The sequence below is a fragment of the Chiloscyllium punctatum genome, chromosome 26, assembly GCF_047496795.1.
Source record: "Chiloscyllium punctatum isolate Juve2018m chromosome 26, sChiPun1.3, whole genome shotgun sequence".
In the NCBI taxonomy this organism is placed as follows: Eukaryota; Metazoa; Chordata; class Chondrichthyes; order Orectolobiformes; family Hemiscylliidae; genus Chiloscyllium; species Chiloscyllium punctatum.
The window spans coordinates 22,585,316-22,657,404 of record NC_092764.1 but is presented as its reverse complement, the minus strand read 5'-3'; the positions used below and the strand labels follow the sequence as shown (position 1 = coordinate 22,657,404).

The following is a 72,089-nucleotide window of genomic DNA, read 5'->3' as shown; positions in this document are numbered from 1 at the left end:
AGATAATCACATGAGGATCACATGAGTCTTTGGAATTCCCTGCCTCAAAAGGAGTGGATGCAGAATCTTTAAATATGTTTTAAGGCAGAGGTAGATTAATTCTTGATTACCAAGGGGATGGAAAATTAATCAAGGAATGTAGAAGAATGTAGAGTTGGGGTTAAAATCAGAACAGCCATCATTGTTTTGAACGGTGAAGCAGTTTTGAAGAGCCGAATTGTTCTTGTTCTTTGTTAGTAGGTGTGTCTTCAAAGTGGCTTAAGTTTCCCAAAAGAAAGCAGAAGGAAAATGGTTAAACAACAGGAAATGCTTGGAGAAGGGTGACTGATGTGAATCGCATCTTTTCTGGCAGAGAGTGTTGGCCACCACAGACAGGAGGAGCGTCATGGCCATGGGCGTGCGGTCACCCTGGAGAAGCTGCCATTGCAGGTTTCCCTAATATCTGCTCTTCTTATTCTGATACATTTCTATACATACCACAAACAGCAATCCCTGTGGATCCTTGTGAGGTACTCCAATCCAATAGGACCAGCAGCACAGGAGAATGCACACCACAGTGTAAAAGGACGCTGCGCAATTCAATGTCTAAGCTAAATAATTCATTGTACAGATTTGGCACGAATAATAGTCATCAAGACTGAAAGTGTTACCTTCCTCTATCTTTTGCACCAATTAGACTGTCAAAAAGACATCTGTTTTATGATTTAACTGTTGGAAAGTAATAAAATTCACTACCACATGCTGCAATATTGATTCTTTCAGTGGAAAAAGTTACAGAAAGAACACATCATTTTATTAAAAACAGAAGAGGATCATTGTCGAACAGCAATTCCAGCAAAGTACAGCTGCAAATATTTAACAACTGGCTAATGAAAGAATTGTTGGCTCATCCTGAGGATAGTCCTGCTTGTGGCCAAGAAGAACTGCAACACTCTTCCAGAATTGCTCCACATACAAAAAATTACAAAATAGGACAGAATAGGCCATCAGTCCATCAAGTCAGCTCCACTGTTGGCTGACGGGTTTTTCAAGCCCATTCTCCTGCCTTCTCCCTGTAATCCTTGATACCCTTATTCAACAAGAACCTACCTATCACTGTCTTAAATACACTGAATAACATGGCCTCTAGAGACCTTTATGGTAATGAGTTCCACAGATTAATTACCCTCTAGCTGAAGAAATTCCTTCTCTCAGTTCTAAATGGTCACCCCTTCATTCTGTGGCTGTGCCCACAGGTCCTAGTCTCTCCTATTAGTGGAAATATCTTCTACATATCTACTCTATCCAGGTCTCTCAGTATTCTTTACGTTGCAATCAGATCTGCCCTCATCCTTCTAAATGCCACTGAATACAGACCCAAAGGCCTCAACTGCTCCTCATTTGACAAGCTCTCGTCCCCAGGATCATTCTTGTAAACTTCCTCTGGACTCCCTCCAATGCCAACAAATCTTTCCTTAGATATTAAAACAGCTGAAAGTATTCCAAATGTGATCTGAACAGAGCCTTATACAGCCTCAGCAAAACTTCTCTGCTGTTGTATTCTTGCCCTCTTGAAATGAATGTTATCATTACACCTCACTTCCCAGCTGACAACTAAACCTTCATATTAATGTTAAGAGAATCCTGAACCAAAATTCCAAAGTCCCTCTGTGCTTCAGATTTCTGAAGTCTTTCCTAATTAGAAAATTGTCTATGCCTCTATTCTTCCTCCCAAAAGCCTTTCCCACATTAGATTCCATCTGTAACTTCTTTGCCTACTTTCCCAGCATGTCCAAGTCATTCTGCAGTCTCCCAATTGTCAAACCTACCTGTACCTTACCTATCTTTGTATTATCAGTAAGAGAATCAACAATCCCCTCAGTTCCTTTATCCAGATCATTAACGGAGAATGTGAATAGTTGTGGTCCCAACAATGACTCCTGCTGGTCACCAGCTGCCATCTTGAAAGGACCCCTTTACCCCCATTCTCTGAGTCTGCCAGTAAACCAATCCTTATCCATACCAATACCATACTCTAAACACCATGAGCTTTAGATTAGATTACTTACAGTGTGGAAACAGGTCCTTTGGCCCAACAAGTCCACACCGACCCGCCAAAGCGCAACCCACCCAGATCCATTCCCCTACATTTAACCCTTCACCTAACACCACGGGCAATTTAGCACAGCCAATTCACCTAACCTGCACATTTTTGGATTGTGGGAGGAAACCGGAGGACCCGGAGAAAACCCACGCAGACACGGGGAGAATGTGCAAACTTCACACAGAGAGTCGCCTGTGAATTGAACCCAGGTCTCTGGCGCTGTGAGGCAGCAATGCTAACCACTGCGCCACTGCACCACCATGCTGCCCACCACTCTTATCTTATTTAGTAACATCCTGTGTGGCACCTTGTCAAAGGCCTTTTGGAAATCCAAGTAGATCACTGTGAAACTTGAAAGGGTTCAGAAAAGATTTACAAGGATGTTGCCACGGTTGGAAGATTTGAGCTGTAGGGAGAGGCTGAATAGGCGGGGGCTGTTTTCCCTGGAGTATCAGACGCTGAGAGGTGACCTGATAGCGGTTTATAAAATCATAAGGGAAATGGATAGGATAACTAGACAAGGTCTTTCCCCTGGGGTGGGAGAGTCCAGAACTAGAGGGCATAGGTTTAGGGCAAGAGGGGAAAGATATAAAAGAGACCTAAGGGGCAACTTTTTAACACAGAGGGTGGTGCATGTATGGAATGAGCTGCCAGAGGAAGTGGTGGAAGCTGGTACAATTACAGCATTTAAATGGCATCTGGATGGGTATACGAATAGGAAGGGTTTAGTGGGATATGGGCCAACTGCTGGCAAATGTGACTAGATGAGGTTCGGGTATCTGTTCAGCAGGGACCGAAGGATCTATTTCCATGCTGTATAACTCAATGACTCTGAGTCTATGGTATCTACTGACTCTTGTTTGTCTAACTTGCTCATTACCTCTTCAAAGAATTCGAACAGATTGGCAAGCATTTGATGAAGCTGTGCTGACATTGCCCTATTTTACAATGCACTTACAAGTACTCTGCAGAATCATTCTTCATAATGGCCTCTAAAATCTTTCCAATGACTTAGGTCAGCCTAACCGGCCTATAGTTTCCTGTCTTCTGCCATTTTCCAGTTCTCTCGGACCTTCCCTGACTCCAGTGATTCCTGAAAGATCATCACCAATGCCTGTACAATCTCCTCTACTATCTCCTTCCTAAATCTGGATTGTGGACATTTGGTCCGTGTTCAGACCTTTCAGATTCGTCAGCTGCCTTTATTCAATAGAAACCATCCCAGTTGGCTGTGTATAAGTGACAGCCCATGCCAGCTACAAACATTTTCTTTTCCTTTTAAGGGTTTTACCTCTGTAGTTATATAAACCACTACGGTATAAATGTAAACATATACAGCAGAATCAGTGCTCTTGGGAAAAGAAATCAAAATTCCACTTAAGTGATTTGTGTAAGCCATATGATATTGGAACATGATTTTGAAATCAGGTCAGGGTGCTACAGATTTGGGTGGATGAGGCTATAGCCCTTTTCTAATAAACTTGTCTTGAAGGTTCATTCTTTAAGGGTCTTTCTGCATGTTGAAATTTCGTTAGATTATAACCTATCAGAACGTCTACCATAAATCCTCTCTACTGTGCATGGCCTTTTCCTCCCAAGTCTAACCCCTCAGTCAGTACAGCAACTGTGCTTTTATAACTCTCCACTCTCATACCTCCTGCTGCCCATCCTTGGGCATCACTTCCGTTTTATTTATTTAGTCATGGACATGGACATCACTGTCTGGGTCTATATTTTATTGACGTTTATGCCTGAAATGTCAGCTGCTGAGGGGTGACCTGATAGAAATTTATAAAATCATGAGGGCATGGATAGGGTAAATAGATAAGGTCTTTTCCCTAGCTTGGGGGACTCCAGAACTAGAGGGCATAGGTTTAGGGTGAGAGGAAAAGATATAAAAGGGGACAAAGGAGCATTTTTTTCACGCAAAGTGTGGTGCATGTATGAAATGAGCTGCCAGAGGAAGTGGTGGAGGCTGCTACAATTACAACATTTAAAAGGCATCTGGAGGGTACATAAATAGGAAGGGTTTAAAGGGATATGGGCCAAGTGCTGACAAATGGGACGAGATTGGGTTGGGATATCTGGTCGGCATGGATGAGTTGGACTGAAGGGTCTGTTTCCATGCTGTACATCTCTATGACTGTATGACTCTAAAAATGTGGTCCTGCAAATTCACAGGGCATAACCACTCTCTTTAAAGACAATTATGAATTATCATTACTGAATTGAAAACAGGTAGAGTTTTATTTTTAAAGTTTTTTGTCTGCCTTGTCCAGGCTTTCCAAATAATAGGTCAGTAAAGTCAATGTTGCACATTGTTGAGGCACATCAGCAATTAGGATGCTCATGGGTGACTTAAGTCTTTGACCACTAACAAAATGTTTACTTGCTGTCTGCTCTCATCATATTGATCATCACAGCAATCTGTTTTATGAATTGCTTCAAATTATTAACTCGTTATCCTTGGACAGTTTCTGAGGTAGTGATAGTTGGAGCCATTTTCTTCATATGGATGACTGCGACAAGGCCTCTTTGGATGTAAGTTTGCTCGCTGAGCTGGAAGGTTTGGTTTCAGATGTATCGTCACCATACTCGGTAACATCATCAATGAGCCTTCAGTGAAGCGCTGGTGTTATGTCCCATTTTCAATGAATGTATTTATGTTTCTTTGGGTGGGTGATGTCATTTCCAGTTCGTTTTCTCAGAGGATGGTAGATGGGGTCCAAATCGAGGTATTTGTTGATAGAGTTCCGGTTGAAATGCCATGTTTCCAGGAATTCTCATGTGTGTCTCTGCTTGGCTTTTCCTAGGATGGATGTGTTGTCCCAGTCAAAGTGGTGTCCTTCCTCTTCTGTATGTAAGGATACTAGTGATAGTGGGTCATGTCTTTTTGTGGCTAGTTGATGTTCATCTATCCTGGTGGCTAGTTTTCTGCCTGTTTGTCCAATGTCATCTTTATTATAGTCCTTAGATCCACTATCACTAGTATCCTAACATACAGACAAGGAAGAACACCCCTTTGACTGTAACAAAACACCCATCCTAGGACAAGCCAAACAGAGACATGCACAAGAATTCCTAGGAGCATGGCATTCCAACCAGAACTTTGGACCCCATTTACCACCCTCTCAGAAAAGGAACCGAAAATGACATCACCAACCCAAAGAAACCAAACACATGAATAGAAAGTGGGACAGCAGTGATTCGCCAGAGGCACACTGATGATGTTATCTAGTATGGTGACAAAACATCTGAAACTAAATCGTCCAGCAGAGCAAGCAAACTCAGATCCAGAATCTCAACCTGAGCTATAAACCTTTTCAAAACTCATTAGATCGCTTTGGTTTTGGGAGTCAGTAATTATAATCTTCCATTCCCAGTATCATTGTTAAACTGCCAATATGTCCTGCAAAGATACTGCACACAGTTGACCCCCCTAAAATAATTTTCAGGCCAGCAGTCATTTATTCTAGTAATTTGTTCTAACAATCCATTAATTTAAATACCAGTTAAAAGGAAATGACTGCAGATATTAGAAACCTGAAATAAAAACGAAAATGCGAGAGAAAGTCAGCAGATCTGGCAACATCTGTGGAGAGAGTTAATGTTCTGAGTCTGATATGATTGAAGAAGAATAATATTGGACTCCAAACTATTTTCCTTTCTCCACAGCTGCTGTCAGACTAAAACAAAAAACAGAAATTGTTGGCGAAATTCTGCAGGTCTGGCTGCATCTCTGGAAGAAAGCAGAGCTCACATTTCCAGTCCAATGACTCTTCATCAGAACTCTTCTGTCAGACTTGTTGGATTCAACCCTCTGTGTTTTTATTTTAGTTTAAACACCAGCACAGACTGCAATTTCTAAACTGAATTCCTTTAACATCTAACACAGCCTCTCAAACTCCTTGAGACTTCCATGGACTGACTGCCTATTTTGTTAAATTGCTCATGTAGTAATTAGACTTCAGAGGCTTCAAACAAGTCACCCATTTTAGAAATTCTTTCCATAAATGGTTTTCAATTAACAATGGCTCTTCAGTGCCCAGACCTGATGCATTCAGTCTCGAAAATACTTTAATTTTATTCCTTCCTGGTAAAGTCAAAGCCATACCTTGCTCCTTCTTAGTTAGAGAGGTGACCTGCACCCACATTGCTTCTTGTTCTTCACTGACTGTATCACTGCAACTCTGGAAACACCACTGGATAATCATAATTTGTGATCCCACAGCATGACTCAGTCGTTTCGCTTTTGAAAGCCATTGAAAGCTTTGTTACTGGTAGAAACAGAAGTAACCATCTTTATACGCTTGTCTGAAGAGATCAAGGTTAAACCTCTGCTACCATGTTTAATATAGCGATATCTATATGACAAATTAAGTAGCAAGAAGGCTTTCAGAGATGTATAAAAGTTTATTGTAAATCAATAGTACAGTTTTACTAAACAGAAACTAACATCCTACTGGGGAAGAATTCAGCTCTTTTTAAATTTTAAATCCCACCACCAATTAAATAAAACACTTGATTAACACATTACCACAAACTGCCCAGCAACATAACAATAACGAAAAAGAAGGAAGTACTTTCTGATGAAGAGTCACTGGCCTCAAAACATTAACTCTGCTTTTGCCCCACAGATGCTGTTAAACCTATAGTTTTGCCAGCACTTTCTGTTTTTGTTTCAGAGTCAGCCTGGGCTTGCGAAAAAGAAATAGTGCTTGATAAAATTGAAGAGAATTCTTTGAGAATGTAGCAAGCAGCTGGGATAAAAGTAAAATCAGTAGGTACAGTGTATTGTATGTCCAAAAGTCATTCAGTACGATACCATTTAAAAGGTTGCTGCACAAGAGAGATAAGAGTGTTTGAAGTGATATATTAGCATGGGTTGAGGATTAGCTAACTAACAGGATATACAAAGAGTCAGAAAAAATAGGTTGCTTTCAGATTTGTAAGCTTAAACTAGTGGGAGCTTCAGGGATCAGTGCCTCAACTATTTACAATCTATAAAGGGACTGATTGCATTGTAGCCAAATTCATTGGTAATACAAAGACAAGTAGAAGATCAAATTGTGAGGATGATATGAAGGTATCTGCAGTGTGATATAGGTAGGATTGGACAAAAAAAAGCAGATGAAGGACAATGTGAGAAAATGTGACTTTGACAGGAAAATTAGAAAAACAGAATAATATTTAAATGAAGAGAGACTGCAGAATTTTGCTGTGCAAAGGGATCAGGGTTTCCACATTCTTGAAGCACAAAATGTTGGCATACAGGTACAGCAAGTCATTAAGAATTTTGTCCTATATTTTTAGAGGATGAAATATAAAAGCAAGGACATTTTGCTAGAACAGGTACACGGCATTGGTGAGATGGCACTTGTGTACTTGAGAGGTGATATACTTTTATTGAAAGCTATTCAGAGAAGGTCAACTAGGTTAAAAGTGGGGATGGAATTGCTTTACGGGAAAGAGCTGAGCCTAATGGAGTTTAGAAGAATCAGAGGTGATTTTTATGACAACACAGAAACATTCTGAAGGGGGTTGCCAGGGTCAATGCTGACAGAATGTTTCCTCCCTTGAGGGGAATCTAGAACTCAAAGATGCATTTTAAAAGCATGCTTCCCCTTTCAATACAGAGGGATTTCTTCTCTCAGGGCATCATTAATCTATTAAATTGTCTTCCATAGACAGCAGTGAAGGCTAGGATATTTAATAAATTGAAGGCTGAGTTAGATAGATTTTTGTCAAAGATTTTCAAGGGTTATGGGGGTCAAGTACAAAATTGGAGTTAGGGCTGTGGTCAAGTTGAATTGTGGAACAGGCTCAAATGGTCTGAATAGCCTGACTTCTCTTATTTCTTATGATCATCTGAACATGGGTCTATTTCCAAACAGCTGGTTGCTGTTAAGCTAGAGTGTTAGTTGAAGTATTATCCATCAAAATGCCACACGGCTTTGTCAATGAGCTCAAGCAGTATTTAAGTAACATGCTGTCAGCTCCTTTACCAAGATTCTGCTTTGCATTTAATATAGATTCAACAGGATAGCAGCTTAAGAGGCAGCTGCAGCACTCGGAAGAAGGGTCACTGGACCTAAAATGTTAACTCTGCTTTCTCTCCACAAATGCTGCCAAGCCTGCTGAGTTTTTCCAGCAATTTCTATTTTTGCTTCTGATTTCCAGCATCTGCAGTTCTTCTGGGGGTTTTTTTTGTATAGCAGCTTAAGATTCAATCCTGACTACCAGCTCTTCAGTTCTAACAGAGTATATGCTGAAAATTGCATTTTTGTCTGACAATTGCCTAACCTCAGACATGATTTGTGTTTCATGTGAGCAATGTTTACTTTTTACCTTGTATTTCTCTTCTAATCAGTGGGTAAAAAACCCTCCTCTTTTATAATAGCAATATAAAAATGCATGGATAGTACTTTCAAGGAGTTTTCAAAATATACTTTGAGGGACCGTCAACAATAGTGTTTATGAGTGGGCTCATTGTTCATCAAAAGCTATCAAAGGAGTTCACCTACTACTTTATTTTTCCATTGCTGATTAGAATATTTTAAATAACTATCCTCTGTTTTTGGATATTTAGCCCAGAAACGTTTCTGGCAATAATGAGAAAACCTATTTGAGTGCTTGAGAGGTGAAAGTCACAACTTGAGGATAGCATACAACATTTAATATGGTATTTTAAATAAAAATTTGTATGGTGAGGTCAAGCCCCAAGTAAAAGATCCAGTCGTTCTGTGGTGCTCATGCAGTTAGTCTATTGTCTTTCATCATGACTATCAGATTCAAATCTCTGAAAGATGTGCCCAGCATAAAATTTATGAAATCTTGCAAGATGGTTGTTGCTGTACTGATCTTTTGCAAAAAATAGCTTTGAAAGCAGGTAAACTAAACAACAAAAGGAAAACTGGATTCTTATTGCTAAATACGTACCATTGAAGGCTGGAGTCTGAAGACCAAACATTGTGTTTGGTGTTGGGGTGGGAGTGAGTGGAGAAAGGAATTTGAAAGCATATTAAAATACTCATTGATCAGTATGTTCAGTGTTTTGTCTCTCACCTGGCCCCCTGCATTCCTTGTATTTAACAAAGATTGTAGCTTTCATCATCAGAAGCAATGTTGGTTTGGTCTTTGTTCCCTATTTTTTTAAAAAAACTCTCCTTTGATTATGCACTATTGGAATCTTGTGCAATTAAATACTCCTACAGGACAACCCTCCAGTATTTCTTTTATTTAAATAGATCTTTAATTATCTGAGCGATTTTTAAATATAATAACGTATACACACCAGGAAACCAGATTTGATTTGCACCTCTTTAGTTAAAATTGTAGTTATGTTCCTTTCTGAAACGCTTTCATTTGGGTTAATGTGAGCATGCTTTCAGGCTGAAGTTGGGTTTTCCTATCTTGAATGCTTTCCACCATTTCCCTAGATCAGCACAGATCAGGGTCAGGAAGTTACCATGGCCTCCCACATGTGAGGGGATACATGGGAATTATCTTGCCCAGAGGCAAGTACAGTCCTTGAAGATATTTCCTACAATAGGAACATGGAAGCATTAGGAATAAGAGTGGGCCAAAAGGATATGCAAGCATTGGAGATAGTCCAAAGATGGATCATTAGATTGATTCTAGGTATGCAGGTACTATCTTATGTGGAGAGGTTGGCTGATTGGGCCTGTACTTGTTGGAGTTGAGAACAATGAGAGGTGACCATTTTGAAGCAGATAAGATTCTTGAGGGAAATAAAAATGGAAAGAACTGCGGATGCTGTAATTCAGAAACAAAACAGAAGTTGCTGGAAAAGCTCAGATCTCCAGCATCTGCAGTCCTCACTTTCTCCATGTTGATCATAACCTTATTGCAAAGCCTCTTCCAAGGATGCCCACCTTAAAGAAGTTCTCTTCCTCCCTCTACACATTCCTGATGAAGAGCTTATGCTTGAAACGTTGACTATCCTGCTCCTCAGATGCTCCTCAGATGCTGACTGGCTGTGCTTTTCCAGCACAACATTTTTTTGACTGTGAAGGCTGTAGGGGTACTGAGTGTACTTAAGGCTGAGATAGACAGATTTTTAATTGGTAAGGGTATCAAGGGTTATGGGGTAAAGTCAGAAAAGTGGATTGCAGGAATATAAGATCGGTCATGATCTCATTGAATGGTTGAGTACACTTGATGGGCTGGATGACCTACTTCTGTTCCTACATTTTATGTTCTTAAGACCCTGAAACCTGCTTAAGTAAGGTTCAATAAAATCACGGTCAATCTAGACTTCAACATCATTTATCAGTCTTTATGCACAACCCTTTATCTAAAGAAATCTCTCTCAATCCTGAATGTTCCAGTTGTCGTGCATGTCCACAGCCTTTGGAGTAGGGAGTACCAATATCAAACTGTAGTTTGCACTCTTGGCACCAGAGGCATCTCTTAGACTTTGTCATCTCATCTTCAAACATCATACAGGGTTAAGTGTTACTTTTTCAGAAACGGGCCTATCCAACCTTCTCTAAGTATTGCCTTGCACAAAGACTTCAAAGGCACTTTTGATGATTAAAAACTGTTTCTCAGACAGTTTAATGGTTATTTTCTACTGATTAATTACAGATAGCTCTCTGTTATATCTTTCTGGTGGATTATCAGTCCAACTTCCTTCATGAATATTACCTTGGGGCCAGACCTGGCTGAACATCTTCCTGTTGGGTAAAAATCTCACCAGATTAACAGGGCCCCAATCCAAATCTCTAGATTATATGTAACATAGTTAGGAACTTAAATTGGTTTTCAAATGAAGATAGTTCAATTTCTTCTGACTGCAGTGTGATGCTGAATCTGTTAAATCTACACCCTCAAAGACTCTATCTAGAACGAAATCATCTGAATGCCAAGGAATGATACACAGTTTGCAGGTTACTACAGTGTTATTGCTCACTCTGCACCATAGTGCAAATCCCAGTGTTTTAGAATGGGTATGGATCCAGGATGCCAGGGAAGAAAGAGACCATGTGAGGTATCATCATTTTATCTGGGCCAGAAACAAGATGGCTTGCCCCATCCCACCGTTCAGTGCCCACACCAATTGTAAATCAGCATGAGCAACATAAATATCCTGATCAACATGGGTGCTAATGTGCCAACAGATCTTTAAGTGTCTATTTCAACATGTTAACATGATTTGAGTTTGCAATCACCAGGTTGGGGCTGTTTAGTAGCCAGCTCTGAGATGGGTTATGGACCTGACATTCTTTGAGATCCCCCCTCCCACCAGTGAAAGCACACAATCAGGAGCATAAAATCCAGTCCCTGGTCACACAAGGGCACCAAAGAAATTCAATTACCAATGGCTCCACTGCATGTTCCAGATTTAATGGTTGAACAATGGAACCAAACTCTAATGTCCTTGTTCAACTCATATCTACTGACATTCTGGTAATACAACTGAAAATTCAGCTTCAATGGACTGGACTTTGTGTCCAAATGTCCAAACTATTTCCCCCACTAGTAGCTATTAGATGTTCAGAACGACACCAAGCTTGTCCATCAAGCTGTATCAGATTTCAAGTCCTAAAGCCTTAAATGATGAGGCAGAGCAGCAACAGAAAAGGAAGCCAATCTTGCACTTTGAATTCCATTACAGCACAGGATGTCCTGTCCCATATTCGCAAAGATCAACAAGTAGAGAATTGGCTTGTTCAGTCACATGAAGACCTGTGGCAGAAACTTATGCCCCTGAGTAAATGTCATCTTTTGAAATCAAGAAACAGTCAATGACGGGTATAGAGGTTAATTTGTATGGCAGCTAGATATTGGGGTCAGTTAGTTCAGTTGCTTGGACAGGTGATTTATAATGCAGAGTGACACTAAAAGCATGGGTTCAATTCCTGTTCTGAGGTCTCCATGAAGATCCTGCCCTTTTCAACCCCTCTCCCCACCCCTCAGGGTAAACCATCATCGGTTGTCTCTCTCTAGTGAGAGAGAGCCACTCTAGTCATGAGTACTGTTATAGAGTCATAGAGACGTACAGCATGGAAACAGACCCTTTGGTCCAACCCGTCCATGCCGACCAGATATCCCAATCCAATCTAGTCCCACCCGCCAGCACCCGGCCCATATCCCTCCAAACCCTTCCTATTCATGTACTCATCCAAATGCCTTTTAAATGTTGCAATTGTACCAGCCTCCACCACTTCCTCCGGCAGCTCATTCCATACACGTACGGCCCTTTGCATGAAAAAGTTGCCCGTTAGGTCTCTTTTAAATCTTTCCCCTCTCACCCTAAACCTGTGCCCTCTCGTTCTGGACTTCCCGACCCCAGGGAAAAGACGTTTTCTATTTACCCTGTTAAAAAAAAGTATCACTGTATTTCATACCTAGCCCCAGGATCTTACTGTAAATGTATACTTCCCTAACAAATAATGCTTCTGATTATTTTAATTGGGTGAGAAATATTTATGAAACATGCCTACAGGAATAATTCCCAGAAATTGATTTAAATATTATTTTTGACATTCTTCAATGCCAGACAATACCTGATCCCACCAATAAAACTAAGGAATCCTGATTGCTACCTGCACTGATTATCCACAGATAATCTTGAGTAAAGAACTGGAAGTAATGTGCACATTTATTTGAAGTGGGGCGAGTGCGGGGGGATGAGCAGACAGTGATTGGGAAGAAAGGGTAAATATGCTGAGTTCACAGTAAATAGCATTGACATATCAATATGAAATCTAATAGTCACGGTGGACTTGAAGAAATGTTTTCAAGCGCAAATGAATTCCAAGTGCCTCTGCACAGACCTTTGGCCACACACACAGTCATATTCATCCTGGAACATGAACTTGGAGAGTTTTCAACTCAAAGCTGCCCGATGGTGACTGTTCACAAATATGTAGCGATATTTTCTTTGGACAATTTGAGTTCAAGTTTGGCTGACAAGAAAGTTGTACAAACTGCATTAAAGTGAACTCTTCAACTTTAGCTGTATTCAGACGCATGCATAATTCGACATTTGTGTGGAGCTTGGCTCGAAAACTCTCTGACTGACTAGAGACTTTGAACGCAAGCTTCTTTGAAACATATAGAGTGCTACTACAACTTCATAGACTGCTACTAACCCATTTTGATCAGAAAAATACCGAATTCAATGCTTAGTGTGTGTTAATTCCATTTGCAATTTATCCCCAGCATTACAGAAAAGATTTGCCCATTCAGCAAAGCAACATGTATCTTGGAAGAATGCAAATTCCTTTGTGATTGACAACAATACCAGTCATTCTCACATCATTTGATGTGCAGGGTCTACCCATCACCGAAACTAGAAAGTTAAACACTATAGCGCCATGAAAATGGTGGCAGGAAACACTTCCTGTGCTAGACTCCAAGTTTATAAACCCATTAGCATGGATTCAAGATGTATTCTTGGGAAGCATGCTGAGTGAGCTCCTTGTGATAGCACTGAGCATCTAATGCTCACTTGTCATTTTGGATTTTGCTAGTAATGTGCTGTCTTAAACACTGTTAGCTGGAACATGCTCAGTTGCATGTGAGGGATACCCAACAAGCAGTATTCATAAAAAAAAACAAAAGAACTGCAGATGCTGTAAATCCGAAACAAAAACAGAAGTTACTAGAAAAGCTCAGCAGGTCTGGCAGTGTCTGTGAGGAGAAATCAGAGTTAACATTTCAGGTTCACTGGTCCCAGAATGTTAGCCCTGACTTCTCTTCACAGATGCTGCCAGACCTGCTGAGCTTTTCTAGTGACTTCTGTTTATGTTTCAAGGTCATTACAAGGTTGCAGCCCTTACCACTGAACCTTCAGTCAAGACCTCATGAGGAGAAAGTATTGGCGGAGGAGCAGGAAAAGAGAAAGGGGAGGTCTGTGGAGGTATGATCTCTCCGCTCCTTTGGACCTCCAAGATAAAGGCTTCCAGTGTCATATCAGTGAATTTATACACCCTCGCTTCAGCATTCTGTTCCATAATCGCACTGCTTGCCTGAAATACTTTCCCAAACTGCTCCAGCAGCCTGCAACTCGAGTGCATCATCCTTGAAAAGGTACAGGCTGCCTTTAGAGTTATACATCATGCTCACTGCACACACCCACAGCTGGATCACCGGTTAAATTGCAGTCAGTCAACACCGTGTTGAAAGCTGGGCTATAGCAATGTACAGTACACCAAGAATGTGCCAACACATGACATCTTTCTAAACTAAAACTGAAACTAAAACCTTTTGCCTCTATGCAGTCCATATCCCTCTATCCCCTGCCTAATCGTGCATCTGTCAAGAGTCCTCCTGTATGTTGATATTGTATCTGTCTCCACCATCTCCTCTGGCAGCATACTTCAGGCACTTGCCACCCTCTGTGTAAAAAACTTGCCTCTCACATCTCCTTTAAACTTACCATTTTACCTTAAATTTATGTCCCCTTGTACTTGACATTTCTGCCTTGGGAATAAGACTCCAACTATCCATTCCATCCATGTCTCTCATAGTTTTGTAAACTTCTGTCAGGTTGCCTCCTCATCTGTTGACTTTCAAGTGAAAATAAATCAGGTTTGTCCAATCTCTCCTCCAGTTAATACCCTCCAAACCAGGCAGCCTCCCTAGAAATCCATTTCTGAAGGTTCTCCAAAGCCTTCACATTCTTCTGGCAGTCTGGTGACCAGAATTGTACACAATATTCCAAATGTGGCCAAACTAAAGTTCTGTACAAATGCAAAATTAAGCCGTACAAGTCATAAACATAGTGAAAAGGTGACAGCACAGCAATTTCATGTCGTCTGTTTCATCTTGTCTGAATGATCCCTGAGCACCTCTTTAGCTTCATCAGACTGTTAGACCCTTATTTTCCTGAAATGTAACAGTGGCTTTCTCCGGTTTCCTCCTTCAGTGCAAAAATGCGTACATTAGGTGATCTTTTGTCATACTAAATTGCCCATAATATCTAGGGATGTGTCGGTTAGGTGGATTAGCCATAGAGGTGCAGGGTTACAGGGATAGGGTAAGTGGGTGAGTTTGGGTGATTAGATTAGATTCCCTAAAGTGTGGAAACAGGCCCTTCGGCCCAACAAGTCTACACCGACGCTCCGAAGAGCAACCCACCCAGACCCATTCCCCTACACTTACCCCTGACTAACCCACCTAACACTATGGGTAATTTAGCATGGCCAATTCACCTAACCTGCACATCTTTGGACTGTGGGAGGAAAGCAGAGCACACAGAGGAAACCCACACAGACACAGGGAGAATGTGCAAACTCCACACAGACAGTTGCCCGAGGTGGGAATTGAGCCCAGGTCCCTGGTGCTGTGAGGCAGCAGTACTAACCACGGAGCCACTGTGCCGCCCTTGGGTGGGATGCTCTTCAGAGAGTAGGTATGGGCTTGTTGGCTGAATGGCCTGATTCCTAACCATAGGGATTCTCTGGTTCTAATTCATCTCGAAACTCAAAAACAAAACAATGTATATATAACCTTGAGATATTGCTTACAAATGTTATGAGATTAGATTTTCTAATTCTGGCTGGACATAATCTGGGAATTGTGATCATGTGATATTTGATCTCATGGCATCTGACCATATGATGTTTGAGCCAACAACATTAGAACAGGTGAAAGAAAGATTAAGCAGAATGAAAGCCCAGAGTCTGGGAGCAAAAAGTTCGGGAGGGAAAGCAACAGTGGTTGAATAAAGACTAGGAGCTTAAATATCACTGAAGCTACAAAAGTTTGAAGAATAATCAAGATACAGCCCCTTGTTCATCCTTACTGGGCTATGAGCTAGGTCTCAGCATGGAGCTGCTCTTTTGTAAAAAGAAATTGTCCAAGGGATGTGTGTATCACTGGCCAGGCCATTTATTACCAATTGCCTTGAGATGACGGTGGACAGCTGATGAGGATGTTTTATACTGCATTATTGTTTCTGTAGCATAACCACAATCAACACACCACTACTGGCATTCACAATGTATGTATGCCAAGGAGTGATATCGGATAAAGGAAAGTTAATCCATCCTACTGTTACAACTGATTGTCAAGTGAAGGTCCGTAAATTTGTTATGATTCCAGGTGGCATACCCCAAGTATTATATTCCCTTTTGAGGAAATGTGAACTTGCTTTCCCTCTTAATTCAACCACTCTCTTTGTTGGCCGCAACAAAATTAATTTCAAGACATTCGCTTCCCACATGAATGGCCTTTTCCAATCCAAGTGTATTGATACAGGTCCACAATCCTTTATCCAAAACCCTAGGGGCCAGCTGGTTTGTGGAATTTGGAATTTTTTCAGATTTCGGATAAAGTGACAGTTTAACGGTGAAATTAAAAACTTCTTACTGAACAGCAGACATACCTGTGAGCACTATAAGTACTGAGACAGAATTGATGCCTGCCAGTGCTGGGCCACACCGCCACATGACATCTGAGTGACGTGGGTCAAGTGGGTGTGGAGTTGGGTTAACTGTTTGCACACCAAACAACCTTGTTATGGAGAAAAAAAACTTCACAAAAACAACTTCGGATTTCTGAGCTTTTTGGTTTTCTGGGTTTCAGTTAAAGGATTATGTACCTGTATTTTATAAGGAGTGAAATTAAATCTATACGTTTCAAAATCAAGACAAGATGTGGTTTAATAACTAAACATGAAAAAAGATATATAAACAACAAATATGACACACAAAGACAAATTAGAAATGTGAAATGAGTACAAATAAAACAAAATAAAAGCTATAATTGATGACTGGTTTCTATGATGAGTGGGTGGTCGAACATTAGAGCTACCATGTTGAATAATACCAGTAACACTGACAGTGGGGTAAAGCAGTTGACTTCAAAATTTTTGACTGTGCAGTTATCTGGCAAGTTTTCACCTTGTTTCCTTCTTGACAGTGAATTCACTGAGGGTTTGTCTGGCTTCCAGCATTCAGAGTGATGAGTTGGTTTTCTTTACCTGCAGTGCAGAAGTGTCTAAAGCTGTCCTTAGTCTGTGACCTTCACAACACACTAGTACACACCATTCCAGGGGCTGCTGTTGATTTTTAAGTCCATATGTTTGTATATTTGCAGAAAAGTGAGAAAAACATGACTGCAGGCTTTCTCGTCAAACGGGTAGTCAGCACCTATTATTTCTTCCTTTGAGGGCTCTGTATGAAACAGGCACTCCACCGAGGTGACATCCTATGGTCTCACAAAGGGCTTTGCCAGGCAGCCACTGAATTGACAGCTATGGTCATCCCTTTTTTTAAAAAAAACACATCGTAATTAAGAGTTCAATATAGTCATAAAGTAAGCTGGGGTAATGGTCCACTATTAATGCCTTGCCTTTGATTGCAACAAAGAAGAGGGTCATCACTGTCCAGAGTTTATAGGCATTCAGCTGCAAGGTCAAGTAGGTATTGGTCACAGGATTAAAGGTAACAGCAAAGGCTGCTTAAAACTACTTTGCATTTGACATCCTTGGTAAAGTAAATCAGATGGTGCACTCTACACTAATTGTAAAATTGGACAATACACTGTTTGTTATTAATGTATTTTAAACATCTAACCACAAAGACAGGTGAACATATAGTTATAACCCAATTAGGAGAATAAAGCAAAGGAGCGAATGGTAGAAGTAGTTATAAAACAATGTCAGAGCGAGTGCTTTTTTAGCCAATCAGAGAGAAAAGACAGGAAAGGTTTCAAGGACCTACTTCTCGCTGTTAGAGGAATTATATCCGAATGAACAATAAGAATGGGTGAAGCAGAGGGAGTGAAGGAATGTAACAAACACCTGATTAGAGGCTGTAGACAACACATAGAACTGGTTTGAATTTCTGACACAGCGTGAGTGGGAGCATGGGGTTTAAACATGAGACTGGAATACAGAATAATCATTGAAGACTTTGTAAACCTAATTTGTCTGTATGACTCTTTGCTGGGCAACTGCAAAACAAATCCCAGTTCTCCACACTGTCTTCTTGTATTTCACTGTGTTCATTAAATATTTATCTCCTCTACTGTTAAAAAAAAGTATGTCCATCTATTCTAAACATGTTTGCTGAATCTCACATCAGTTCCTGTGTGGGATCTGCTGAAGTCTTTTTCAAATCTATTGTTGAATACAATGAAGTGATCATCTCACTGAATAAAGTGACCTGACACTGTTTAGGTGAAACAGATAAGTTGAAATCAAAAAGCAGAATGTCGAAGCTGCTGGAATCTGAAATAAAAAAAATTAGAAAATAGTCAACAGATCAGGCAGCACCCATGGAGAAAGGAGCAAAATTAACAATCCGGGTCTGTGAATTTCCATCAGAACTGTGAGAAGCTAGAGATGTTGCAGGTTTTGAGGAAGAGTGCTTGGGACCAACACAAAAATATAAAGTCTGTAGTAAGGTGAAAGACAGGAGAGATTGAACAACAGGAGAGGTGCTCTTCCAAGGCCAAAGGGAATGGCAATGGAACATGAAAACAAGAAAGGAAAGAATATTTAATAGTATTCAAGATTGGACTCTTGCTTTCCCCATCAGTGGCAGGACTCTCTGTGCTTTTCAACAAGAACAGTTAAGTTCTTGTTGAGAAGTTCCATTGAAAATTTTCTTGACTTGCCACCCTTAAGTGATCAATTAATTCTGGCGGGTGATATAGGTGCTTAGTTGCTGGACAAGGAAACCAAGGTGACCTTTCAGCTAGCTTTGGGCATTTTTTGTGGGGGAGGGGGGTTAACCTCTAACCTCTAACCTCCAATCTTTGGAAAACAGAGGCGGGAATAATAGGGAAGAGGCCTCTGAAAGCCACTCCACCCTCCGTCTTTGTCACAAACCCCAGTAACAACCCTCCTCCCTACAATTTGCACCCCATTACAAGAAAGAGAAAGCTATACATTTTCACAGCTGGATCTCCCAAGGAGTAACCTCAGTTGATGGCTTTTAGCACCCATATGATGCAGGCCCCTAATGAGCAGGAGACGGGGAATGAATTAGTTGCCATCTAACACCTCTATACCCAAGCCTGTCACAAAAGAAGAATATGGTGTCCAGGGAGTTAAGAAAAGACTAAGCCTGGAGCTTCAGTGGGTTGTGGAATGTGAGCATTATTACAAATCATTCTGTAAACTAGCTTTCAGGCACACTCAAGCAACATTCATTGGCTGGATGACTTAGTCATGCAACCTGTTCAATTTAAATGCATTCTCCACTGAAGAATGCGCAAGATCAGATTTTAAGGGTTACCGTTCCAGTGGTGAGTTCACTTCCTTTGAGCCTGGCAGTTGCCAGCTTTCTTTGAAGCTGTGATCAAATGCATTAACTGTTGAGCACAAAACCATATGCATTTCATGGTGATGTAGTTGAATCCCTTGTTTCAAGTGTTTGTTGCAGTTGAACTTTTCTCCATAAATCACTGGTTCACAGTAAAAGCACTTGCACCTGCTTTGAATTCTTTACAATTAATCAAATGGAATATTTGAAGTCAGCCAAACAGCACTGCTTTCAATTTCAAATATAGACTTGCACTGTGATTGAAATCCACAATTAACGTGGGCAAAAGTCAACATCCAATGGCTCAGTTGATGAATGTACAGGTCAGGATGATCGATCTAATTCCAGTTGTATTGATTTGACTGGTTTCATCTAAAAAAACAGCCGCGGCTTTAACTGCACCTTGGTGAGACTGATAAAACCAGTCAATTTTCATGTTGGTCACTATTCAGTCGCTCTTCAATAATTTGTGTAAACATTGTATGTATCTTCCTGCCAGCAATGGGCTTAAGTTGTGGGAAGGATTGGGAGAACTGTTACCAAAATTCCAGGCTGAATACTAGATGAGAATGCATCACCACACACCATCTAAACTCAGCTCTGAAAATGGCCCCAAACTGAGGCAGCTGTAGGCAATCCAATCACTATTAAACCTTAAACTAACAAGTAGTTATATCAAAAGGAGCAGATGTGACAGTGAAAGGGAAAGGAAAAATGGTAGGATAGAGCTACAATGATCACAGGATAATATTTATGTAGCCATCTACTCTCCAGGATCTGCAAAATTACCACCCACACAAGAAAATAATCAAAGACACTTTTTCCATTTAGAAGATGAGATTCCCTACCCTGTTGACTCTTCCTATTGGAGTCACAAGATCGATTGACAAAAGAAAAATTTCAGTATAAGATATTAAGCTGCTCTTGTCCACTGATGAAGGGGAGCTTGATTGCCATTTATAGCTCGCTATTTTAAAGAATCTCTACCGTGTGGAAGCAGGCCATTCAGCCCGTCAAGTCTACACTGACCCTCTGAAGAACATTCCACAAGACCTGCCCCATCCTTGTAACCCTGCATTTCCCATGGCTAATCCAACTAACTGGGGGAGGAAACCCGCACAGGCACAGGGCAAACATGCAAGCTTCACATGGACAGTGACCCAAGGCTAGAGTTGAACCCAGATCTCTTGTGCGGCGGGGCAGTAATATTAAACATTGAGCCACCATGCCATCCTATTGGGTGAAGTAGTAAACAAGAATGTGGTCAGTTTCTGAACTTACATAAGTCAATACTGAGACCTAAAGGTTGTAAAGTGCCTAATAGCTTACACAGTAGATTAATCTTTAAGGGTGAGCCTGGCCAGTAAAAAGAAGAGTTTACTTTATTAATTGGTGGGAATCAGTATTAGAAGTGGAGCGTAGGAGGGTAGTATGGGATAGTTCAAGACTAGGGGGCACATTTTTAAAGTAAGAAGAGAGAGATTTTAAAAAGACATGAGGAGCAAATGTTTTACACAGAGGGTGGTTCGCATGTGCAATGAACTTCCTGAGGAAGTGGTGAATATGTGTGCAGTTACAATGTTTAAAAGACACTTTGTTAAGTACATGCTTAGGAAAGGCTTGTAGGGTTATGGACCCGGAGCTGGTTGGGTGGGACTGGTTTAGATCAGCATGGGCTGGTTGGACCGAAGGGACTGTTTCCTTGCTGTATAACTCTATGACTATGGTTCTATAAGTGAGTCAGATTCTACATAAATCAATGCACATTCTGGCAGAGGATTCTCGACAAGAATCAAGTATGGAGATCATCTGTACTTTCTCAAACATAGTCTCGACAGCAATTAACCAACTCAGCATAAATTGGGAACTGATGCCTCTGTGGTTCAGTTCTTCACTGGATAACACACGTTCAAAATGAACATGTGATGACCATAATTGTTTTGATTCAACAAAATATTTACTGTGACATTTTGGATTTTTGACCTTCCTTTACACAAAGAATTAGAAAACAAAAGTAAGTTTTAAAGGTTGTGCTTTTACAACAAGGTACTTTCAGGTTCATTAAAGTTTGTACTGACATTATGAATGCTTAAAATTCTGGTTAAATAAAGAATGAAATAAAAACTTGCTTTATCAAGCAGCTTTCATAACTGTAGGACATTCCAAAGCACTTCACAGGCAAAGGAACACCTTGAAAAGTCACCATTGGTGTAACATAAGAAATATAAGCTTTAGCATTCTTGTCCCAGTGACAGAAATAACACAGGATCTCTACAGTGTAGAAGCAGGCTATTCAGCCCAGCAAGACAACACCGACCCTCCATACAGTATCCCACCCAGACCCACTCTCCTATCTCTAGGAACCTGCATTCCCCATGGCTAATGTACCTAGTCTGCACGCCCCTGGATACTATGGGCAATTTAGCATGGCCAAGCCATCTAAACTGCACATCTTTAGACTGTGGGAAGAAACCAGAGCACCCAGAGGAAGCCCACTCAGACACAGGGAGAATGTGCAAACTCCACACAGACAGTTGTCCAAGAGTTGAATCAAATCCAGATCCCTGGCACTGTGAGGCAGCAGTGCTAACCGCTGAGCCACTGTGCCACCCTGGCAAAACAAAGAACTGCAAGTGCTGGAAATAAGAAACTAAAATGGAAATTGCTGGGAAAATTCTGGCAGCAGGTATGGAGTGAAAGCAGAGTTAATATTTCAGGGCCCAGTGACCCTTCTTTAACAGAAGTGAAGCACCAGCCTGTTTTGGCAAATGGTAAAGACCTCACAATAGTGACATTTGGAAGACTTTAGCTGCTGATAGCTGTAAACAATAAGACAGTGAAAGAGTCAGGTCAATCAAAGGCCAGCATGTCAGGTGGTTTTGAAAATATGAAAATTGTGATTTGATCTTTTGTAAAGTTCAGGAAAACAGGGTAGGGAATTAAGAATTATTTTACCCATATAAAACAAACTACTAAGTAGGAAAGCATAATATAAAAATGTGAAGACTAGTTGTACTGTTGGGATTAAAATAATTTGATTTTAGGTTGCTCTTTATGCTTGTCCACTGTGAAATAAATTAAATAATTTCTTGTCAGTCTAATCTTATAAAATGTTTTGTCAATTCACTGTTGAAGAGACTAAAATCATGTGCATTGATTAATAATAATGAATTCAGCATCACAAGAGCATCACTATAAGCCTGGATACAATTATTTAGTCATTGGTCAGTCCCAGTCCGCTGCTAAATATAAGATACTTTAGTATCACTACATCCAAGTAAATACCAAAGGCCAGAGTACAAACTGTAGTAGCTAGGGATATGCAAGGGATTAAATAGGTTTCTTTTCAGGGAAGCATGCTTGTTTAAAGATAGGGTGATGAAGGGCTTATGCCCGAAACATTGATTCTCCTGCTCCACAGATGCTGCCTGATCGGCTGTGCTTTTCCAGCTCCATACTTTTCAACTCTGATCTCCAGCATCTGCAGTCCTCACTTTCTCCTGTCTTACAAAAGGATTTGGCAGTAATATGTAGTTGTTTGCCAAGCACCATGAAATATGGGCATACTGCTCTACCTTCACCATCACTGGGTCAATATGTTACAGACAAGAGCTAGAGATCATTGTGTAGTTAAAACACTGACTTCTATCCAAATGTACAACTGTAAAAGTATATCTTTTCCATGGAAAGACGATGAATCTTAGCCAGCCCATTTCTATCTGATCATCCTCTCAATCCTCAATGGTGTTATCATTTTCATTATCATTGGTGTTATGACTCCTTCCATTGAATTGCCTTAATAAATACTACTTCTCAGTCTGACAAAACAGTAATCACTTAGTCTTTCAACCTTGATCCAGGCACAGATGTAAGATTTAAAGATCATATATAAAAGTAAGTAGGAGATAGAACATAGAAGTAGATCATTGGAGACAAAACAGATTCAAGTCATTGTTTACCCTTCATGCAAGCAAATAGTTCTATTCACATTTCCTCACCCTGTTCCCATATCTCTTTCATTCACTTACCTTTCCAATCAAATCTTGAATGTTGACATAGTTTCTGCCTTAACCACAAACATTGAAGTGAATTCCACACCTTCACAACTGTCTCTGGAATGAATTCTCTCTTGCTCTTTGTTCTAAATCACTTGCATTTAATCTTGTACCTATGACCCCCAGCCCATTCTGGACCTTTCAACTGTTGCAAACAAGCATATTTCAACCTACTCTTCCCACGATTCCTTATTGCAAACAAATATATCATATTACCCTATAACCTATGGCATTTTAACAGCAAAACCTTTAAGAAGCTTTCATTTTATTCATTCGTGGTACATGGCTTCCTTCAACAGTAAAGCAACATCAGTATGAGAAACCTGAGGAAAATTGAAAGCATTGAGTGTCAAAGGAAATACCTCCACTCGTAAGGATTATGATTGCCACAAAGGAAAATGGTTGTGATTCTTTAACCAAGACTGCTAGTTGTAACCCAACAGCATTACTGCAAGAGTGTCTCAGGATAATGAACATCTTTGATTATTTTAAGAGTGCCCTTCTCCTCTTGGACAACATGGTCAGAAGTGCATTCATCTGCCAACAATACAGCTCTATTCATAATTCCTATTATAGTGAAGCAGTTGCTGACAGCCACTAGTAGCAGCTGGGGAAAATCCACATCTCATCGAAAAAGTAGCATTTACATCACATAAGTGCCTGGAAATATCAACCAACCTGAAAAATCACAGCTGTTTCTCCTTAACCTTTAATACCATCTCCATAACTGACTTTACAACTATCAATGTTTTGGGAAGGTCATCATTACAAAAGCATAGAATTATAAAATGGTTAAATTACAGGAGGCCACTCAGCCCAATGTGTTTGTGCTGCCTTGCAAAAAGAGAAACTCAACTAATATCACTTCCCTGCACTTTCTCTACAGTCTTGCAAATTTTTTCTCCTAAAATAATTACTCAACACTAATTATCTCCATCATACTCTCAGGATACACATTCCTGATCCTAACTACACACAGGGTAAAAATGTTTTTCTTCCTGTCACCTCTGGTCCATTTGCTAATCCACTGTAAATTGGCTTTCTCAGGTCTTTAAACCAGTTGGGCTCTGCCCAGATGCCTCATGGTTTTGAACAACTCTATCACTGATGATAGACTTAACTGAGTTGGCCAGAGTAACACAGTGACTATTAGCGTAGGGCAGATACTTGCTACTCTACAACTGGCTTGCCTTCTAATCTTTCAATGTCATTTGATAAACTTAGATCAATAATGTGATGGAATAATACCTCAAAGATGAACATAGTTACCTGCGTAAGTAGGAAAAGCCTTTGTTTTTTGTCGTGGAAGTGTCAGTGTTGGACTGGGATGGACAAGGTCAAAAATTACTATAACCCGCAGTGCTGTGTGATTTTTGACTTTGTTTTTTGCAACTGTAGAGAAGCTCTGACAAATGTCAAAATTCCAATGTTTTGTTGTTGTTTTGCACTCTGCAAAGACTATACAGATATGATTTAGAACATTTTTATGCACTTACAGATGATTTTTGTGAATAAAGTATATTTTGAAATAAAAAGTAGTGACGGAATAGTCATTGCTTGCTTGCCAAGTGCAATCAGAATATCCCATAAACGCAGTGCCATTCATTTGACTGGTGCCCTTATCACTGGGTAAGTGTCCAGACAATCAGCAGGTCACTGGCTTTAGTGTGTAGAAAGTACAGACATAGTAACATCTGAGCTAGTCTCCTACCTTGCAACATAGCAATAAACACAATTTTGCAGCTGCACCTAACATTTCAAAAGCAAATTCAGATTTATTTTGATCTTTCTTAAAACAGTAACAAAGGCACTAGATTAATGTATTTATTTCCTCAGGCATTGGATGACAGTTTTATTGCCATTTACACATTGATTGATGGTGCGTTTGAATCTGCATAGGCACAATTGGAGTTAGGTTGTGGGATGTGGTGGTGGGACAATATTTCTTGGTAATTACCCTAGCCAGTTTAAATTTGGATGCAGAACGTCATTTCACTATCTGTGACATCCAGGGTATCCAACTAGGGTATCCCTGCAGTAAAACTGTCAGTTCAGCAAATGCTTAGAATGTTGATATGCACAGTACAGTTTTAGAAGATGACTTTGCATGGGTTACACTTGCTCTTTGCAAGTACGTCCAAGGGTAAAGTGCTTACCAGAGTTCATAGCCACATCAGGATTAAGAATTCTAAACTGCAGTTAGACCATGTGCGAAACCAGAATTAGGTTGACACAAAAACCTCTTTTCAGCCGGTCCATCGATCCACTTGAATTAGCAAATAAATCTGTTCTTGGCAATTAATTAGTCGCTCCATGAAGATAAACAGTGGGGATATGTGGTGCTGGGAGATGATTTCTGGGAAATGACCCTTGCCAGTTTACATTGGGGGGGTCCGGTGGTCTGTTAGTTAAGATGTCGAACATTTACGTATGGCAACAGTTCGGCACCTGGAAGTGCACTTGGCACTGTCTTCAAACACTGATCTCATTTTAAACTCTTGTTTCCCTTGAATTCGATCCACCTACTGTTTTAAATCCTCTCCTAAACGTTCTGTTTTGTTTTGTTTAATCGCAATAAAATGCACGTTGGGATATGCCTCATTTATCCCTTTTTACGTCGGATTGAAATTTATACCCTGTCAAAATCCTTCCACTATTCCCATATGCCGGCTGCTTTATTGTTGTGGGGTTTTTTTTTAATGAACACGGCTCAGCTGTTCCATTCTAAACAGCTGGAGGGGAGCTGGGGTCCCAGAGCTAGAGTTCCCAGTTAAGGACAGTTTATTGTAGTCAAGTGTGCGCGGGCAGACTGTCAGAGGACACGTTTGCTGAAATCTAAATATATCTGGCTAATATTAGGGTAAAGGCAGTCGGTGGGTGGAGGAGAGGCGTGAATATCTCATCACACAGACACACACAAAAAGTTTCTTTTCCCCAGCTCGCTGCTCCCACTTTGACTCTGCATTCAAGCTCGGTCAAGTCTAGCTCTGACCCTGTGTACACCGCCCTCTGATCGCCACGGGAAGACAGTCGGACGATGGGTCACTGTGGAAGTTGGAAGGGAAGTTTACCAAAGGCGCTTGCCGCTACCCTGCTCTGTCTGTTAGCGCTACAGCCCAGCCCTGGGCTTGCCAAAAGTTTCCGTGTGAAAGTAGCAGATAAAAACGATGTGAGTATTGCTATTCAAAAGGTGTGGTGCGGGGCGTACATCAGTGAAAAGTAAGCACAGACTGATCCTAAAGTGAGCTCTTGGTTTTAACGTGAAGTGCTCGTGAGCCGATTTTAATCCAGGGCACATGCTTGAGAGATTGGAGTCAGGAGATGGGTTGATTGCTGGTGCTTTAAGTCACAAATTCGACTGGGAACGAATACAGTCCTAGCACGCTGGAGTTTCTGCTGAACATTCCTGTAAACGGAGGACTGGGGGGGGGAATGCTCTCACAAGAAATTCCCCGTCATTCTGAACGAGTTCACCCCAGAGAGCCTTTGGAAGAAGTAATTGCAGAGAATACTTTTGAGAAGCGTGATGGAGCCTGGGGGTGGGTGAGATTCCCTGGTCTTTCCAGTACAAGGGGGGGCAATCCCTGCCCAGCCCCTGTCCCCGGTGCCTTGCCGTTCACTGGCGGAGACCCTCCCCATTAACATTTGACATGAATCCGAAAATTGCTGGAGAAATTCACCAGGTCTGGCAGCGAGAAATAAAGGGTCAGTGGACTCGAAACGTTAACTCCGCTTTCCCTCCACAAAGGCTGCCAGACTTACTGAGTTTCTCCAGCTATTTCTGTTTTTGTTTCCGATTTTCAGCATCTATGGATTTCTTTTGTTTTATTTTAACACTTCTTTAAAATCCTGATATCTGGGTGGGGCCATTCTGCATGGCATAATTAGGACTCAATACTGTATACCAATTTCTATACAGAATACTAACATTTCTGCAGTTTAAAAATATCGGGATTGAAACTAAAAAGGAGAGTTTCTTAGCCACAGTGAAGAATTGATGAGAAGGAAGAGAAAAATATGATGCTTGACGGAGTTTCAATACCTGAGGAATACACACACACACAGCATTGCTGATTAGGTAATAAAACCACAGCGCCGATAATGCCAGTAACTGGTTCGAAATAAATTTCCCATTACTGAAGGACTAATGTTATCTTAACCCTGAATGTATCACAGCAAATGCTTTGCAAATCCAAACCTTTCCATTCTCCCTTATCTGAAGCCAGTTTAGTGACTGAGTAGAGAGCCAGCTTCTGATAGCTTGCCATTGTTTTGCAAAGGACTGTATGTCAGCCGGGGGTGATGATAAACTACCCCTGCTCGGAACAAAACATGTGAACCTCCCCATCACTCACGAACTATGCTTGCTGCAAATCGATCCCTGGAATGTGAGGTAGCCTCTCTGCATTACACCGTGTCGCTTATCTTTATCTCCCTGCGTTTTTAATTTGTGTGAATTACAACTTCACTGACAAGTGAAATAATATAGCCGTCTAGAAAATGAGATAGATGCAGTTCGTGTTCTTTGGTTGAGGACGTCAGAACAAAGAGAAACGTGGTGCAGTACAGTAGTACAATAGTACAGTAATGGTGCGGATTTAGTGAGGATTAAACATTAAGTAGGTAGTAGCGTGACTAGGCCCATTATAAGTTGCAAAATCTATATTAAATCATGCATTCTTCAAATCGCCTCTGCTGTCCAGTTGGGAGAAACTACAACTGGCTCCATTCCATTCCTATCTATTCTCTCATAGTCAAAAAGATCACATGCAACAGCTTATCTTGCTCCTCTGTTACATCTGTAATAGCTCAAAGATCAAACTGTTCCCTTCCTACTTCTGCCTCTGTTCAACATCCTCTGAAAGCACAATGCTGATTGCCACCTTTGTGCTGCTGACACCCAGCTGTGTCTCACCATCTTCAGTGTCTTGCAATTTGTCTAATATCCAAGTTTGGATGAGGGAAAATATCCCCTCATTAATTCACAGAAGTGTCACAGTGCAGAGGGAGGTCCTTCAGCCCATTGTGTCTTCACTGGCTCATTAAGTGAACGGAGTGATAATCTCCTGCTTTTTCCCTATACCTTTGCATGTTATGTTTTTTCAAATTGTCATCCAATGTCCTTTGAATGCCTCAACTGACATGTAGACACACACACGTCTGTGGCAGGTGTGACTTAAAACCCAGGTCTTCTGGCTCAGAGGTAAGGGCTCTACCACTGCACCATTTTGGAGAGACTGAAACTATTGTCTTTGGTCCTGAATTTCTGTCAGTCAGTCTGTCATCCATGACATGTCTGAGGCGGATCTGGACTGTTCACACTTTCTGAGTCCTATGTGTCACTGAGTTGAGATTCCAACCACTCACCTCTTTGCCTAAGGCTGTTAACTGCTGCCACCTCCACTAAGTTACTCATTTCTGCCCTACTTCAGCTCATCCATGCCCGTGTCACTACTCGACATTCAGTTATATCAAAGCTGGTATCTCACGATGAACAGTAAATGCTTGTCTTGCTAGTGACGTGCACATCCAAAATATTGAAGGCAGATGCATTCACTTCTCTGGTGCTGAGCTTTTGATTAGGCTTAACATGTAGTACTTCATTAGTACTTACTTGTCGATTGTGAGGGGTCACCTAATGATTACTGTCTTTAAATACTAATGATTGCGAGGTGCAAAGCATGCTAATTGGTTGGGTTTGATTTATTCTGGTTGGTTTTGTTATTCATGTTAGTTAAATGACTGAAACAACTTCTACAATTGTAGAAAAGGAAAGAAATAAGAATTTAGAATAACTGCCCTTCCAATCCAGACTGCACTGGGCTTCACCATGAGGCTGGGAGTGTCAGGGGTCCAGTCATTCGACAAGGTACTGCACAAAAGGCTGCTGCATGTAATAAAGACGCATGGCATTATTGGTAATGTATTAGCATGGAAAGAGGATTGGTTAGCCATCAGGAAGCAAAGAGTGTGAATAAATTAGTGTTGTTCTGGTTGGCAGTCAGTGACTAGTGGTGTACCTCAGGGATCAGTGTTGGAAGTGCAATTATTCACCGTTTACAGAAATGATTTGGAGTTGGGGGCCACCTGAGATGTATCAAGGTTTGTGAATGACACTAAGATGAGTACTAGAGCAAAGTGTGCAGAGGACTATGATTTTGCAGAGGGACATAGATAGTTTAAGTGAGTGGACAAAGATCTGGCAGATGGAATACAATGTTAATGAATATGAAGTCATCCATCTTGGTAGGATTAACAGTAAAAAGGACTGTTACTCAAATGGTAAGAAATTGTGGCACAGGGCTATGCAGAGGGACCTGGGTGTCCTTGTGCATGATCACAGGAGGTTGGTTTGCAGGTGCAACAGGTAAATAGGAAGGCAAATGGAGTTTTGTCCTTCCTTGCTAAAGGAATTGAGTTTAAAAGCAGAAAGGTTATGTTGCAGCTGTATAGGGTGTTGGTGAGGCCACACCTGGAGTACTGCGTGCAGTTTTGGACTCCTCACTTGAGAAAGGATGTACTAACACTGGAGGAGGTTCACTAGGTTGATTCTGGAGTTGAGGGGGTTGGCTTATGAGAGACGCTGAATAGACTGGGGCTGTATTCATTGGAATTTAGAAGAATGGTGGGGGGTGGGGTGAGGGGAGCATGGGTATCTTATAGAAACATATAAAATTATGAAGGGAATAGATAGGATAGAAATAGATAAGATGTTTCCGCTGGCAGGTGAAACTAGGACAAGAGGGCATAGCCTCAAAATTAGGGGGAACAGGTTTAGGATTAAATAGAGTAGGAACTTCTTCACCCAGAGTTTTGTGAATCTGTGGAATTCCCTGCCCAGTGAAATAGTTAAGTCTTCCTCAGTAAGTGATGGATAATTTTTTGAACAGTAAAGGAATGAAGGGTTATAGTGAGAGGGCGGGTAATGGACCTGAGGCCATGAAAACTTCAGCCATGATTTTATTGAATAGCGGAGCAGCCTCAAAAGGCCAGATGGCCTCCACCTGCTCCTAGTTCTTATGTTCTTAAGTCCAGGCTGAGGTTGGGAGTTTGATGCCGCCCAAGGATGGGAGATTAAAATCAAAAAAAGGAAAAAAGTGAAACGAGAGAGAAATAAAGAAAAGAAATGGACGGAATGGCTGAGCTCTGACTCGGGAGCTGGGGAGTCTGGGCGCCTCCTAGCAGAGCGCTTTAGGGAACATCTCCGAGACACCCGCACCAATCAACCAAACCGCCCCGTGGCCCAACATTTCAACTCCCCCTCCCACTCTGCCGAGGACATGGAGGTCCTGGGCCTCCTTCACCGCCGCTCCCTCACCACCAGACGCCTGGAGGAAGAACGCCTCATCTTCCGCCTCGGAACACTTCAACCCCAGGGCATCAATGTGGACTTCGACAGCTTCCTCATTTCCCCTTCCCCCACCTCATCCTAGTTTCAAACTTCCAGCTCAGTTACTGTCTCCTTGACTTGTCCGACCTGCCTATCTTCTTTTCCACCTATCCACTCCACCCTCTCCTCCTTGACCTATCACCTTCATCTCCTCCCCCACTCACCCATTGTACTCTATGCTATTCTCTCCCCACCTCCACCCTCCTCTAGCTTATCTCTCCATGCTTCAGGCTCACTGCCTTTATTCCTGATGAAGGGCTTTTGCCCGAAACGTTGATTTCGCTGCTCGTTGGATGCTGCCTGAACTGCTGTGCTCTTCCAGCACCACTAATCCAGTATCTGACTCAGAAGTCCTACTCCTCCCCCATCTTGGGAGGATTAAGTTGAACAACTGGAAGGGGACCTTGTTTTTAAGAAATTTCAAAGATCCAAAACCTTCCAAGAGTGGAGAGGAGGAAATTAGTGAGAAAAGCAACCACAAGCCAGGGAGCTGGAAATCTACAGCTACACCTCTCTTGGCGTAGGATGGTGTGTTGGTCTTTTTTTTTCAAAACCAAAAGGATTTATCACCACTTTTGCAAGGGAGAAACTCAGTCTTTCAAAGGAATTCAAGTCAACACTAGTGCCTATCCAGAATGTTTGTCGATGGCCTATCTTCAGAGTTGTCATCATTTCCTGGGCCAATGAAGTGCCCATTAAGCTCACCAATCCCTGTTAACAATTTGCATTCTCTGTGGTAACCCTGGTGAAACCAGCTGCAGAATGACCATCTTGCTCCTGCCCTGCTCCTCAGGTGGAATAAATGCTGCTTACTAAAGTGAAGAATCTCATTCATTACCATCCCATGTTGGGAAATATTGGCCCCGGGGCCTATCAATATTCAGCATGCACTAGAAGTGAGCAAGAATTCTTGCTGCCAGCAATTACTCTGAATCTGAGTTAATAAGACCTAATGTACAACCTGATAGGATATGAATTCAGATGAGCTCTGTGCCAATTGTAACTGCAGGTGCTATGTATGCAAGGGAAGGTGCATCCATAACTACAAATATAACAACAAACACAAACAATGAATTGTAGCAGACAAACCACTTTAAAAAAGGATGTAATTCCAAAAGCGTGACTATACACTGAGGACTTCAATTATGTGAATCGATTGGAGAAGGTGGGGTTCTTCTTACAGAAAATACTGAGAGGGAATTTGATATACAGTGTGGAAGCAGACCATTTAGCTCATTGAGTCCACATTGAACCTCCTAAGAGCATTCCACCCAGACCCACCCCATCTTTGTAACCCGGCATTTTCTAAGGCAAATCCAACTAACTTGCACATTTTTGGACTGTGAGAGGAAACCCATACAGACACAGAGAAAGTGCAAACTCCACATAAACAGTAGACCAAGGGTGGAGTCGAACCGAGGTCCCTAGCACTGAGGCAGCAGTATTAACCAGTTAGCCACTGTGCCACCCATATGAGGTGATTAATTAGGGTGGTTAGAAAAACGTTCCCACTGGCGTAAAGGTTAAGAAAATAAGGACACCAATCTTGATAATTGTGACAAAATCAAAGACTAGAAGAGGAAAAGGCATTTTTAGTGCAGTACTGCATGAAAAGGAGGTGGTACTGATTGTGGCATCTCTTAAAATCTGGTGAGGAGGTGTATTGACTCCCCTCTTTTCAAACTCCCCAGTGTCCATAGCCCACACTTACAGCTGAATCTTCTTGTATTTTGGTAAAATATCAGTCTAATGGAGTTTCATGGAGGGCTTTTCTCTGAGATGCTGAGCAAGTTTTCTCTTGCCATCTTACCAAGCGGCTGTCATCAGTTACCGACCACGCCATAATGGCGACCTTGTTATCTGATAGCCCATTCTATCACTTGCTAAAGCCAGATAAACCTGCCAATGTCCAGTTACCCCAGGATTCCTGGCACCAACCCCAGGACGCTGCCCTGCACCATTCCTAACATTTGGCCTAAGGGGCAGTGTCTTCTTCTCTCAGGACTGCCAGAGGAGGCTATGACACCAGACCATGGCAGCCTGGTCTGGTTGTTACCCAGGTCAATGAAGTCTCAGCCATCTGGAGGAATGCGGAACGGTATATGAAGAAGAGCAATGACCTTCTCTGCTCCTCTGTGCTAAGTACCACCACTATCTCTCTGCTACCTCACATGTACCCTATCTCCACTGTTTCATTCAAACCCCACAAAAGCTCGTGCTCTACCATTCTCATTATTGCATGCAACATTGCCTCTCACTCAGTATCACCCTCCCCAGACCCTTTACTGTACCAACTCTACATGCTCTTTGTGCAGACTCTTCCTTCAGAACACTGCACCACCTTTCCCACACCTGTAGCAACAGTAACAACTGTCATCTCCTTTAATGCCTCCCTTTCTCTCATTCCAGGAAAAGACAGCTCACAATAGGGCAGAGAGAGCCAAGATGGCTGCTGCCAGTGTTACCTCTTACTTGTTCTGCACTGCACGATCTCGAACGGCATGGCAGAGCAGCAGAAGCCAATGTACTGGCTCGTCTACATCTGCCTGCATGGAAACTCCCAAGTGTCTTGACTTGAATGATGACCTCAGACAGGATTTGAGCTATAGGGAGAAGCTGAACAGGCTGGGGCTGTTTTCCCTGGAGCGTCGGAGGCTGAGGGGTAACTTTATAGAGGTTTACAAAATTATGAGGGGCATGGATAGGGTAAATAGGCTCAGTCTTTTCCCTGGGATCGGGGAGTTCAGAACTAGAGGGCATAGGCTTTAGGTGAGGGGGAAAGATATAAAAAGAGACCTACGGGGCAACTTTTTCACACAGAGCGTGGTACGTGTATGGAATGAGCTACCAGAGGAAGTGGTGGTGGCTGGTACAATTGCAACATTTAAGAGGCCTTTGGATGGGTATATGAATAGGAAGGGTTTGGAGGGATATGGGCCAGGTGCTGGCAGGTGGTACTAGATTGTGTTGGGATATCTGGTCAGCATGGAGGGTTGGACCGAAGAGTCTGTTTCCATGCTGTACATCTCTATGATTCTATGACTCCTAGCTTTGTATCTGCACCAAATGACAAAGCAATACAGAAGTACTGTGAACCTGGCTGCTCTCGCTGAGGGGGCAAAGTACAGAAATGCAAGGCAAGGCAAGGATGGTTTGAGGCATCCACTGAGAGAGCAAGCCAACAGCCTTGAGCTACACCCTGGTTCAATCCATAAGGTGGGAGCCTGTCCCTGTGGGTAAAGTGTACTTGCAGCAGTCAAATGAAGTTGTTACTGCACTCTGAGGTGCAGCATAGAAGTGCAGGAGCACAGTGTAAGTGCTTCGGAGATGTGCCATGAACATGGGGTGCCAAGAAGCGTGCCCTGAAATGTTGCCAGGTATCTGAAATGATGGCATAGAGGCGCAAACATAACCCAAATGTCTGCTCAGACTTCCATGTCAGGAATTGTCGATGTCTAATTTCTTATGGTAAGTGGTAGGTTAGGGAGCTGCATATTAGTTGGGCAAGATTAAACTTAATTAGTCTGTTATCTAGCAGTAATCCCCCTTAATTACCATTTCAGTATATGCTAGCAAGAATCTTTGTTTATTTATGATTTGGAGATGCTGGTGTTGGACTGGGGTGTACAAAGTTAAAAATCACACAACACCAGGCTTTGATCCAACAGGTTTAATTGGAAGCACTAGCTTTCAGACACAATTGTGTCCTCCACAACCACCTGATGAAGGAGCAGCGCTCCGAAAGTTAGTGCTTCCAAATAAATCTGTTGGACTATAACCTGGTGTGTGATTTTTAACTTTATTTATTTACTTCTGGTTCTGACTTCATTGTTTTTAAACTTGATATCATTCATCTCCAAAATGTAAAACTTATTGCAGTGGTGTAAATCTACATAGAGGATGAGAGTTTCTTCATGCTTAGCTGGGTGGATTAAGTCTGTTGATTAAAAGTGTTAACTACAGTTCAGACAATTTTATTTATTGCACATTAATTTCATGAAATTTAATTAACTTGTGTGATCGACTGATTGCTGTGATTTTAAGTCAGTGCTTTTTCTTTTTGAAATAATTTCAGCCAATGAAAGTCCATGTATTAAAATAAGCTGATGGAATTTGTAAATCACCAATCTGTATTAGATCTGTACTGCAGCACTTCTAATAGGGAATTGGTGAAGCACCTGAGGGGAAAGTATTTGTAGGTTACAGAGAAACGTTAGGGAAGTGGATTTAGATCAATTGATCTTAGAGGGAGCAATCAATGCCTTTTTGTCAGTGTAGAAATTCATGAAATCATCTACCCAGTTTCTCCATTGAATTCAAATGACAGGAGTTTGCTAAGAAGCATTGGAAATCAGATTGTAAACTGTGATTTAGGCTCCATAGAAAACAGAAAATAGCAGTGTTGTTATATCAATAACTGATAAGGAATTGAAAAGTAAGCAAAAGCGAGTTTTGGTTAGCCCCTATGATACAATGATAACCTCCACATGGATAGAATCATGACTATTTTTCAACTGAAATTTCAAAGATCAAAGTTTAAACTTTTAATATGAGCTGCACATTGTCAAATAAACAGTGAGTTGCAATTTGAAGCAGATCGAAATGGAGAGATTTTTACAGAGTTCCTAATGGACAGAATAATGCAGAGTTTAACCATTAGATCAAAGCACGAAGACTTTTAGAGGTGTAATTTGTCTGGTGCATTTTCTTCCAGGAAAATGTATTTTCTGTTTCATTTCTGTCATCTTTAAACTTGCAGTTGCATGAATTGCAACTTTAAGATTAGATAATTACAACCTGTACTTAAAATGTTTCATTGTGGAGGAAGTAAACTGAACCATTTAGTGACCATTTAGTTTTACAATACCATCCTTTAAAATGATGACTGTCATAATCTGGCATTGAAAATAGAACTATGAAGAAGGGCTAAGGTCAAAGTAGACAGAAATCGTTTTAAATATAAACCACCTGCTCTTAGATATGCTCTACATAGTAATTTTCCATTTATCTTATTTATTAAGCTTGTCATTTTTAACAGTTGTTCCTCCTTGAAGAACTGCTCAGTTACAATTAAGTTTAAAAAGGCACTAAATATGTATGCAAACTGTAATCATAGAATCCCTACAGCAATCCGTCCACTGCGTTCAAACTGAAGAGCATCCCACCCAGATCCACCCCCCTACTTTAACTCTACAAACATGCAATTTCCATGTTGTGGGGGAACAGATTCTGAGGAAGGGTCACTCAGCCCAAAACGTTAATTCTGATTTCTCTCCACAGATGCTGCCAGACATGCTGAGCTTTTCCAGCAATTTCTGTTTTTGTTTCTGATTTACATCATCCGCAGTTCTTTCAGTTTTTATGTGATATATGGAACCTGTTCATTGGCAATTGACCTATTTTTGTTATAGGTCACAAACAACACATATTGTAAGAGTTGAATCATTCCATTTTTAAAATTTGTCAGGGGATGTAGGTGTTGCTGCCTAATCCAGCATTATTACCCTGACTGACCTTGAAAAGCCTTTTGAACCATTGCCATTCATGGGGTGTGGGAATGCCCACAAAGCTGTTAGGAAGGGATTTCCAGAATTTCAGTGACCGTGAAGGAGCGACAGTATGTGGCTTGGAGGGAAACTAAATTGATGCCTTATCAGCATTGGAAACTAGGGCAAAGTGTTTGTTCCTGACATGCAGTGTTGTAATGATGGTGTAGAAAGAGTGAGAACAATGGCACCAGCCGAGTGTAATTTTAATTATTAATTTATAAAAAACTTCAACCAGCAACACTGATGGTGCCAGCCAACCTCTTAGTTGATCCCACCAATCCAGTCATTGCATTCCCCCCCCCCCCCCCCCCGCCACCCCCCACCACCCCGAACCCCTACTGTATGAACACTGATGCAGTCAGAAGGGCCATGGGGTGTAATATTCTCAATCAATTTGCAACACAGCATTTCATAAATTTCCGCTAAAAGGCTACATTAGTCACTTTTGTAACAGATGACCTTTTATCTAAAATGGTTGCTAAGTAATTCCAACATAACTTGCCTGGTAGAGGCTCTTGATGATCTCTGATCTGTCTATTACTTTCTAAGTATTTATTTTGTTCCTAATTACTTCCTTTGGTAATTCCCGTATGATTGGCAAAAATGTTTGAGCTGAGCTAAACAACTGCTAATTACTGTATCTGGATTTCCTCCTTCTATGAACCAAAGTATAACAAATTGCCTTAGTTTATCGGCATTTATTCTGACTCGAAAGAGTTTTTAAAAAAATTCATGGTTAGTCTATCTCTCTTTCTCTTTCTCTTATTTCCACATCACTTGTGATTGTGCTGCTAATGACTATAGAATTATATTTAAAAATGTGTTAAGTATAAAATAGCTTATTGAATAGTTTTATACCTGTTTTGGACTAAATATCCTCTGAACTGGTTACTTAGGCTTAAAGGCATTTAGGGATAGATACAAGAAATGCAGCTGAAGCTGGTCTTGCTCGCATGCTCATATCCCATTAAAGGATAAAGAATAAAACAAATTTCAACAACTATGGTCTCTTGAAGATGCCATGTATAATTATCCTCACAGCAACATGTCTCAATGCCTTTAGAAACATAAGAACCAATACAAGATCAGTAAGTTGTATCCATTAGGCAGTTTACTTGTTGTTCAAGTCTTTCAATAGACCTGATCACCTCTCTTAATTTACAAGATCTGACACTCATGCTTCCTCCCTGAATAGACTATTCCACATACTTACTATGTACAGGATACTGATACTATGTCTTAACTCTTCCAATTTAAACTGAATCTCATGTTTCATTGGTTGGAACTTTCAACTTCTAAGGGGACTAAAATTGACGATATCTAAGTGGCTTCTTTTTAAACTCCCTACCCAGCCTTCCCTTCCATCATTGACAGTCATGCTAACATTCATAGTGGCTTAAACTCAGGTTTTGTGTTGACCTGAAATTAGATTTTGATGTGGCATGCTATTTGCTGTTAGCTTTCCTTCTGCACTATCAGATCAAAATAGTTTTACTTGTCCATTCACAGAAAGTGTAAGTTGATAACGATCCTTTGGAGGAAATGTGATACTTGGGCTCTGAGTGAACAGGACAACTAATTAGTCAGGCTAACTCGTCAGGTTGAAGGGCTGAGAAATAAAATGCTGATGTAAGTACAAATTAGTAGGAGTGAGTACAACATCAAGTTTGCAGATGACTTTAAAATCAGTGGTCAAAAAAATGGTTAGAATGATACAGTGAATTAACAGAGGGATAAAAGCAGGTTCAGTGAGTGAGCAAAATCTTGGCAGATGGATCATAACGTGGGAAATGTGAGTTATGCACTCTGGCAGAAGAATAGTGGAGCTGAATATTATTTAAATAGAAAGACTGCAGAAATCTGCAGCATGGGGATTTGGGAGTTTTCATGTCTCAATCACAAAAATGTTAGCATCCAAGTTCAGCAGGTAATTGGGAAGGCAAATGAAATATTGGCCTTTATTTCTAAGGGAATAGATAATAACTAAGGGATGTTTTGCTAAAACTATGCAAGGCACTAGCTAGACCAGTCCAAGAATACTCTGAATATTTTTGGACTCCTTATTCAAAAACAGATATAATGGCATTAGAAGCAGCTCAGATCAGGTTGACTTGATCGCTGGTATGGAGCGATTTTCTTATGAGGAGAGGTTGAATAGGTTTAATTTGTATTTGTGGTCTTTATAAGAAAGAGAAGTGACGCTATTGAAATGCACAACATTGTTGGAGGACTTGACCAGGTTAATGTGGAGAGGTTAGAAAGGTATAGGACTAGAATAGGGGATCTCAGAATAAGGGGTCACCCCTTTGAAACAGAGATGAGGAGGAATTTCTTCTCTCAAAAGGTAGTGAATATGTGGAATTTCTTTACCACAGAGAGCTGTCAAGGTTGTCTCATTAAGAATATTTAATGCTGAAAGCAGCAGATTTTTAATCGGTGAGGGAATCAACAAGTATCAGTGAAAAGGCAGGGAAGTGGAATTGAGGATTATCATGATCACGCTGAATGGCAGAGGACACTCAATGGGCTGAATGGTCTACATTTTGTGTCTGTGTGCTTCCCTCCACCTGACAAAGGAGCAGTGCCCTGAAAGCTTGTGATTTCAAATAAACCTGTTGGACTTGAACCTGATGTCATGTGACTTCTGACTTTGTCCATCCCACTCCAATACTGGCACCTCCACATCTCATTGGCAGTCAGTGTCCTTCTCTTGTGTAGCATAAATCATTGTGGTTGTTTGATATTTAGTATTTTTGTATTTGTCCAGATGAGCGTGGGACAAAAGCCTTTGCGCGCATCTGTCTCTTTTCAGTGGTGCAGTATTCAAATCATTAATACCTGACAGAACGAGACTCCACATTTCTAATGGTCAGTGTTCAGTACCAGTGAAGTTAATTGGCAGTAATTAACAATAATCATGTCTTTGAGTATTTACACTTAAAACAGCAGGATTTAACTCCTGTGTCAAGTTTGGTTAACATTTAATGCACATCAATGGTGGCTGCCGTTTTATAAAGAGGTTAATAAAATTGCACAACTGCATCAAATAAATGTGACATTACAATTCTTTCAGAAGGGACACTTTAGGATGTAACAGATATGCTAAACACACAATTTTCATCATGTCAGTGAATGAATGGAAGAAAATCCATTTCTGTCTCAAATAAGAGCAAAATACTGCAGATGTTGGAAATCTGAAATGCAGACGTTGAATTTACTATGATTTACTTAGACGTTATTTTAAGTTCAGAGACTGGAAAGAGAGCCTTAGTACAGCAAACTTTCAAAAAAAGAGACAAAAATGGAACAAGCACATAACCCAGAGTTAACTCAAAGACTGGTGTAATAAGAGATGAGCCTTCAGACATATCTTTGTTGAAGGCAGTTCAAGACAGATTCTCTGTTCTGAAAATCACTTTTTTTTCCTGAAAATAATTTTTATAAATTGATGTTTACAATGCTGTGCAATGCTGACACTTTAATTTATAAAATTCTGCAACGTTACAGCAGAGCAGCCTCATTCATCCTTTCTCTAAAGGAAATGTTTTAATCATTGACAATCAAGCATTCAGTTTCCTCCAGTACTTCCTGTGGTTCCTCTCTCACATTTTTGGAGCCAATTTTTAATTCAGGAGTTTTCAAAGAGAGATGAGTTGAATCATAAGGATTCAGAGCCAGGAAAGTCACCACCGCAAACACATAATTACCCAAGGAGAACACACACAGCTCTTTTAAATGATAATTGCTCAGTCACATGCTGCCTGTATACTCACTGCACTCCAAGAATAACTTATTTTGTGAAGTTCTTTGAAATGTTTTTTGCAACAGTAATGACTGCTGCACAATAATGTTACTCATAATTCTGCAAGGGTTTAAGCAAGACGGCCCCCGCTACCAGTGGGAGATTTGCCTCCAACCAAAGCAAATCTGGAATGCTGCTATGCATACCACACTGTTTTCTAATGATTCAAATGGATTTTGCAACATGCTGGACAGATTTAGGGTTTGTCCTGGCAATGGGGTGAGAATCCCAACAGCAGTGTAGACTTGCACTGTATGTAGCCCCAGCCAATGTAAAAGTAGTTGTTGTCACTTCCACAGAATGAACACATCTGAAAGGGCACACAGATGCGCATTAAAGGGCACATTTATCCTTCATAACAAAAAAAACGATTTACATCAGCCAGGGAAGGGGGGCGTTGCTGTAATGTCGATGGACTGGTAATCCAGAACCACAGCTTAATAGGGACATGGGTTTGAATTCCACTGTGTCAGATGGTGAAATTTGAATTCAATTTTTTTAAAAAACGAGATTAAAAGCTAGCCTAATGGTGATCTTACAACCAGTAACATTTTTTTTAAAACATCTGGTTCATTCATGTTCACCAGGGAAGGAACTCTGCCATCCTTACCTGGTCTGGTTTACATGTGACTGCTTACCTTCAGCAATGTGGATGACTTAACCACCAGTTAGGGATGGACAATAAATACTGGCCTAGCCAGCTATGCCCACATCCCACAACAAATATAAAAAGCTAACTGAGTTAATTTCATGCCAAAACAGTGCATCAAGCTAACATACCTGAAGTTATTGGTCCTTTTCTCTCAGGCATACAAAATAGTGTGAAGGGCAACTACTTGTTATGTCCTTCATTTCATTGGGAGACTAATTCCTCTTCACTACCAGAGTTTCTCATAGCTTGCCAGTGGCGCATAGGTGTCTGACATACTGTTCTGTTGAGGGTGCTGCCAAGCTAGGTATATCTGTTGATTGTGTCGAGCCTTTGTCCACTGATAATGGTTGGCTTGGTATATCGTTAATGTTGGATAGGCTGGTACAAAAACAGAACATTTAAGGTGAAGACTCTTGGGCAGTGTGTACCAAGTCAAACAAGAGAGCGTGGTGCTCTGGCCATCATTTTAGGAATTGAAACTAGGCAGTTGGGAGGAATGGCAGTAGGAAAGCATTTTGATGGTGATGATCATAATTCTGTTGTCTTTAACAAAATCACGAAAAAGGAACAAAGAAGCAGTGTCCATAGCAAGAGTAATTTTACAAAGTGGAGGCGTGAGTTCACAAAAAGTAGACCGGAAACAGCTACTTGAAGGTGAATCAGTACTGGGGCCATGGAAGGCATTGAAAAGGGATATTCTAATGGTTCAGGTTAAACATGTTCCTGCTGTGGTAAAGACCAAATCCAGAGCCCCCCCAAGACGTCAAAGAGCTGGCAGGAAAGTATAAGAGAGAGGAGGAAAATTTATGTGTGACACCAAGAACTCCAACTACAGAAATCAAGAGGTGTATTGACAGTAGAGGGTTAAAGTTAAGGAAGCAAAGTAGGAGCATGAAAGAATACTAGCAAGGTCAGGCAAAGTTAATTTAGATGTTTTATTATTAAGAGAATAACTAAGGAAAGAGTCGAGCTCATAGTTTGCCTGTTTGGTCTTTTATGCGTAAAGACAGAAGACATTGGTGTTATTCTTACTAAACACTTTTGCATCTATCTTCACAATGTGGGAATGGTGCAGGTATTGTGTTTAAGGCGAGGAGTGACGTATTGGGCATGATAAACATAGAGGGCTGAATTTGACAATATTTTGACTACGTGTAATTTTTTTAGCTGTTTGGAGGGTTTTTCTCTGAGAGTCCAAGTGGATTTCCTCATACTGTCATCCCTCATTAGCTACTGATGAGGCCCTAGGCTGCCCCTCTCCCTGATACCAGCCCGATTCTTCCATTCGCTGTGGTCAGAAGTGCTTGCCATTGTCAGGATATCACGGACTAACACCTGCCATCCCTGGCACCAACACTCAGTCGAATGTTAACAGTCAGGAGTTGCCCTTCACTGTCAAAGTTTGCACAGTACCAAGCAACACAATTGACTGACCCAGAGCCAATTGCCATCTTACGTCCTTCTCTAACTTATTACTTTCCTGAATCTCCGCTATAACCCAGCAACTATTATGAATGAATATGGGGCCATCATGTACAGAAAAACCTTCAAGTGCTTCATAAGATTCACTTCTACCTCCCTGCCCAAAAAATGACAGAAATCAAAGCAGAGGCTGCATTTGCCTCTCAGAGTACAAATGTATTGTTTACTTGTTGAGTACCAACAATTTTACAGATCCTGATTGATCATAGCACCCAGCTCCCATCTACTGGAAACCAGGTGTCAACCAGATCCTGTCTGTCTTGCAGAAGGTGATGTTCCTCCTGCCTGTGTCCTCATTCTCCTCAGAAAATAGTTTCTGCTGTTCCACTTCCTCAGCATCCATCACATCCAGTCATTGCCTGCTCCAATTGAGCAGAGCAGTGCATTTTAGGATTATGCTGCACACTCTGCCCCCTACACCCAGACCAGTCCAATCAGGGGGCCGTCATCTTCAGTAGTTGTATTGTTTGCTCTAACATTGCTTGGTTGAAGAATGGGCTGCACTGTATCCATATTCAACCTCAACCAGAGGGTTGTATAGTGGAGTCTTCAGACATGGCCGCAGTTATTAGTCCTTGTCTGCCAGTAACCATTCTTGTATATTGTCTGGATACAAGCAGGAACTCAATATGAGTTCTCAAGAATGTAGGAGGTGTGAAAACCTCCTGGGATTCAGGGCAGGAGCGTCAAAGAAATGGAGCTGATGATCACAGATCACTTTCACATTGACAGAATGGAATCCTTTTCTGTCAATAACCTCAGTGTGCTGTGATATGGTCTTTCCTGTGCAATGTGGGTACAGTCGATTGTGCCCAGGCTGTAGCACTGACTTTGTCATGGGATACCAGATGAATCGGTATGATCTGTCACAAATGGCATCAGTCACAATCTTGGACAAAATGAGGACTGCAGTTGCTGGAGATCAGAATCAAAAAGTGTGGCGCTGGAAAAGCACAGCAGGTCAGCCAGCATCTGGGAGGGGGCGGGGTGTGGTGGTGGTGGTGGTGGTGGTGGTTGGCGTGGTGCAGTGAGAGAGAGACTCGCTGAGATTGTGGAGGGAGGAGGAGAACCTCTTCAAGGTGGGCATCCATGGAAGAGGCTTCCCAGGGAGGTTATAATCAACTGAGAGAAAGTGAAGACTGCAGATGCTGGAGATCAGAGTCAAGAGGTGTGGCAATGGAAAAGCTCTGCAGGTTAGGTAGCATCTGAGGAGCTTTCCTGATGAAAGGCATATGCCCGAAACGCTGATTCTCCTGCTCCTCGGTTGCTGCCTGACCAGCTGTGCTTTTTCAACACCACACTTCTTGATATCAGTCATAGTCTTGATCCATTTGTGAGTGGGCGATTGAAAGATTTCATACAGTGGCTCCCTGGAGTGAGCCAGAAGCATAAAGATTCGATGCAGTTGTCACTTTATGGCCATCTGGATAGAATGGCCCCTCAAAGCTTTGTTGTCAGGTCTCGGCTCAGTAACTGGAATAGTGTCCCAGGACATCCTCAGCCTGCATCTCAGTCTTCCAGCCGAAAAGGCACTGAGGACCACAACCTCTGGCCTCCAGCACATTCCTAAGGACTCTTCAGCTGCAACCCTTTCTTATAGAGGCTGGGGGTTGCCACTAGTCCAGGGCTTGTTGGCACATCTATTACTGTATCATTTTTCTGCACCATTATTGTATCACAGTAGCAGCAATGATCATACTTGTGGTACCTTGATCCATAAATCATGCTTGCTATGAGCCTATGTGCGGAGCAGAAGAAACAGAACAGGTCCTTGTTAACGTCAATAGTCAGCGTTCACCTCCCTTTCAGATGACGACTTAACATACTCCTCCATACAATGGAACAAACGACATTCTGACAAGGAGGGCCATCTATTTTTACTTCTACCTCCCTGCCCCAAAAGTGAACCGAAATCAAAACAGAAGCTGCATTTGCCTCTCGGATCACAAATGTATTGCTTGCATGTTGAAAACCAACAATTTTACAGATCCTGATTGATCACAGCACCCAGCTCCCATCTACTGGAAACCGGGTGTCAACCAGATCCTGTTTGTCTTGCAGAAGGTGATGTTCCTCCTCCCTGTGTCCTCATTCTCCTCACAAAATTGTTTCTGCTGTTCCACATCCTCAGCATCCATCACATCCAGTCATTGCCTGCTCCAGGAGGGCCATTTTAAAAAATTTTTATGGTCATTTATCTACTTTTTTCACTGGAATGTAGGAGGTTGAGAGTTGACCTGATCGAGGTTTATTAACTAATGAGGAGTATAGATAAGATGTAAGGTAGGTGACTTTTCCCTCAGGTAGAGTATTTTAAGACTAGGGGGCATAATGTTAAGGTGACAGGACAAAGATTTAAAAAAAAGACGAGAGGCAATTTCTTTACACAGAAAGTGGTTCATGTGTGGAATGAATTTCCAGAGGAGGTGGTGAATGTGGGTAAAGTTATAACATTTAAAAGACATTTAGGTCAGTACATGAATAAGAAATGTTTGGAGGGAAATGGGTCAAGCACAAGCAAGTGGGAGTAGTTTAGTTTGGGATTATGGACAGCCTGGACTGGTTGGACCAAAGGGTCTGTTTTCAAGCTGTATGACTCTATGACTATATTGATTTATCTTGACACTTTGACATTGGACCTTATTCCAATGAATGCATCACTGATCATATGGTAAATACTTAGTACTGGATTGTAAGTGCTGTCTGAGCACTGATTCCACCTCTTTTCCAGCCCCACATCACCCATGAAAGTCATCATTGCACATAAGGGAGTCATGAATTATGTTTACAGTTTTGAAAACAGACAGAATTCTGACATAATCAATTCTATGCCCCTGTGCACCCTTTTGAATCTTGCATTACCTGTGTGCTGTGTGGCCCGCTAGGGGCTTTTGTAAAGTCACCTGTGATTATTTCTACTTCTCAGAGACATTTATCTTTAATTTGCAAAGACCAGTGACATGATTGATATTGCTTGTGACCAGCAGTTGCACCACAACACGTTGCATATTGAATGAATTTCATAGACAAATGACAACTGCAAGTCATTTCAGGCTGCACTCTGTAGGTGCATAGCTGTTGCAAATGCTCCTTGAAGGACCTCCCATTGCACAAAAAATGAAGCCCATGTATTTGACTGTCTAGTAGATTCAACTACTACAATCTGGGTGTAGTTGCAGCCATTTTAAATTTGTAAGTCACAATTAGCAATTGCCAGGTCATAGATGGCAGAGTAGATTGTTTCTGCTTCACGTTGTGTCCAGAGCAATGTCAACTGCAACATTGCATTTTCTTAAGCTGCAGTGATTCCCTGGTTTAATATTCAGTGGCAAGTTTTGCACTCAAAAGACTATGGGATTACTGACCTTAATTTTATTTAAAGTAATGAAATTTAATCCATTAAAGTTCAACTTTTTGAACCAAACTGATTTTATTTCATGGGACAGTGATTACAGGTAGCTACTGTTCAGGCTAATTGTTGGAAATCTGGATCTGTAAGGTTGATTTTCAGAAAATGTGCTGTTGACCAAGTGCTGCCAAAAGATTTTTAAAGATTATGCATTTAAAATTGACTGAAACCTTACAATTCAACAAACAGCACTTTAATAAATTGTTTTGTACCATTTTATGTAGTTTATTTCAAATTTCATTTAATTTGCACAATGCAGGACTTCTGATGTATGATATTAGTAAGGTTATATTCACATGCTGTGCATATTACCCAATTTCTTTCAAGAAATTGTGCAATGACAGCAATCATATCAGTGCATAAAACTAGCTCCCCCACCAAAAATATGACATTAGTTGTCACAGTCTTGCAGTCCATAGTTTGGCATAAGTGAATGTTTAATAACAGGACCTTTGCAGATGCAACTAGTCTCCCATTCCCTTGCTTATGTGGCTGTTTGTTGTATTTCAACCTATGCAATTAGTGTCAGCAGATATTTTGATTGTGAAATCATTTGAATCAAGGTGTCCTAACCTGCCACCCACCACTATAGTAATCAACTATAGTGATTACTAGATAGTATTCAGGCTGAGGAATGTTAGCTGATACCCTGTACCTCAACAATGCTGACACATAACTGTAGAATCCATCATTCTATCTGGGCTGAGATAAGCCAACTCCAGCATAGTACAAATATGTAATGAACGTTTATTGATTTACATGGGTCGGGAGTAAGCATTTTTAAGATTTTCAGCTGAATCTTTGTTTTAATGAAAATATTCAGAAGCTAACATTATCATGTTATGTTATTGCACGTAGCAAGAAGGTGACAGTTATCAAAAATTACTACCCTTTGTTTTCTTAACGTCCTTTCATGCCTGGAAATTGATTGCTAAGGATAGTTAACTATTCCATTATTATTGAATCATGCAACCACGAGATGATAGATGACAAACTAAATGGACCTTGGTCTTTTGGTGTATATCAAATTCTGTGTTCTTACCATTTGTTCTTGATAAAATCATGCATTTAAAGTCTTTTCCCTCTTATTTTCCAATGATAGCATTATGGTATTCTGAGATTACACCTGACTTTTGTTAATGTACAGTATTGATTGTTTCCCTCCCATTTCTTAAGTGCAAATGTGAAAGTCCTCAGGCCCAAGACTGGGAGGTTCATATGTAAACCAGCAGAAATCCCTTTGGTTATAGCTGTGTTACAGACAGCAGTGTGTACAATTCAGCTGTGCTTAACTTATTAACTAGGGCCATCTGCAGGAATGTGAAAGTTACTGCTACTTTGCTGCATTAGTAAAGTTCAGTTAATGTTGTACATTACACGGAAAGTAAAACTGAACTTCAGAGTTATTGCTAGTTCAGACAAGCTCAAACTGTTCTTTGGGGGGGTACCAAGAAGATCAATAATATAAGAGCAATTACATTTCCATTTACTTATTAAAATATGTACAAAAGGAAAAGGCAGTAATTTGAAAGATCAGACTGCTTTTCCATATAATGGCAGCATAGGCGATCCCAACATCACATTCATAAATTCAACCACATGCCACTGTATCTAAGCCTTATTTTCCTTATCTATTGCTTTTAACTGGTTTGAATTCTGAGTCTGGAGATTTGCTTTTTAAAAGAAAGCTGTTTAAAAGCTGTGGCTCCACTGGTTGCAAAATTCTAAATCCTATCAAGATCTATTTTATTCATTACTTGAGACATGCAAGTTAACAGGAAGATTGTTTAAGAAGACAAAAGCTAAATTCTGTGCATTCTATTAGTCAGTTCTGCTGTAACATATCTTTTGTTAACACGAATTGGCTGTAACGTGACTGGTGAATTGGGAATGCTGTTTCTAAAATGCGAACCTGTCAACCATGCGTTAACTATAATGCAATTAAATCGCCAACAATTTACATGTGAAGGTTTGTAGCTCAGGTTGAGGTTTAAGGTGTAGGTTTGCTCACTGAGCTGTAGGTTTGATATCCAGACGTTTCATTACCAGGCTAGGTAACATCATCAGTGGCGACCTCCAAGTGAAGCGAAGCTGTTGTCTCCTGCTTTCTATTTATATCTTTCTCCAGGATGGGGTTCCTGGGGTTTGTGATGATACTTAAAAAATATAGTGCGCAGATTCCTCAAGAGCAAACCACAACAAGCAGACCAAACACAGCCAGAAACCCTAACTACCTTTCCATACATCAAAGAAGTTTCAGAAATGACAGCCAGACTACTAAGACCCCTTCTGAGCTGAAAATGTGTTGCTGGAAAAGCGCAGCAGGTCAGGCAGCATCCAAGGAGCAGGAGAATCGACGTTTCGGGCATGAGCCTTTCTTTATCCTACTAAGACCCCTTGGAATCCTAGTAGCACACAAACCCACCAACACTCTCAAACAAAAACTAACAAACTTAAAAGACCCAGTACAACCCAAGAACAAAACCAACGTCGTCTACAAAATTCCATGCAAGGACTGCCACAAACACTACGTAGGACAAACAGGAAGAAAGTTAGCCACCAGGATACACGAACACCAGCTAGCCACAAAAAGACACAACCCCCTCTCCCTCATAGCCCTACACATGGATGAAAAAACCCCCACCATTTTGACTGGGACAACACATCTATCCTGGGACAGGCTCAGCAAAGACATGTCAGAGAATTCCTAGAGGCCTGGCACTCCAACCACAACACCATAAACAAACGCATAGATCTAGATGCCATCTATCAACCGCTCAGAAAACGAACAGGAAATGACATCACCACAAACCCTAGGAACCCCATCCAGGGCAAACATATAAATAGAAAGCCGAAGACAACAGCTTTGCTTCACTTGGAGGTCGCCACTGAGGCTGGTCGAACCTGGGACCCTGGTGCTATGAGGCAGCAGTGCTAACAACTGAGCCACTGTGATGCCCCTTATGCTTGTAATAAATGAATGCCTCTTGCCCATTTTCTATTCAAAATACTATTATAACGTTTTCTTACTTTATTTATGAAAATTAAATGTGTTCCTTTGCCCTGTTTTTGTCCAAATGTCCTTTAGCACACAGCTGAGATGCACATCAGAAATTATTTTCAGTTAATTGTATACTGGTACTAAAACCCGTTTCATGTAATGTCTGTGTGGAGTTTGCACATTCTCCATATGTCTGCATGTGTTTGCTTCGGGTGCTCTGGTTTCCTCCCACAGTCCGAAGGCATGTAGGAGAAGTGGATTAGCCATGCTAAGTTGTCCGTAGAGTCCATAGGTGGATTCGCCATGGCAAATGCGGTGTTATGGGGAGAGAATAGGGGGACTGGGTCTGGGTGGGATGGTCTTCAGAGGGTCAGTGCAGACTTGATGGGCCAAACAGCCTTGTTCTGCACTGGAGGGAATCTATCAGAAAGTTGATCAATTCTTTCCACAGATGCTGCCAAACCTGCTGAGTACCTCCAGCATTTTCTTTTTTAATTTCAAATTGTCTGAATCTGCAGTATTTTGCTTTTGTCTGTTTTATATGGCTGTAGAATGATAGAATGTTCCAGTGAAGAAACAGACCATTCATCCCATCAAGTATCTGCCTTTGTGTAGGACATTTAATGTGTAAAAAGTCTCCTCAGCTCACCCCTCCAATTAAAGCTCTTCTTTATTGAACAATTGTCACTGTCCCTTTTAAAAAGAATGTGTGGTTGCCTGTTCAGTGATGGTGCAAAGAATTGGGTAATGTTGCACACCTAGTTCAGATGCTTCTGCCAGATGGGTGTGCTGGCTTGTCCCTCTGAGATCTTCGAGGAGGACAAAGTGAGGACTGCAGATGCTGGAGATCAGAGTCAAAGAGTGTGGTGCTGGAAAAGCATAGCCGATCAGGCAACACCTGAGGAGCCGGAGAACCGACGTTTCGGGCATTAGTCCTTCATCAGGAATGAGGCTGTAGGCCAAGGGGGCTGAGAGAAACCAAAGCAGTGAAGTGATGAGCTGCCAAGACTGTTGCCTCACTGGTAACAGTGGGATTCAAACCCATGCCTCATTGAGACTGGAACATGAGTCCAGGGCCATGGCTACCAAATCGGCTTTCAACCCAACCTTCATCAACCTATCACATTCAAGCTACCTCCCCCTCAGCCCCAGCCCCCTCCCATTTATCTCTCAGCCCCCTTGGTCCCCAAGCCTCAATCCCGCTGAAAGGCTTCTGCCGAAAATATCGATTCTCCTGCTCCTCAGATGCTGCCTGACCTGCTGTGCTTTTCCAGCACCACACTCTTCACCTCTGAAGTTTTCATTTTGATTTAGGTCTCCAGGGGCATCTCCATGATGAAGCCACCTCCCCCCCCACCCCGTGCCTGTCTCAGAGGGTTCAGCTGCCCTGATGGGGTTGCTGAGGCTTGGGAGCTACCATCATCCTGCTGCCAAAGTAATTGGGAAACCACTCTTCATCCTCAAGATGATATTGGGAATGGAGGAGGCAAATTCAAAACTTCTATCCCTAAAATTTCCCCATAGCACACTTTCCTGGCAAGTGTGGGTTCAAGCTCCATTACGATCTGACGTCAGAGTCCCGAAGATTGTGTGAGAATCCAAACGGATACTTTTCAGACTCAGGAATTGTTGAAGGTGAATAACTTTGGAACAAATCTAATTACAGAACCAGAAATTTCAGGTGCCATGGTTACACACAAAGATAAATGTTTAAAACAATGTTATCTAAATGTTGTAATCATTGTTAGCAATTTGATTCTTTGTCCAGAGGAAGCTGCCAAAAGCCATTGTTGGCATCACCTTCAGTGAAAATTGTACTTTTAGCTCGGTCCACCACCCTCTCATTTGCAGATCCCTTGGAGTAGAATTCTCTCTATACTGTCTTGTTTAATTTTGCCAGAACAACACACATTATTTTCTAAGCAGTTACTTTTGGCATTTTCCCCATGTCAGAGCCAACTGCTAGCCTTGCCTCTAGTGAACTCACTGTTTTGGCATTTTTTTTCCAATTTCTGCTTCAGTTTTTTCAAAAGTGGACATGAACTCTTCTTGGACCATATAAACAGAGACTTGCTCTTTGCTCTCAATGTTATATTGTGTGCTGTTTTTAGCTTTCACAAGCCACTGAACAACTGCAGGAATTCTTTTTTGTGAATTCTTTTTGTTTTCCCTTGCTGTCCAATTGATTGACCTTGTAAGGAGTCTCCAACTTGAATACTTTCCTGCTTCATAATAAATTCTCTTGACTTTCAATTATATATAAGGTCTCTGTGACTGCCCTTCTTTTAAACTGTAGTGTTGCTGCTAGCTGACCTTTTCTATTATTTTTAGATCAATACATTGTGGTCCCTGAAGTCAATTGATGATGGTTTCAGCCACTTCACTAGTGGATAGGATTGATGCACCTACCTTAGCAACTAGTTCAAATGTTGCTTTATGCCTGTTTAATTTCACAGTTCATTACATTCTTTTGGATTCTATTAATTCTCTAAACCAATGCTTGTGAATTCTTCAATCTCTTGGCTGTAACTTCTTTGGGCGAGATTTTTATTTTGATTTTGAGCTTGGCTCTTCTTGCTGTGGTACAAGAAGAAAACGTGTTTTTAAGCAGGAAAGGCACTCTATTTTAGATGGGACAATCTTCATACTACAGTGATGGGGTTGAATCAGTTCAATTAGTTGACTGTTACGTTTTCAGACATATTCTGAAGCAAATGGGAACCACAGTGCAGCTGCCTTTGCAATTCCATCAACAAGATAGTGTCAGTCCTGAGTGAGATAAAGACAAAACCTGTGGAAACTGTGGGTAAAGTGTGAATAATGTAATATGTACATTACAATGGTTTGTATAAAACTTGGAGTTGCTTGTAATCCAGCAGAATTGAAAATCACACAACACCAGGTTATAGTCCAACAGGTTTATTTGAAAATACAACCAATCGGAGCGCTGCCCATTCATCAGGTAGCTAGTGGGGCAGGATACAAAGGACACAGAATTTATAAGTAAAAGATGGCTGTTAAACCTTTTACTTATAAATTCTGTGTCCTTTGTATCCTGCACCACTAGCTACCTGACGAAGGAGCAGCACTCCGATAGGTTGTACTTTCAAATAAACCTGTTGGACAATAACCTGATGTCGTCTGATTTTCAACTTTGCCCACCCCAGTTCAACACCAGCACCTCCACATCATATTCCAACAGAGTTCGTTTTACATTTCATGGTGACAGGCTGGCTCTTCCTTGTTAATTTTCTATCTAAGATAGATAAATATCTGTTCAGCAAAGGGGTATGAGCCAAAGGCAGATACCTGTATATAGTGTTTGGCTACAGATCAGCAATGATCTCACTGTATGGTGGTATTGTGTTAAAGGCCTGAACAGCCAGTTCCTGTTCCTATGTTTCTATACTCCATGCATTAGGGGAGGTCTTGGTCTTGTGGAGTTATCACTGGACTGTTAAACCAGAGACCCAGACAATGTCCTGGGTTCCTGGGTTTGAATATAGCTACAGCAGATGGTGCGATTTGAATTCAATAAATATTTGGAGTTAAGAGTCCACTGATGACCTTGAATCCATTGTTGGAAAAGTCCATCTGGTTCACTAATGTTCTTTAGGCAATAAAACTGCTATCCTTAGCTGTTCTGGCCTACCTGTGACTCCAGACCCACAGCAATCTGATTGACTCTTAACTGCCAGTTAGGGATGGGCAATAAATACTGGCCTCATCAGCATTGCCCCACCTTGTGACTGAACTTATAAAAGTATGAATGAAATAAGCTATTGTTAACCTGATTTCCTGAATTCTCTTATAGAAATGTTAATTTGTCCAATAACAACAGTAATAATAATCATTTGTTATAATGCAACTACATAATGAGAACTGACTGCATTAATTATGGCTGGTGACTCTTTTTCTTCATGTTTTCCCTGCTTCAGCTCAGGTGCACTTTTCACCTCCTGTGCTGTACAAATAGTTAATCCTCTGTTGTTTTCCCGCTGTGAACATATAAATAAAAACTTTTGTCTTTCCTCACCTCTCGCTGCCTTGCCGATTGTAACACTCTTGCTTTTGTCAAGTCTTGCTTTAACTGTGAAAAAATGATAAGCTTTCTTCCAAAATTCCAATCACAATGCAACCACTTATTAAATTTTCTCCACAAGTTCTATACTCATAATTATCTGCTAATTGATAGAGGTCATTAATTCGTGTGTGTCAGTTCTTTTTTGGCATTGTTTCTTAAATTTCTTCCCTGTTATAATATTTTATTGTAGCCTCAAATAAGTATCAAAGCCCCAATAATATAATCAGTGGTGGCAGTTTCTTCATGTATACAGTTCATCACTAAAACATCATCTACATTGCTGCCAAATGCATAAAAAAGGCACAGATCTTGTTCTTGGTTGGTTAATCCACTAACTCCAAAGTGTTCCTGTGGTGATTAGAACCAGGGCGAGGTTGATTTTCATTGACTTTGTTAACCTGGACCAACCAGGTAGCCCTTGCTGACAGATTTAAACAGAGATTCAGATGGTCTCCTCCATCTAGGGACTGGCTCTGTGCTGGGAGAAAAGACAGAAAATAATACAAGAGATTCAGAAGGTCTCCTCAGTCTAAAGACTGGCTTTGAGCTGGCTGGTCAGAGCCCATGTACTGTGCACATGTAAATAAAGGGTGACTTGGTGACAGGATACCAGCCTCAGTGCAGTTAGTTCAGTTCCGGTACCTGGTGAAATGTCTGTGCCAATGTGTTGCCGTTCTTTGGGCTTCGCCTGGGCCTTCTATGTATTTAAAAGACTTTTGAGGTGGTGGAGTTTGTTCCATGATTTCTCTGTACTGTATTTTGTTTTCCATTTTCTGACTCTGCTCACAGCTGTTTGGCAATCATTGGGCTTTTTCTTGATCCTACTGGTGTGCCCAGTTACTGACTATTGCCTTGCTGCTGGATTAGCCACTCACTGGTCCTATCTGCTATTGTGATGATTGACCTAGAAGGAAGCTACATTCTCACCAAGGTCTAGACAGTACCGAGTTGATGGTGTTCGTATTTGTTGAACATGCTGCTAACTGTTGATCTCAGACTTTAGCACAAGGCTGTACAAATAATCATTCTTTTTCTCCAGAATCTACTCCAGTGATCTCTAATAATATCACTCATGTAAGTTAGCTATTCATATATGAATATTAACAATTGCTGGTAAAATTCTTCCAAAGAAGAAAATATTTTGTAAATGGGGAGTGTAGAAAACTATGTAGATGGTTCTAACCCACTAAAAATGTATCAGAATTTGAATAGCAACAGAAGGATATTTGCTACCAGCATAGTTGCAATGCTAAGTTGTAAAAAGAGGCAACTTTGTCATTTCACAATTCTAGCTGTAAGCAAAGTTGCGGCAAAAGTGCAAAATAATTAGGCACAAGTACTTTTGAATTGGTTCACAGTTGTTCTGCTGCTACATTAGCTATGGGGTTTTTTTGTTTCTCTTTATTTTTTCACAGGACTATGAGTATCAGCTGGTTTCATATTCATCACCACACCAGAAGAACGACCGATGCCCCCCTCCTCCACAGGCTTTGCCAGACAGAGCCTGTGATGTTCCCAGCTGCAGGTCGGACTCTGAATGTGAAAGACACAAACGCTGCTGTTATAATGGGTGCATTTATGCTTGTTTGGAATCTGTAAAGCCACCACCAGGTATAGTTAATCTCTGCAAGATCTTTGAACCTTTTGGGGTTTTTTTCGCAATGGTAGCATAGTCTTCAGTTATGAAGGAAGCACAATGGACTTCAAAGCCTCTTAATTCCATTTGGTAATTGCTGAGTGCAAGAACATAATTTTCATTCCTCCATCCTGCCTGGCTGAAAGGCTCCTAAAGGAATGTGCTCCCAAACAATCTGCAGCAATGTGTTGTTGGTTAATCAACGATGTGTAAGGTTCCTCCTCCCATTTACCAAGGCTTGCAACTCAACATATGGAAACGATTTATTAACGCAAATCAAAACCTTGCTCATTTTTAATCATAAATATCAATGCAGCATTCAAAACTTTCAACCCCTCAGTTTAGCAAAATAAAGTGTTTTGCTTCCAGACATTGAATGAGTAGAATGCAATGACTATACATAATTTGTCCTGGAGTATATCATCTGGGATTTCTTCACGTTTGTGAAAGAGCTTTAGGTATGTGAAGATAAGATGAGACTAAAAATAGCAATGTATTTTGCAGTCTTGCTTTGAATGACTTTTGCTTTAGTGAATAGACATGACATCCACATAGCCTTTTAAATAAATACTTTTTATCTTGGAAACTTGAATAGACCTTACACAGTAAGTGAACTTGTCACTGATGTAGATCATACTGGCCACCCTTAGCTTCTGAAGTGGAGAAAAACAGATTGAGGTTGACAGGAGAATGTCAGAAAGGCGAACAAGTATAATAATTTGCTGAAATTTGCTCCCACAAATAGAAAATAAATCTGGGGTTACACTGGATAAATCTTCTTTCCTTGCATCTCTTCAATGCCCCATGAAATTATGGGTTTCCATAATAAGCAGGAAGTGGAAATAATGTGAATACCCAGGCTCCAAATAGATTAATTGAAAAATATATTACATTATATAATTTGCATAATTGCCCCATTACCATAGCAAGAATATTTTGCAGCATGGATTGCATTTCAGATTACTAATGATTATTTATTTATTCTTCATTTCACACCCAAAGCCTGTGTAAAGTTGTGTCGTTGTTTTTGCTGGCTTGTTTAAGTAATATTAATTTTTAGTTCTAGATTGGTTGGTGCAACCAAAGCCCAGATGGCTTGGAGGCAATGGATGGCTACTTGATGGACCAGAAGAAATACTTCAAGGTGTCGCTTCTTCATTATTATTAGTGATTTTCATATATGCAAGCAGTTTGAATATAAACCCCTTGTGTGTGTTCTAATGATTTTATATGACCATTTAAGCCTGTTACATCATTCACTGAGATCACTGAACATAGAACATAGCATAGTATAGCACAGTACAAGCCCTTTGGTTCTTGATGTTGTGCTGATCTTTTATCTTACTCTAAGATAAAACTAACCTACTTATCCTGTGCCTACCCAAGAGACCTTAAATGTTCCTAACATATATGACTCTACTACCACTGCTGGCAAGGCATTCCATGCACCTACCACTCTGTGTAAAGAACCTACCTCTGACATCTCCCCTAAACCTTCTCCCAGTCGCCTTAAAGTAATGTCCCCTCATGATAGCCATTTCCGCCTGGGAAGAGGTATCTGGCTATCCACTCTATCTAGATCTCTCATCATCTTGTACACTTCGATCAAGTCACCTCTAATCCTTCTTCGCTCCAATGGGAAAAGCCCTAGCTCCCTCAGCCTTTCTTCATAAGACATGCCCTCCAGTCCAGGCAGCATCCTGGTACATCTCCAGTGCACCCTCTCTAAAGCTTCCACATTCTTCCTATAATGAGGTGACCAGACCTGAACGCAATATTCCAAGTGTGGTCTAGCCAGGGCTTTATAGAGCTGTAGCATAACCTCGCAGCTCTTCTGGATCTGGATTTGTCTTACATTTTTCCCTTCAACCTGCTGAGTATTTCAATCTTAGCGACATTAAAGACTGACCCGAGTGCTGGATTTTCAGCATTCTAATATCAGCAATAAAAAGTGGAAAAAAGTAAGGAAGCAAACTGAATACCAGACAATCCGGATAAATAGTAAATAAAATAACTAGCATTGCTAAGCATGCAAAAATACAAACAAGAGAAACCACTCCATTAAACTACTTGATGTGCTGTATACTTTTGCACAGTACAGAAACAGACATTTTTAATGAAAATCTAAAAGTTCCCTCAACTTTTAATTTCAATAATTAAGATGATTTTTGATTTTTTGTAACTATCTCTCTGCCTCAATTAATCGGTTGCAAAGATTTGTTATTCAGCCGGTCAACACTACACTCACACTATTTGTACTTCTCTGTTGACACTCTTAATTATGTGGAATTATCTTGTCATTATCTCTCTGCCCATATATTCTGTGCAAGTGCACTTCCTTCTACTTCACCTGATGAAGGAGAAGTGCTCCAAGAGCTTGCTATGTCAAATAAACCTATTGGACTATAACCTGATATCATGTGACTTCCAAAGCAAAATTAGTTCTGTACATAAACGAGTTTTATTTTACTTTAATTTTTACTCAAAAACTGTTTTTGCTCCTGACACCAATCTCCACAATATTGTTAAACCAAGAAGATCTGGGTTCTTTTTCCTGTCTTCTGAAAAAGAGGCCTTGATATCTTTTAGCAGGTCATTAGACTCATGCTGTGCACATATTGTGCAATATATGTCAGTATGGCATATTGCCATACATAATAACAGTCAAGCCTGAATGAACATGACTGGGATTAAAAATAAATTGGGACTTTGTTTAAGGAAATGTAGGACAAATCATTTACTAATTCTGTTGCTAATTAATTGTCTGAAAACAATCAGGAATTTATTCAGAAATTTGATGAAATTTATTTTATGATCCTTGCATGTCTAATCATTGTCAAAGGGAATAAAATGATTTCCTTGAGTTAAGGAAACCAGCAAACCTAAATGGTTCGAACTGATATGTGACTGAAGTCCTAAATATACATGATTGACACTAAAATGGCCTAGCAAACTATTCGATTGTATCGAAGAATGGGCAGCATTTGCCAATGACATTTAATTCCCAACAATGGATGGAAAAGATAGCCTGCCAACTTTAATGTTTGGTTTTCCCCACAACAATTATTTTTGCAGATTTCCTTTTTGTGACCATGAATGACACAAAATTGTTTGGAAAACTGCATTGGTGGGACCAGATCACGTGTCTTTTCTAATTTAAAAAAAAATCACAGCATTTACCAGGAGTGGGCATCATTGTCAAAGCCAACATTTATTGCCCCTCCTGTGCAATTATGAGGCTAATTTTGCCATTTCAGAGGATAATTTTGCTATATAAAAGGAAGTCAGGTAAAGGACAGAACAGGTAAGGATGACAGGTTTTCTCCCAAAGGGAAATTTTGGTATGGTCGCCATTACTGGTGTCAGTTTTCTAGTAATAATTTCAATTCTCCAGTTGCCATGATGGATGTGTATTTCTGGATATATCTGTACAGTAACACATTAACAGAACCTTTGTGCTACCATACCCTCTATTAAAGTGTAGGAGTGTTGCCTGGGGCAGGCACATCCACCATTATTTATTTAACTGATGGTTGCCTCAACACGACGTACCCACTTGAACTCAAAATTTAGTGACCAACTGAAATAGACATACAAATACAAATCCTTCTTTTCCACAATTCAGTGAATGAATACATAATTCATTGAGTCAAGCAATGGTTGCTTCTTTAGCATTGCATTTTTGAACAAGCAAATCACTTCTTGTGTGTGGAGGCAAGAGTGCATTTGTTATTTTATGACTCTTAAATTCAGGCAACTTTCCAAGAAATTGTAAAACCAGCAAATGTTACTGGACAAAAGCATGTTATTTAATGGTGATTGGAATGATAACACTATGTTTAGCTGACTTAATGTCAGCCAGCACTGATTATTCCAAAACTTAAGTAAAGACACTTAATGTAGAAGACCAAGGTTAAAAAGATAAAAAGCTGAGAGTTGTCACAAGATAGAAAAATAGAGCCCATTCCGTCAGTGCTGCCTCTCTGCAAGAGCAACTCAGCTAGTCCCACACCACATGCCCTTTGTCTGTAGCCCAACAGATCTGTTGTCAGACAATTGTCCAATATCTTTTTGAAAAGCCTGATTGAATCTACCTAACATATACTCTCATGCAGTGAATTTCATACGCATATGTTATGCCTCCTTTGCAAAAGAACCAAACACCTTTAAATTGATGTTTGTCTCAACCCGTCAGCTAATGGAAGGAGTTTCCTATCTTTTCTGTTTAGGTTCCATAGGATTTGGACACCTCTCATGGAATAGAATAGAATCCTTACAGTGTGGAAACAGGACTTTCGGCCCAACAAGTCCATACCGACCCTCCAAAGACTAACCCACCCAGACCGATTTCCTTACCCTATTATCCTTAACTAATGCACCTAACCTACACATCCCTGAACACTATGGGAAATTTAGTACGGCCAATTCACCTTAAGCCGCACATCTTTGGATTGTGGGTGGAAACCGGAGCACCCGGAGGAAACCCACGCAGGCACAGGGAGAACGTGCAAACTCTACACAGACAGTTGCCCGAGGCTGGAATCAAACTGGGTCCCTGGCACTCTGACTAGGCAAAAGTGAGGACTGCAGACGCTGGACATCAGAGTCTAGATTAGAGTGGGGCTGCAAAAGCACAGCAGGTCGGGCAGCATCCGAGGGCCCTAGCACTCTGAGCTAGCAGTGCTAACCACTGAGCCAACGTGCCGCCCCCTTTAACAAATCTCATTGACTGTATTTTCTCTTAGGAGACCAACTCAAGCTCTTTCAATTTATCCATATAATGTTTCACCACCCATTTTCATAAATCCCTACACCCACCCTTTTCTTGTGCCTTTAATAATGAATGAATGTTGAAAGTGTTGGGTGTTCTGCCAATCAGTGGGCTTGTCCTGGATGGTGTTAAGCTTCCTGAGTGTTGTTGAGCTGCAGTCATCCAGGCATGTTTGTGTCTTGAAGATGAAGAGGAGGTGAGTTACTCACTGCAGAGCTCAGGGCCTCTGACTTTCTTGTGTGTACATCTGCATGGGGGGAGATATGAGAAACCTGTGATAGTGGCTAATAGGGTAAGGGAGGAGAGATTTCAACATCTGTGAGTGCAGGGATGAGAGCTGTTTAATCCACAGTGTTTTTAAATTACAGGATTTCTACAGGGTTTTGCATAAGAGCAGTCAGGCCTTAAAGATCAGCCACACCTATTATTTAGAAAGATGTGAGGATCTAAAGAAACCCCACAGCTATGAGCACTCAGTGAGAGTTCTGTGGCAGCTATTGGTCCCTGTGAGCTCGCAACCTGTGATAGTGGCTAATAGGGTAAGGGAGGAGAGATTTCAACATCTGTGAGTGCAGGGATGAGAGCTGTTTAATCCACAGTGTTTTTAAATTACAGGATTTCTACAGGGTTTTGCATAAGAGCAGTCAGGCCTTAAAGATCAGCCACACCTATTATTTAGAAAGATGTGAGGATCTAAAGAAACCCCACAGCTATGAGCACTCAGTGAGAGTTCTGTGGCAGCTATTGGTCCCTGTGAGCTCGCAACTCTGTACAGATATATCCAGAAATACACATCCATCATGGCAACTGGAGAATTGAAATTATTACTGAATTCCACTGGTGACACACTCACAACATAATCCACGGTTTGGGAAATCCAATGTTGTATTAATTTGGGAATATTACTGCAGTAGAACTGAAAATGATATGATCCACTTAAAAATGCTTACCAAGTTGGTATCTATGAACCTTCCCATTGTTTATGTGATGTTAGTAGCAGGAAGAAAATATAGAAGTCAAAACTAGAAAAAGGTAAATAACTTAAATTGTTTTATTATTAATAAAGCTGCTTACATTTGAAATGTTCTCATTCTCAGCATGACAACTGTGAGTAGTAAAAATGATCTTTAAGTAACTCATTTTAGTATGGCATATGACATATGGCATGTTTTCCTTCATGGACGGGGTATTAAGTATAGGAGTTGGCAGGTCATGTCACAGTTGTATAAGACTTTGGTTCGGCCACATTTGGAATACATGTACAGTTCTGGATGCCACATTACGAAAAGGATGTGGATATTTTGGAGATGGTGCAGAGGAGGTTCACCAGGATGTTGCCTGGTATGGAGGGCGCTAGCTATGAAGAGAGGTTGAGTAGATTAGGATTATTTTCATGAGAAAGACAGAGGTTGGGGGGGTGGGGGACCTGAATGAGGTATACAAAATAATGAGAGGTACAAGCAAAGTGGATCAAAAGAAGCTTTTTCCCAGAACGGGGTCTCAATTACTAGGGTCACAAGTTCAAAGTGAGAGTGGAAAAGTTTAGGGGAGATATGCATGGAAAATTCTTTACACAGAGGGTGGTGGGTGCCTGGATGCATTACCAGTGGACGTGGTAGAGGTGAGCACAATAGTGTCATTTAAGATGTAAGTAGACAGATACATGAATGGGCAGGGAGCAGAGCGATACAAATTCTTGGAACATAGGTGACAGGTTTAAATAGAGGATCTGGATCGATGCAGGCTTGGAGGGCCGAAAGGTCTGTTCCTGTGCTGTAATTTTCTTTGTTATTTGTTCTTTGTTCTAGTAGACATCAAAAACAGTCGACACATTAAAAATTACATTCATCTAGTTTGGCCAAACAATATTTAGTAATGAGGGTTGAAGGTTATTCCTTTGATTGAGTTATATTTTCAATTGTTAATAACTTTTAGAGCACCATATGTGCTCATTTTATTCTCTCTTTCCATCTCTCTTTCATTCTCTCTTTCCCTCTCTTTTTCCCTGTCTCAGATACCTGGATCACACGAGTGGAGACATTATCAGTTAAGACTTTCAAATGGGAGTTGGAATTAATACTTCAAGCTAAGAGATTTGCATTGTCATGGGGACAAGATGAAAGAGTGGGACTATGTGAATTACCCTTGCAGAAAGCCAATATAAATCTAATGGCCAAAAGGTCTCTTTCTCTTCTGTAAATAACCACAATTCAAAGGATTCAGGGACATTGCTGAGACCACTCATAGAATATTATGTACAATATTTATTGTCTTTCTTAAAAGGAGAAATATGCTTACGGTGGAAACTGTTTAGAGAAGCTTTTACTGGAATGATTCCTGGAATGAATAGGTTCTCCACTGAGGAAGATTGACCAGGCTGGCCCATATTCACTTGGGAATTTAGAAAAATGAGAGGTGGTCTTATTGAGACACGCAGGATTCTGAGCCGGCTCAACAGCATGAGCGCCGAAAGGATGTTTCCCATTTTGGGGAATCTAGAATTAAGATCTCACTAATGACATAATGTATTGAAAGTGTCTGTGTTCAAGTTGCACAAACAATTTTTTTTTAATCACAGATACTGCAATGTAATTACAAGATTGGATCATGGCAATTTGTTTAGCCATTTGTCTTTTCTGCAGCTGAAGCCTGTAGTACCACAGAGGATGGAGATGAACCCCTGCATTGTCCCACTGGCTATGAGTGTCATATCATAAATCCCGGGAATCCAGCAGAAGGAATTCCAAACAGAGGGCAATGCATAAAGCAACGAGGAAATAGTGGTGAGTTAATATTTTACATCTTCTACTATTAATATTGTGGTGACTATATAAATTGGGGAGCAAGTATAGTGTAAATAATTGAATCATACAGATGAATGCAAATCTAGGTCTGAGATGATTGAAGCTTATTTGACAGGAATGACTCCGAATAATGTAAGAAATGAGCAATGATCCTTAATGTGGATCAATGTAAAATATGTTTGAACCTTAAGTTTGTTGAAACATCATGCTATTGAAGGTATTTGTCTTGCACTCATCAGGACAGATGCAAGAAATCCATGGGAACAACAACTGATACTGCATGAAAAAAGTGTGCTGATCTGTTGGAAAATTAATTCTGGTACATTCTCCGTGGCAAAGGTTCAACTGAGGAACTATTGCCCCCATGCTTTTGTTTAATTTAAAAAGGGTGAATGCCTGGCTCTGTTTCTTTTCTTCTGAAGAGGACAGTTCCCTGTGCATCAATGTACATAACTTCTAGCAAGCTTGTGTGAGCCTGACTGATGGTCTTAAATTGCTTCTTGGTGTAATTCTTAATACATTCAGCAAACAGAACAATAGAACATTACAGCGCAGTACAGCCCTTTTGGCCTTCAATGTCGAGCCATCCTGCGAAACCAATCTGAAGCCCATCTAACCTACACTCTTCCATTTTCACCCATATGTATCCAATAACCATTTAAATGCCCATAAAGTTGGCGAGTCTACTATTATTGCAGGCAGTGCCTTCCATGCCCCTACTACTCTGAGTAAAGAAACTACCTCTGACCTCTGTCCTATATCTATCACCCCTCAAATTAAAGCAATGCCCCCTCGTGCTAGCCATCACCATCCGAGGAAAAAGGCTCTCACTGTCCACTCTATCTAACCCGCTGATTATCTTAAGTCACCTCTCAAACCTTCTTCTCTCCAATGAAAACAACCTCAAGTCCGTCAGCTCTTCCTAATAAGACATCCCTTCCATAACAGGCAACATCCTAGTAAATCTCCACTGAACTCTTTCCAAAGCTTCCACATCCTTCCTATAATGCGGTGACCAGTACTGTACGCAATACTCCAAGTGTGGCGCACCAGAGTTTTGTACAGCTGCAGCATGATCTCATGGTTCCGAAACTCAGTCCTTCTACAAATAATTGCTAACACACTGTATGTCTTCTTAACAATCCTATCATCGCGGGTGGCAACTTTCAGGGATCTATGTACATGGACACCGAGATCTCTGCTCATCTACACTACCAAGAATCTTACCATTAGCCCAGTACTCTGCATTCCTGTTGCTCCTTCCAAAGTGAATCACCTCACACCTTTCTGCATTAAACTCCGTTTGCAACCTCTCAGCCCAGCTCTGCAGCTTAGCTATGTCCCTCTGTAACCTACAACATCCTTCTGCACTATCCACAACTCTACCAACCTTAGTGTCATCTGCAAATTTACTAACCCATCCTTCTGTGCCCTCATGCAGGTCGTTTATAAAAATGACAAACAGCAGTGGATCCAAAACAGATCCTTGCGGTATACCATGAGAAACTGAATGCCAGGATGAACATTTCCTATCAACCACCACCCGCTGTCTTCTTACAACTATCCAGTTACATCACATCTAATATTCAAGATCATGAACTCAACTGTATCAGTTGCTAAGTTCATATGTTCAGTGAATACATATTTAGAAAATGGCAGCACATCCAAAATGTGATGGTATTGTGAAGCAGCACAAATTCTCCTGGCTTCCTTAAGCAGCACATTTGCCATTCAGCTTGCAATGTTGAATGGGTCCATGGATAATGCATTGCTCTTGACGTGCAGGTCTCATAAGCTTGCTAAAATGGGGGCATTCTTTCACTAACAATTACCCTGAAATAGTCAGGTATAAATGACAATGAGCAGACTATTTTACGTATCTATTGTGCAATAGCAACACAGTTGATGTTTTTTATACTAACAGGTTGCAGTAACCAAGCCAAAAAAACTTGCTGATTACTCCACAAATGAATAACGCTGGGCAAGAATATCAGTGCTGGTGTGATGCTGGGAATATCCCAAAGAGTCTCAGCAGATCCCTCCAGCTATTCACAATGGACTGAGTACTGATCAGTGTCAGCCAGTCTGTGCTTGCACAACTAGAAAGATATTACTGAACATTAAATGTTATCCTGAAACCATACGACAATTGCTGAACAATCCCAAATGTGCTAAGAATCACATAACTTGCAGGCTCACAATGCAAATCACTTATACTTGCTAGAAGATGCATAAGGGCAGCACAGTGATTAGCACAGCTGCCTCACAGCACCAGAGACCTGGGTTCAATTCTCGCCTCAGGCAACTGACTGTGTGGAGTTTGCACATTCTCCCCATGTCTGCGTGGGTTTCCTCCGGGTGCTCCGGTTTCCTCCCACAGTCCAAAAATGTGCAGGTCAGGTGAATTGGCCATGCTAAATTACCCATAGTGTTAGATGTAGGGGAATGGGCTGGGTGGGTTGCTCTTCGGAGGGTCGGTGTGGGCTTGTTGGGCTGAAGGGCCTGTTTCCACACTGTAAGTAATCTAATCTAATCTAATCTTAATTCATAGTGACAAAAAAACTGCAGATATTGGAATCCTAAGTAAACAGGCAGGAGGCTGGAAGAACAGAGCAAGCCAGGCATAAATTCACTAGCAGGAACTAGTCCTCTACAAGATTAAAAAAGGACATGATGTGGTATTGTGCTTTGTTTGAACTAAAACAAAGGTGTGGTGGATTCTCCACTTACCATGCAAATAACATCCTTTTCTCATGTAATATAGATTGTTGCTCCCTTGATGTTTGGCAATTTTGCATCTGCCCTAATGAGTGCATGAGAAGAAGTTTAACAACACAATGTTTTTTTGAGTTTCAGCAATGCTTTGTTCGAAAGTTGTAACGGAGTGGCCTCGAACAACCGAGCAATTTGCCCTGCAGAGAGAAACATGAGGGGAGGTGTGAGACCCTCAACAAGGCAGACAGTGACAGTTTCATCACACAGGCTAGCAACGGGGTGCTTTTAAGACTGACTCAGTCAGTTCTTACCAGGCATTGACAGTTTACACAGCACCATCTGGATGGGTAGTCCTGCCACCCCCAATCCCTTCTCGTTGAAAATACTTTGGTTGAGAGTTGAAGCAGGGGAATTGGTGTGCGAGCTGATAAGACTTTAGCTCCTTCCTGTCTTTGATCTGGTCCCAGTGGTGACCAAAGTTCCAACTTAAAGAGTGTCTGAACATTTGGCATCTCACTATATTACTTTTACCATCATACCCGCCGCCTGGACCAAAATCCAGTCAAAATTCTCAATGTTAGGATTTGCAAATAAGTAAACACACTCTTGGACTTAGTCTCAACATTTTTAGTATACTCAGAGGGTTAGAGGGTGTTAAAGAGTGCACAGAGTGTTCTCTTGAGTTTGGATATAATCAAACTTGGTTTTGCATCCTTGGGCATACTCATCGCACTGTAATGCAATCCTTTGGGACATCATGAAATCATGAAGGTTACTCCATATGTCTAAGTTTGTGTTTCCTTATTTTATGGACTAAATCTTAATAATTAAATGTAGGATATTAACTTTCATCTCTACCATCAAATTATTACATTTTCACTACAAAGCAACCCTTTTAGAAATGTTTGACGCATTTTTTCATTGTGAAAAATACCTTTAGCTTGCCCTAATCAATCCAGAATTTTAGAAATGTTATTCAACGCAATGAGTCTTTTGAACAACCAACGAACAATACTAACATACAGAAAAGTGCAACGTTCTCATTCAGTTCCTATTAATTATGTGGATTAGCAGAGAAAAATAGAGATTAACTAAACCAGGAATTTTACAATGCTTTCATCTTTTGAAGCAAAAATGAATCAATAGACTTGAGCTATTTTGACACAAAATATTTAAAAAGAGATTTCTTATCCAGGATATTTCAATAAGGCCTCAAAAGTTATACCTAATTAATCAAAATGTCTGTTCACAGATGGACGCAACTTAAGACCGAAAATGTACAAGGACTATAAGGATTATTTTGGTAAGAATTTCAAGTAGCAAATTGAATAGTATGCCCGCTTGACTGCAGTTTATGTGTTGCAATGTATACAGAGACTGATGGAATCATATAACAGATTTCATCTTATAAAGACATCTACTGTAACAAACTCAACATAAAGTAAACAAAATACTACATAATAGACAACTTACATATCAAACAATAGAAAAAGTACTATTCCATTAAATAAGTAACACAAAGAAAAATGTCTTGCTGCCTGGATGTTCATTATTCCAAATCCCCAGTCAACGTTCTCTAAGCCATGGCTGCTGGGAAGCTACATGTCCGTCGATTAGCAGATCGATAAATAGCTTCTGCTTCTGGAAGCTGCGACTACACACAGACCTTGATGGCCCACTCAGCAGCAAAAATGATTACTACTGATGTACAATTTACTTACGAACGTTAAATCAAATTGGCTATTTGTTCATTTAATGCTTCTGCAAACCTTTCTGGAGGAAAAGCTTTTCTCATTCTTGAGTTTTTGGAACACTGTTCCTCAAAAAGCAGTGGAAGCACAACCTTTACATTTTTTAAGGCAGCAATAGATAGATGCTTGATAAGCAAGGATATAAGGCTATTGCAGATTGGTGAGAATGTGGAGTAATCAAATGAGCCATGATCTTATTGAAGACCGGATGAGGCTCCATAGATTGAGTGTAAACCATAACTTGTCCGTTTGTGCATTGAATTTAGAATTGGATGTAGCAATTACCAAGGGAATGCTAAATGGAACAATCTGTATCACGCTTTGATATCCAAAGCACCTTAGTTAAGCTTTCACATTCAGAAATCATGAAGACATCTTCAAATAATCGGAGAAAAATGAAATGAATGGGTGAATCCTCAGCCGCACTTTACAAAAACATGGTTAATAAAGTGAGGTCTATTATTGACATATGAGAGACTCAAATGTATTCTACTCAAATGTATTGCCTAGTTCAAACAGAGCACACCATTACATCATTTTAGAAGGAGAATTTGCTGAATCTAGCATTATAAGATGTTACATTATATTAGTCAGTACAATCAAATTGCATGCCAGTGGTAATTTCAACTGCCAATATTAATTATCCTCCTACACACTGTTGATCTGTGATATTCTTTCAAGCTAGTTTGCTAATAGGCTTGGATCCTTTTCTAAAAAAATGAAAAGCCAAAGAACATTTTTCAAGTCAAACATAATTGCCATTTACAACAAGGGAACATTAATTTATGATTAACATTATTAGCATAAATTATGAGTTTTCATGACTTTATTTTATGCAATGATCTATTAGAGTATAGAATGCCTTACCAGAAGTGATGATTAATATGAAATCAGTCATGAAGTTGAAAACAAAATTAGCATGAAAGAAAAATGTTAAGGGAATAGGAATATAAAACAGCAAAATGGGATTAAATTGTTCTGTTCTGGAGCTCGCACTGATTAGGCAAAATGGACCAAATGTCTATATCTCTGCACTCAAATTTAATCACTTTAATCCTTTGTATTTGTCATGTTTTAAAGTACAGATAAGATTCAATTAAATTAACTATATATCCTTTCACTAAACTCTCTTAGTAATGTCCAAGTCTCCTTACTAAAAATTTTTTTTTCTTCCCAAACGAACTATTTTACTCTCTTTCCCAATATAATGATTGAACATCCATGAATCTTTTACATAACTATATCCTGAAAGGAGCAGTATCATTATTCATGTTCTGCAGTATCTTCTCTTAACTTCCAGGCCTCAAAGAAAATCAATTTCATGGCAGTGAATAAAACAATTTAAACAAATTTATGCTTGTAAAATCATTAAAATTGTAACAAGTGCATTTTCATTTTGCAGGAACTAGTTCTAATAATGCTGTTGGCTACAAAAAGCACCACTATAAACATCTGGGGTAAAGTTGCCTATGTGAAGGTACAACAAGATCTGATTTAAGAACATAATGTGATCAACAGCACATGCTTGTAACTCTGCAACACTCTCAATTGTTGTAAAAATATTAGTAACTTGGATCGTTACTCACAATGAGTCATGTAGACCTCATCATTAATTGCTTATCAAATAAAAGCCCAGAATTTGCTGACAAAATAATTGAGAGCTTCATTCACGTAATGTCATTAGTAAGTAAAATCTCCATCAATTTATGGCAAGGAAGAGATAGACTATGAGCTGTGAATTGCCGCAAATTGCTGGATGGTTAACTGAACATCTCCCTACAAATGTCAAAAATGACAGCATTTGTGCTATGAAGATGAATTAAACCAATGGCAGGAAGTCGTGACTGCGTGAGGACCTCTTGAATGGAGTAATTCATGTATCCAGTGGTCTTCCACTTTATAGCCAGTTTGCAATTATATTGTTCTGTACATGCCGCAAAAAGCACACATACAGAATGTAAATTGAACTGATCTGTTTCGCTGATTAAAACAGGTGTTGTGGATTCTTGCTGGGAGCAAAGTATATGTTAAATTCAAGTCAGCCTGCTTTGGTTTAGAGTTAGCACTCACCTACCCCAGTCCTCCAACTGGTTCAAAGTATCTGGGGTTCTTGTGGTACAGTTGTAGGACCTTGAGCCAGGAGACCCAGGTTCAAGTCTCACCTGTTGTCAGAAATGTGCATAATAATATCTCTGAACAAGTTGAGTGAAAAAAACAAATCTGGGCCCACTAATTTCCAAGAGAGAAAATTAACCATGCTATTTCCAAATGTAACAGAATAAAATATGTGATTTCCATACATGGCCACAGCTGGTTTCAGTCCACTCATAAATTTAAAATAGCAAACAATCCCAACCATGTGCAAAAGGATGTCTGTTTCATCTCACATGGTCCCTGGACAAAATTAAACTTGGCACTTGTACATGTATTCTTCGCTGTAATTCAGTGATTTTTATAACTTTATTGTTATAGCAGATGGTCAAACTGCACCTTCACAGCTTTGATAACCATTTAAATTTCATTGGTTGGGGAGATAGAAAATTGGCTTCATTATACACCAAGGATCCAATTGCTCCGCAATCCTGCTCGAGTGCTGTTTAATTTGTGCCATCAATAATTAGCAACATAAAACAACTGGAGCTTAAGGAGGACGTAAATAATCCAAATCTCGGCATTCACCAAACTTTCCACAGCAGCAAATTCTGGGCCAAAGAATTTAACCACATTGAAAGTAATTATTTGCATCATAAGTTGTTAAGATGATGTCCAAGATTTTACAATTTTAATAATGGCAAAACTGCCAGTGTTTGTGCTCAGAATTGAACAAAACTAACAACAACTTCTGTATATGTAATTAAACCCGGAAATCTGGAAGTTACTGTCAGTGTTTTGTTACTTCTTGCAGTCCTTGAAGAAGTAACTCCAATTAAAACTTACTGATTTGAAGCAAAATTCCACTTTTCTCATGAACAGTCTCACTGTAAAAAGTTTGGAAAATGTTGCAGTTTGTTGAATGACGTGTGGCTGAATTTTTAACAATAGACCAAGACAGCATTACGGCCCAACAACTTCACTGTCTCTGGAAAACTAATTTTATACTTGTGGATTAGAAATTATGTCTATTATGATAAAAGTCTTTTTTTTAGTTACCCTATAGTATGGAAACAGGCCCTTCGGCTCAACAAGTCCACACTGACCCTCCAAACAGCAACCCACCCACACCCATTCTCCCTCCCTATATTTACTCCTTACTAATGTGCCCAACACTATGGGAAATTTAGCATGGCCAATTCACCTGGCCTGCACATCTTTGGATTTTAAAATCTGGTATGCTGCATATATTTTTAAAAAGACAACCTGCCATTTACAAATGTTCTTGAAAAAGGGAAACATTCTAAATTGTGATTTTTGCAAAAAATGAAACTGTGCACCTTTTGTTCCAGGAAGTAAGTTTTCTTTTAATATATTCCTTGGACACTATGGCGAAGCAAAAATTACACTCTCAGTTGGTGGAATGTATACAATAAGTTTTGGTGGATGAGTGAATTTGTGAAGGTTGGATGTGCAAAAACAGGACTTGACTGTAATAATTCAGCTTCGGTATTATCCCATATGTGTGTCACAACCTTTCTTTCATAGCCCGTAAAATGATTCATAAAGTGAAAGATAATTTTTTTAAAATTCCTGGTTTGCTTTCTGAGAATGCTTCAATATGACTGTTTAGCTTGTTTAACGATATTACTGTTGTTGGAGACCAGATCTCGCCATAATTAGTGTTAGAATTAAATCAATGTTGGGAAGAGGAAATCTATGCCCAGAGATTGCCAGATATTTGTGGGCAGTTTCCAAGGTTAGTAGCAAGTTCTGTCATTTATCCATGGATCACAAAATCAGAGACAATGAAATTAAACCTAACAGTTCATAAGCTAATAAAATGTTTAGTGCTGTGGATGTCAAATTATGATCAGCATTGCTCTATATAATGCAAATCGAGCGAGGAGGTATGTTTGAACAGTAGATGTGATGAAGTATGAAGAGATTGGCTATGTAGTGTTCTTCTTCTACTTGTGAAATATATTATGGAGTACATTTCACAAAGAAGCTACTTTTGCTGCAAAGTTCAGATAGATCATGTCTGCCCAATCTCACATTCAGCTGCATGAAAGACACATGAGTTCTGATTCAAGAGGGTATTGACCACTTTCAGGTTCGCTGCTGATTAATTTCTACTCACTGTTGCTCTGATTGTGCAATTGTTTGGTGCTTTCGAGAGTTATTTAAAGTTGCTAATATCTACCAGAAGTGGGTATAACACATGTTGGAAGAACTGTTCCTGATGTTAAGATATCTGTAAAATCAGTTGTCCTTAGGCATTAGTACAATCTTTAACCACATTGCGGTAGTGAATTCCACAGGCTCACCACTCTTTGGGTGAAGAAATTTCTCCTCATCTCATATCTAAAAGGTTTACACCTCATCCTTAAACTATGACCCACCTTTGGGAACAACTTTCCTGCATCTAACCCTGGTATTGGCATTGAACATGATTTGGAAATTTGGCAGGGAAGCCTGCCAGAAGATGTGGGAGAAGAATTCTCAGCTGGGGCCCAGTGTATTGCGGGAGTAATCCTTTTACCAGAACAATAGAGGAATGTGCACCTGAATCAGGCTTTCTTCACTAAAACCAGCTAGATGTTGCGGTCAGGCCAGGACAAGGGCTGCATTGTCAGCAGATGACCATGATCATTTGCGGACTGGCAATTTGAAAGCCGAGCAGGAGGTATTTTCAACATTTTCACTGTTGTTCGTCTGCTATAACTCAAAAGACATTGCTGATTTTTGTTTTCTATTTGTTGATAGGATGTGGGCATTCACTGGCTCGTCCAGCCCTTATTATCCATCCCTAATTTCCCTGGAACTCAGTGTTTTGTCTGACCATTTCAGAAGGCAGTTAAGAGTCAACAGCATTGCTGTGGGTCTGGAGTCACATGTAAATGAACAAGGATGTCTTGCTGCAGCCATTCAGGGCATTGGTGAAGCCACTTCTGGAATATTGTGCACAGTTTTAGTCTCTTTATTTGAGGAGGAATGTTCCTGTTGTAGAGGGAGTGCAGTGAAAGTTTACTGGATTAGTTCCTAGGATGGCAGGACTAACATGAGGAGAGATTAAGTTGGCTCAGATTGTATTCACTGGAGTTGAGAAGAATTATGGGGGCATCTCATAGAAACTTATAAAATTCTACCAGGGTTAGATGCAGGAAAGTTGTTCCCAAAAGTGGGTCATAGTTTAAGGATGAGGTGTAAACCTTTTAGATATGAGATGAGGAGAAATTTCTTCACCCAAAGAGTGGTGAGCCTGTGGAATTCACTACCGCAATGTGGTTAAAGCCAAAACAGTGTTTCCAAGAAGGAGGTAGATATAGCTCTTGTGACTAAAGGAATCAAGCGATATGTGGAGAGAATGGATTAGGGTATTGAGCTCAGTGATCAACTACAATCATAATGAATTGTGTAGCAGGTTCAAGGGGTTCAATAACCTACTCCTGCTCCTGTCTTCTGTATTTGTGTGTTTCAGCTAGACCAGGTAACAATGGTGGATATCCTTCCCTAAAGGGTATTAGAGGACCAAATGGGTGTTTACAACAAATGGTGGTTACAC

General features: G+C 40.5%; 1 protein-coding gene across 1 annotated transcript; it reads left to right on the top strand.

The window, feature by feature from the left end:
* The first annotated feature begins 26,152 nt into the window (after nt 1-26,152).
* wfdc1 (WAP four-disulfide core domain 1) lies at nt 26,153-68,433 on the top strand. Its single transcript, XM_072595939.1, has 6 exons — nt 26,153-26,553; nt 54,169-54,364; nt 55,450-55,533; nt 61,803-61,943; nt 65,932-65,982; nt 67,833-68,433. Exons 1-6 carry the CDS (start codon nt 26,422-26,424, stop codon nt 67,889-67,891), a joined length of 663 nt encoding a protein of 220 aa, XP_072452040.1. The 5' UTR covers nt 26,153-26,421; the 3' UTR covers nt 67,892-68,433.
* Nucleotides 68,434-72,089: the final 3,656 nt, after the last annotated feature.

Bases quoted from the DNA above. Each gene is read 5' to 3' on its own strand.
- wfdc1 (XM_072595939.1), top strand. From the start codon at position 26,422: ATGGGTCACTGTGGAAGTTGGAAGGGAAGTTTACCAAAGGCGCTTGCC. The intron at 54,365-55,449 runs GTATAGTTAATC...ATTAATTTTTAG, and splicing joins ATCTGTAAAGCCACCACCAG to TTCTAGATTGGTTGGTGCAA. The intron at 61,944-65,931 runs GTGAGTTAATAT...GTCTGTTCACAG, and splicing joins AAAGCAACGAGGAAATAGTG to ATGGACGCAACTTAAGACCG.